At 44.1% G+C, this 72,089-nt stretch overlaps 3 protein-coding genes and 1 pseudogene across 5 annotated transcripts in view; 3 read left to right on the top strand and 1 right to left on the bottom strand.

Moving 5' to 3' along the window:
* The window catches only part of LOC125542631 (putative disease resistance protein RGA4), a 5,797-nt gene extending 3,462 nt beyond the window's left edge, over positions 1-2,335 (bottom strand). Inside the window, exons 1-4 of one of the 2 annotated variants that reach the window (XR_015618073.1) lie at positions 1,837-2,335; positions 1,624-1,740; positions 1,342-1,537; positions 1-931 (exon numbers count right to left, since the gene is read on the bottom strand). The exon at positions 1-931 is cut by the window's left edge and continues 2,188 nt beyond it. Coding sequence is in view for 1 of the 2 variants with exons in the window: in XM_087546225.1 (XP_087402351.1) it covers positions 1-882 (882 nt within the window). In the remaining variant the exon portion in view is untranslated. The remainder of the gene's footprint in view (positions 932-1,341; positions 1,538-1,623; positions 1,741-1,836) is intronic. The other variant, XM_087546225.1, reaches the window with a different exon arrangement.
* Positions 2,336-37,248: 34,913 nt separating this feature from the next.
* LOC125542630 (adenylyl-sulfate kinase 3) lies at positions 37,249-41,226 on the top strand. 2 transcript variants are annotated; one of them, XM_048705729.2, is made up of 7 exons: positions 37,249-37,567; positions 39,830-39,970; positions 40,058-40,207; positions 40,301-40,419; positions 40,510-40,594; positions 40,663-40,709; positions 40,854-41,226. In XM_048705729.2, the coding sequence occupies exons 1-7, from the start codon at positions 37,363-37,365 to the stop codon at positions 40,950-40,952; spliced, it is 846 nt and encodes a 281-aa protein (XP_048561686.1). In that variant the 5' UTR covers positions 37,249-37,362; the 3' UTR covers positions 40,953-41,226. The 2 variants fall into 2 exon arrangements, with proteins under 2 accessions (XP_048561686.1, XP_048561687.1); XM_048705730.2 differs by lacking the exon at positions 40,663-40,709.
* A 7,304-nt stretch (positions 41,227-48,530) lies between these two features.
* LOC125542629 (uncharacterized) lies at positions 48,531-60,220 on the top strand. The gene is made up of 4 exons (XM_048705728.2): positions 48,531-48,700; positions 52,230-52,370; positions 58,544-59,413; positions 59,512-60,220. Exons 1-4 carry the CDS (start codon positions 48,685-48,687, stop codon positions 60,069-60,071), a joined length of 1,587 nt encoding a protein of 528 aa, XP_048561685.2. The 5' UTR covers positions 48,531-48,684; the 3' UTR covers positions 60,072-60,220.
* A 2,384-nt stretch (positions 60,221-62,604) lies between these two features.
* LOC125546589 (uncharacterized) lies at positions 62,605-63,099 on the top strand (annotated as a pseudogene).
* The last annotated feature ends 8,990 nt before the right edge of the window (positions 63,100-72,089 follow it).

The following is a 72,089-nucleotide window of genomic DNA, read 5'->3' as shown; positions in this document are numbered from 1 at the left end:
GGTTCTTAATAAATCCGTCCAGACATTGGGATGCCACACGTCATCTAAAACCAGAAAGAAACTCTTCCCTTCAACTGTTTCTGCAAGCTTTCTCTGCAGTTCTGCTATGGTTTCGCCTTGCTCATGATACACACCAATATTTCGAAGAACCTCTTTTAGAACAGTTATTTCATTGTAGTCCCGCGAAACACAAATCCATGCCTGTAGCTTGAAGCTTCCTTTTATTTTTTGGTCATTGAATATTTTCTGAGCTAGTGTTGTCTTACCAACTCCTCCTGTTCCAACAATAGCAAGCTTATAAGACTTATTTGCCTTGTGGGCAAGTGCTAAGTCTACCAACTTCTTGCTTGAATATATGATCTCCTTACCCACAAGGTTGGGCTCAACAAGGTTGGAACTTCTTATCAATTTGGTTGTTGGACCATTTCCAGTAGGTTGTGAACTACTGCTGAATGTTAAAAATGTTGTATCTTTCGAAATGTTCTCTATCCTTTTGTTCAGACTTCTAATCCGAACAGCAATATCGTGGCGTGACCCGATGTTACAAAAGCAAGAGGAAACTGAAAGTCCTTTATAGGAAGCTGATTTGCTTGATGATAATGGATGGTCAGGCAGTAGTTTGCTTCCTTTGCATCTAGCCATGTCCAAAATTTCATCAACATCATATATAACATCTCTCAGTTGACCAAGCCAATTGTTCACTGCAAGCTCTTTTGTCCTCCTTTTCTCAGTATCATATATACAACAACGTATTAGTTCTACCCGTCTCAACACTTCTGCAAGCTCTTCTTCCACCCCTAGGATTAGTATGGCCTCATCACTAATAATATTTTGCAACTTATTGGCACATGACCCAAGCAAAGATTCTAGTATGGTTGCCATTGCTCTGAGAAACTCAGCTCGGGAGGCCCACCAAAAACATCAGGTTGACCTGTTGGGGGATGGCAAAACTAAAGGGTGAAAATGAATTCACAAGGTAAAATGCTTTCAGAACCGAGACAAGTCTTAGAAGGCGTGAAAAATATCACTATTGAGTTGCTATTTACATTTTCAATAAATTTAGCATAATGAAGCTCTGAAACGTACAACATATTCAGCACCCTGAGTAGTGCCACATATTGTGGTCTAAAATCCTGAGTTGGCATTATATATTCTCATTTTTTGTGTTCTACAAATTTACATGTGCTTTATTTTTGTAAGTTAAAATGATTTATTGGTATATGTTTTCTCAGCTGAAGGGCCATCCCATGGCAGCTTCAAAACAGTGTACATACTGAACCAGAGAAAACGTTGCTTTAAGTGTTACATCTTAATCTATTAAACAGATAGATTAGTCTTTACCTTAGAAAGCAGTCTTCCAACAGGGAAAAAACCATCGACAGTAGGAATCAATATTGATGACCTTGAAGACACGGTTTGCTTCGATCAACCCATCACTGCTTTCAAGACCTCACAAGGTTGAGCGCAGGCCAGGATAAAAATAGAGAAGAGAAGAAAATCAATCAAATCACCAAGAATAAAACCATGCTGCCATCACCTGCAGTAGATCATCTAAAAAGTAGTGAACAAAAGCAGTGCCGTGATTAGGGATCAAGGTGCAGACAATTGAGATGGAATATATACCTGAATACGGGTCAGTAACTAAACTGATAAGGCACTGATGAGCGTGCTGCAAGAGGAGAGAGGCACGGTGCGTGTTAGCACAGATCCACAAACTGTTTCCTATCTCCACCGGACCATCTGAATCTAGCTTCAGTTAGTGATCAGTGGACCAAGAGCAAAGGAACGAACACGCGTGCCGAGACAAAATTTCCTCAGAGTTGAGTAGATGCATACCGCGATCGACGGGAGAGAATAGGGCGAACAATATCTTCAAATTCTCTTCTTGAATTCCTGATGCCTTACCTGCCTACTGGATACAAGCAAGAGAGCACATAAAGCACTGGATGGATACCCAGAGAGACAACACTAGGTGGTAGAAACTAGTCCCCCTCCTCTGCTTCTCTACTATAGAAAAAATGCAGGGTAAAACAAACAGCCTATTCAACAAAGGCGGCGAGCTGCGATGGTGTGCTTAGTCTTGTGAAAGAGACTGGCGAGCTGCTTAGTATTAATTCATTGCTGTGTAGTAATTTAGTTGTAAGCATTCGTCACTGCCAACTGCCCAATGATGCATAGATTAGGCCAAGACAGTCATACTTTTTTTTTTTGATAAAGGGGATCCTATTGACTTATGCCAGTCCTAATTTGAGTATACAAATTGTTGTACCTAATGTGCCCACCTCATCATCTAGACAGATAGTGCAATCTTTCTTGCGCAGAGAAATCCTCCCGATGCATTATTAGTATTCAACAAAAAATTGTGTAGCTGAGGTTACCTGGCTGGCTGCGCCCTCTCCTGTTCCTGATCTCACCCTCATCCTGGCCCTCTGCTTCTCTCCAGCGACGGCGACGGCGTCGGCATGCGGGCAGTCGGAGCCCAGCCGCCACCCCGCCTCCTCTCCCTCCTCTCGGCCGCCACTCCGCCGAGCCGAGCCGCGACCCCGCCACGGCCACTCCTCTCGAGTCTCGAGCGCAAGCACGCCGACTCCCGGCCGCCATCCCGTCGCCTCCATCTCCCCTCGCCGGATCCCAGCGGGGCGACCTCGCCGACGTCCAGCTGTCCTTACCCCGTCGCCTTCTTGGCCCTGGGCTCCTTTTCCCTGGCCCGAGCTGCGCTGCACAGGCCAGCGTCCCGAAAAGGGTGCCTCTATAACTCGCTTCTTGTGAGCTCTAAAAATGCCGAGCGTGTTCTAAAAAAGGTTCATGCGCAAAAATAAAATCATCACGTATTTAAAAATTATTCAATAGTATGTATTTAAAAATTCTCCATTCTGTTTATAAAAAAATCATCTCATATTTTTAAAAATATTCATCAAAATTTTCAAAAATGTTCATCATGTTTTAAAAAAAAGTGTTAAAAGGGGAAATTCCAAAAACACAGGGAAGAGTGAAAAACATAAAAATAATAAATAGAAAAGATAAAAATAGTAGGAAAACGTAAACACAAAAAGAATAAAAATATGTTCACTTATGTACATTTCTAAATGTTCACGTATTTTGGGGCCAAAAAAATGTACTTTAGAAGATGTTCATCATGAAACAAAAACATTGTGCTGCACATTTTTTTAAAAACTGTTCATGTAAACATAAAATATATTCATGAACCTAAAAAATGCTCATGCCTTTCTAAGAAAATGTCTGTGTGATTTAAAAAGTGTTTGCACAATTATAGAAAATTGTTTATATTTTTTGAAAACATTTATTCATTTATTGTAGCAAGAAACCAAAAATAAGGGAAACCAGTAAAGAAGCATAAAAAGAAAAGAGAAAATAGGAAGGAAATAAAAATGTCAGCAATTAGAGAAATAAAAAATAAAATTGCAAAAAACCTCAAAGAAAAGAAAATAATATTCTCTTCGTCCCAAAATAGGTGAATGTTGTATGAAGTCCGAGGCACCTATTTTGAAGCGGAGGGGAGTATGAAAAAACATGGTCCAAAATTTTTTTGTAGCAAACAACATTTGCCTTCTGCGCTTGGTCCAAGAAAACCAACACATAAACTTTAGTTATAAAAATCAAATGAAAACACATCTTCCTTTTCGCTACTAGTTTGCATTGGGGCGCGGGCTTATATTACATACATTGGCATCACAATCAACTCAGGTCTACAATTTAAGATCGGACCAGCTAATTTTGACCGGGTCAACATTTTTTCATGCTCTCTTAATCGATTATTTTATTTAACTATGCTTCTTAATTTTGAAGCTTTCCTATTCGACTGAGGTATTTAATTTTGGATTTGATTCATATTTTGATGCGTCAATGATTTTTCAAATCAATCGGCAGCAACCGGCCTAAAAAATATATCAATCCCGTGCACCCTCTCACCACTTAGAAAAATACTCCCCAATTGTTGAGGTCTCATAGTCAATTCAGGAATCCAATTTGAAATTGGGTTACCTGATTTTGACCGGGTCAACAATATTTTTTCTCTCAAGAAGCTCTCTCAATCATTTCTTCTAATTTACCATGCTTCTTAATTTTAAATCTCTTTCATTCGATTGAGGTATTTAATTTTGGGCTTGGTTCAGGATTTAGGCTGAATCAATAGTTTTTCGAATCAATCGGCAGCAACCGACCTACAAAAATATATCAATCCCGGACACCCACTCACCAGCTAGTAAAATAAAATACCAATATATGATATTGTAGCATAAATGTAGTACATGCAGCCACCAACGCAAAAAAAATTGCACATAAGTATGAGTTAACACAAAATCACACCTTGAAAGCCCCACCAAAACACCACATTATAAATAAATAAAAACACACCCCATCATCTTCCCCACTTGTATTATATTTTTTTAAACATCGACACCGACCATACCAAATAAGTAAAATATAAAAACTAATTTCATAATGAATCTAATGACACCGATTATATTTGAAAGTGCGTTATATCGACTAGAGGGGGTGAATAGGCGATTTTTATGAAATTCTTCACTGAGGAATTTGCCGCTGAGAAAATTCCTTAGCGAAGAACTACTAGCAGCGGAATAAGCACTCAAAAGTAAACATAACAAAATACAAGCATAGTCATCATGATGAAATGAAGACAGGCACAGAGTACAGGAAGCGTAAGCACAGGATAACACAGGATGAAGACAAACAGACTGAAGAAATTGAAAAAGTCTTCAGTCAAAGTCTTCAAACACAGATATGAATAAACACACAACACAGTTGTGAGGAAATGAAAGAGTTGAGGGAATAGAACCAGTAAGCTTGGTGAAGACAATGATTTGGTAGATCAGTTCCAATTGTTGTCTCAGTTGTACGTCTGGTTGGAGCGGCTGAGTATTTAAACTCGAGGACACACAGTCCCGGACACCCAGTCCTGAGCACGCAGCTCAGGACACCAAGTCCTCACCGTATTCTCCTTGAGCTAAGGTCACACAGACCTCGCCCAATCACTCGTGGTAAGTGTTCAGGTGACTTCCGAACCTTCACAAACTTGGTCACTCGGCGATCCATAATTCCTCTTGGATGCTCTAGACCATGACGCCTAACCGTCTGGAAGAGGCACAATATTCAAAGGTAACAAGCGTCGGATCCACGCAGAATCAATCTCTTCAGTGATGCTCAATCACTTGGGGTTTGTAGGTGTTTGGGTTTTTGGGTTTGGGTTTTTCCTCACTTGATGATTTTCGCTCAAAGTCCTCGGAGGATGGGTTGCTCTCAAATGACAAGTGTCAGTTTCTCTCGGAGCAGCCAACCAGCTAGTGGTTGTAGGGGGCGGCTATTTATAGCCTAGGGAGCAGCCCGGCATGATAAGATATAAATGCCCTTCAATGATATGACCGTTAGGTGGATAGATATTTTGGGACAGCTGGCGCATAGCACAGCAACGGTCGGAATTTTGAGTAGCAAAATCCTCAGGGCTATCATGTTCCTCACTATGTAGGAAATCCGCACTGGCGAATTCCTAACTCCTCAGTCAGAACAAATTCCTCAGAGACCAGAAGAACTTCGTCTCTGTCACTGAAGAATATGACTGGACTGTATGAGATTTCCAATGGCTTCACTCGAAGGGATTGGTAGGTGTAGGATTTTGTGTTGAGCATCACATGAAAATTTTTCCTTAGTATTTCCTCGACCCCCTTTAACAGTACGATGTTTCCTATGACTTAAGAAAGAGAAAATGAAACTACAAAAACAAAAGTCTTCACGCTTCATGTTCCTCGAATGAATACCAAGTCTTCACGGTCACACCAATTTCTTCACTTTCAAAGTCTTCAGAAAGTCTTCAGAAATCCAAAGTCTTCAGTCGAAGAACTTCATTTTTAGTGGTCGACTTTCTCTGTAAATATCAAACTCCTCATAGACTTATAGACATGTGTACACTCACAAACGCATTAGTCCCTTAACCTATAAGTCTTCAATACACCAAAATCACTAAGGGGCACTAGATGCACTTACAATCTCCCCCTTTTTGGTGATTGATGACAATATATGTTAAGTTTTCAACGGGGATAAACATATGAAGTGTAAATACTGATATTGAGGAATTTGATTGCAAGATATAGAAGAACTCCCACTGAAGATGTGCATAGTGAGGAATTTGCTTTTGAAGCAAAGCACACTTGAAGAGTTGAATCATGGAGATCTCCCCCTATATCTTGTAATTCATACACGCATTTGACATATAACAGTGAAGAATTTGAAATGCATGATGAAATATGGTGACTGATGTAATTCAGCATGCGTGCATTAGCATATATGAGGAATAAGCATGCAGAAAAACATATCAAAAGTATCAGAGCACCATAGGGTTTAAGTTTACAACTCGATCCAATAAAGTCTCAGAAGAACGAGAGTTGTAACTTGAAAAAAATGCCCATATACAAAGACCCGCTTGAAGACTAACTCAAAATTCTCCCCCTTTGTCATCAAATGACCAAAATGATCGAATATGAGGACTAACGCCCCTGAAGAATATCAAGTTGATGAAGGAGCACCAGCGTTGTTGGGGTCGTTTGTCGTAGTAGGGCCTGCCGCAGTGTTGTCCAAGTCTTCATTCTCATCAGTGTCGCGCGATGAAGAATATGAGCTGGCCACCAAGGAAGGAACCTTGACCTTCTTGCATTTCTTCGGTGGAGGTGCAGACCAGTCAAAATCTTCCTTGAGACCCATTTTCTTCAGATTTTCTTCACCATACAGATGTGACAGTATTACCCAGGTGCGACCGAAGAGTTCATGGAGGTAGTAATGGTTTTTCTTCACTGCATTGTGTGTAGCAGTCATGTTGTGAAGAAATGAACCAAACTGACGCTTAACCCATTTATGATTTCGATCCATCTTCTGGTGAAGACTAAGCAGAAGCTCACGATCAGTCATCACACAAGGAGCAGTGGCTTGAGGAGTAGACTTGGGTGCATTGGCAGAGTCATGTGTGGTAGAGTCATCATTGGTGGAATAAGAGGCAGCTTTGCGAAACTGTCCATCCAATGGACGAATGCCTTCATCTATAACAGCTGGTGCCTTGCCCTTTTTATCAACTAAGGAATAGGTCTGCTTGAGGACTTCAATCGGGGGCAAGTAGCTGAGGTGATTCTGAAAATCAGCTTTGTAGTTGAGTGAAGACCTTGTCCTGAGGAATCTCATAATCCAAGGTGCATAAGGCTTCAGCTCAAACGGAGACAGTGCAACATTTGCCAGAGTCCTCATGAAGAAATCGTGATAATTGACAGGAATGCCATGAACGATGTTGAATACCAGATTCTTCATGATGCCAACAATTTTCTCATCAGATGAGTCGTGGCCTTTGATAGGACTCATTGTCCTCGTAAGAATACGATAGACAGTTCTGGGCACATAAAGTAATTCCTTCACGAGGAATTTGGTTCGTGGGGCCTGACCTGGCTTCAAAGGTTTCATCAGAACCTGCATGTAGTGATTTGTAAGCTTAGGTTCACTGTAGATGCAATGAGCTTCTTCAAGGGGAGGACTGAGTGGTAAGGCATGAAGCAATTCAGAAGCTGGTGTTGTGTAGTGAGTGTTTTCAGACATCCAGTCCAGCACCCATGAATTCACATCTTCAGAATCTCCTGTGATGTGCAGCGTTGCATAAAATTGAAGAATCAGTTCTTCATTCCAATCACACATGTCAGAGCAAAAGTTTAACAGTCCAGCGTCGTGAAGAACACTAAGGACTGGCACGAAACACGGCAGAGATTCCATATCCACGTGAGGAATGTGCTCATGGTAGAAGATTTTCTCTTTGTTGAACAGCACTGAGGAATAGAAATTGGCTTGACTAGCAGTCTAGAAACGCCTCTTCCTAATGCGAGCAGAGTTATAAGGGTTGTAGTCTTCGAAGAAGACGTGCTCGCCGAAGAAATCATTAGCCTTGAACTTTTGCTTGCGTGAGAATAGATTCTTTGGCTTGGGCAGAGGAGTGTCAGTGAGTTGCATCACGACCTCAGGAATCGCAATCTCAGGTTCTTCAGGCTGAGGAATTTCTGGTTCCTCTTCAGTGGCAGGCTACGTCTTCAGATGTTCAGCAGCAGCAGTTTCTTCAGCACTAGTGGCTGGAATTTCCTCATGTACAGATGAAGTGTGGTGAGTTTCTTCAGTGCCCATTTGAACAGTTTGTGCGGGGGGCTGAGGTATTTGCTGCAACGTGTGAACATTGGAGAGTTTGGATGCAGACTTTCCCAGAATTCATCACTCATCATGGGTGTGGAGCAGCCAACGTCCACATCTTCATCTTCCATTTCTTCAACGCCAGCCTCTTCAGTTGTGAACTAAGGCATAGGCGAGAAGATAACAGGTGTTGAAGGGATCACATCCACTTCAATTTCTTCATCAATCTGCTCTGACGAAGCAGCAGAATGATTTTCTTCATCAGATCCGCTAGGGATCTCATATTCTTCACCAAAAGGAACAAGGTCCTTTGATGGCATGGTTGAGATTGGAACAACATCAATGGGATTAGCAAATGAACTGATCAAAGGCTTCATCTTCTTCGGAGCTGAAGAATCTGAAGTAGCTGATGCTTTCCTTTTCTTCACTGCTGCACGCTCTGCAGCCTTGGTTTTCTTCACATCTGATGCAGATGGAAGGATCGGAGTTGGTGTTGGCGCAGGAGGAGCAGAGGAATCTAGTTGATTTTCTTCAGGCACAACTAATGTAGTTGCCCCGATTTCTTCAGTTTTTTCAGGCGCACCACTAGTGGATGCCCTGGCAATTTCTTCAGCGGTTGGAATGCAGTCATCAGCCCTGGAACTCACATTTTCTTCAGCAGCCTGATTTTCATCAGCGGTGCTGGCATGTTCTTCAGTCGGCTAAGCAGATGCTTCAGCCTGAGGAACTTCCTGTTGCGTTGGGGCTGCAACATTTGAGGTGAAGTTATCAGCGAGTCTCACAAAACGAACTTTGGCTCCAAGCCAATCAGCATGGTATGCGTCAAATTCATCACTGAGTTTCTTGATCTCAGATTGAGTAGTGACAAGTTATTCAGTTGTCATAGAGACAACGTTTTTCTTCAGATATCGCTCATTCTTGTACTACGCTTTCTTGATCTACCTTGCCTTCTCAAATTTCCATTTTTCTTCTTGAATGAAGTGAGTCAGCATGTGACTTTGGCCAGGAGTCAGCTTGAAGTCAGACATGGGAGTGTTGGGTGTTGGAGAACATTGCAGAAAACAAAAATTTTCCTACTCGTTTCACCAAGATCATCTAGGAGTTCATCTAGCAACGAGTCATTGGATGCATCTACATACCTTTGTAGATCGCGCACGGAAGCGTTCAAAGAACGATGATGATGTAGTCGAACACGACGTGATCCAAATCACCGATGACCAAGCGCCGAACGGACGGCACCTCCGCGTTCAACACACGTACGGGACGGGAGACGTCTCCTCCTTCTTGATCCAGCAAGGGGAGGGAGAGGTTGATGAAGATCCAGCAGCACGACGGCGTGGTGGTGGATGCAGGGCGTCACAGTAGCAGGGCTTCGCCTATACTACGAGAGAGAGACGTAACGGGGAGAGAGGGAGGCGCCAGGGGCTGGTCTATCAAGTCCCTCCTCTCCCCCACTATATATAGGAGGGCCAAGGGGGGTGGTGCGCAGCCTAGGAGATCTGATCTCCTAGGTGCGGCGGCCAGGGGGAGGATTCCCTCCCCCCCAAGGCACCTTGGAGGTGCCTTCCACCACTTGGACTCCTCCCCCATGGAAACCCTAGGCGCATGGGCCTAGTGGGGCTGGTTCCCTTGGCCCATGCAGGCCAAGGCGCACCCCCTACAGCCCATGTGCCCCCCCGGGACAGGTGGCCCTACCCGGTGGGCCCCCGGGACCCCTCCGGTGGTCCCGGTACAATACCGATAACCCCGAAACTTGTCCCGATGGCCGAAACAGCATTTCCTATATATAATTCTTTACCTCCGGACCATTCCGGAACTCCTCGTGACGTCCGGGATCTCATCCGGGACTCCGAACAACATTCGGGTTACTGCATATACTTATCTTCACAACCCTAGCGTCACCGAACCTTAAGTGTGTAGACCCTACGGGTTCGGGAGACAAGCAGACATGACCGAGACGACTCTCCGGTTAATAACCAACAGCGGGATCTGGATACCCATGTTGGCTCCCACATGCTCCACGATGATTTCATCGGATGAACCACGATGTCGAGGATTCAATCAACCCCGTATGCAATTCCCTTTGTCAATCGATATGTTACTTGCCCGAGATTCGATCGTCGGTATCCAATACCTCGTTCAATCTCGTTACCGGCAAATCACTTTACTCATACCGTAATGCATGATCCCGTGACCAGACACTTGGTCACTTTGAGCTCATTATGATGATGCATTACCGAGTGGGCCCGGTGATACCTCTCCGTCATACGGAGTGACAAATCCCAGTCTTGATCCGTGTCAACCCAACAGACACTTTCGGAGATACCCGTAGTATACCTTTATAGTCACCCAGTTACGTTGTGACGTTTGGTATACCCAAAGCACTCCTACGGTATCCGGGAGTTACACGATCTCATGGTCTAAGGAAAAGATACTTTGACATTGGAAAACTCTAGCAAACGAACTATACGATCTTGTGCTATGTTTAGGATTGGGTCTTGTCCATCACATCATTCTCCTAATGATGTGATCTCGTTATCAATAACATCCAATGTCCATAGTCAGGAAACCATGACTATCTGTTGATCAACGAGCTAGTCAACTAGAGGCTTACTAGGGACATGTTGGTGTCTGTTATTCACACATGTATTATGATTTCCGGATAACACAATTATAGCATGAATAAAGACAATTATCATGAACAAGGAAATATAATAATAATGCTTTTATTATTGCCTCTAGGGCATATTTCCAACATTGGGGTCCTTGTGCCAAACGTCAATGTATTCAAGGATCAACTTAGGATCCAAAAGTAGTGGCACATCTATTCCCTTGGCTCTAGCGGCCCTGACTTGCCTATCTCTGATGATTTCAGCAAGTTCATCATCATCAGGTTTGTCTTCTTCAGACGGCACTTGGAAGGCGACCTGCTTCTTCTGAGGACTAGGGCGAGGGCCTCGTCCAGCAGTGGCCTTTGTCTTCAGTAGAGAGGGTCTCGTTGAAGAATTTGGTGCAGCTGAGGAACTAGCTGAGACACCTGAGGCAATGGAGATGCCAGTAGTCCTTTGGCACGTGGCGAGATGCACAGGTGCAGAGGACTTTGTTGGAGCGGCCGAAGACTTTGGCGGAGGAGCTGAGGACTTTTGAGGAGCAGGAGCAGCATGAGGAATTTGCCGTGAGGGCTTTGAGGATTCTGGCCGTGAGGGCATTGCTAAGGAACTTGGCCTTGAGTGCACTGTTTGTGAAGCACTTGGCTTGCGTGCAGGCTTCTTTGACATAGCCTTCTTCGGCTTGACAACAGAGGCAGCAGCAGCAGCAGAGTCTTCATTGAATTTCCTCACTGCTTCTCTGGCTTGCTTAGCCAACTTGGCTTGGCGCTTGGCCCATTCATCAGGATAGTCCTCACCACGCTTGAGGCTGGTGGGATCAGCTATTTGGCCAGGTGCCAATGGAGGTCTTGGGCATGGAGGATTGAGTGCGAATTTCTTCATGTATTTGGGAGTGACATATCTGTACTCCCTCCACTCTCTTGCCTATCTCCTCTCTATCTTCTGAATGCGCACCTTGCACTGATTTTTGTCTTCCTTAGGAGGTGTGCAGTACCCAACATATATATCATCAGGGATCTCAAACGCTGTGTTGACCTCAGCTCTCTTTTCTCCTTTCTGTGGCTTCTTACCGTCGGCCATTTTCTTCAGTTGAGGAATTTGAACAATTGAATTCTCTGAAGAAGTATGCAACTTTTCTTCGAGGAACGCTGCAAATGAGTTAAGTTGATGAGAACCTAGTGATTCAGTAGCTGACATGAGTACCTGTGAACAGAGTATAGTTGCAAGGAATTTGGAGAGGTCATATGCGTTCTTAGAAGGTTTTGTAAAAACAACAAGTTTGAGGAATTTGACCAGATGAGTCTTGAAGAATTTCACTAAGTGTTCTTTGTCTTATGTTCTAGAGACGTGTAGATCAAAAATCCACACATTTGAGGAATCTTGAAGAAAAACATAGCTTAGAGAAACGAATCAAGAGCAGATGATATGAGAGGCGTTTTAGTGTGTGAAGATATGAAGAAAAACACCTTTGAAGATTTTGTAGATAATCATTAGAATCAACGAGGGTAGCAAAAGTAACTTTTAGTTACCCTGGATGAAGAACACGATGAACAGTGAGGTGGAGAGGTGAAATTCATCAGTGTAGATCTTCCACGCCCTAACTCGGTGGAGAAAGACGGCTACGGCGGCGTGGAGTGAGGATTTCCGCGGCCGGCGCGAGTACGGCGGCGATGAGGTCGAGGCAGTGAAGTTCTTCCTCACCGACGACGATGAAGTAGCGGCGGTGCTAGGGTTTGAGAAGCTCGAGCTGGAGAGAGGTCGAGCGGAGTAAAAGAAGTGAGGAAGGGGAAGAGGGGTATTTATAGCCACGGTGAAAAACTGTTCGCCCGAAATTGGACGAACGTGCCCCTGACCCTTCTCATTCGCATGACATGTGTCACTCACGTACTGAGAGGTGGAGATCGTGTACCATCGTGGGTAAATGGATAAGTGTATCGTGGGATGCGGAACGGTTTGAGCGGCAAAGCCAAAAATTTAGATAAGATAGGTTTTAAAATTCCGTTCGCAATTTCTTCAGCTGACAAGGACACAGTGAAGATTTTAAACGAGTTTCAAATAGAACGCACATGAAGAATTTGTGAACAGATTGGGTTGAGTTTAGCATAGAGGGGGAAGGGTCCGATCACATTCACTTAGCAGAAAAACCAACTTGAAGAATTAGCAATAAGTGAATGCTGTAGAGGACATAAACTAATATATATATATAGCCAATGAAGAAAAACGACGGAAACAGTAAAGACATTGCAAAGTTGAAGAATATGAATAACCGAGGAATTCCAACTTTTGGTGGTGGCGTGACCCACCATATAAGAATGATGATTTCAGACACCGCATACAATTATCGTAGGGTTCTGAGAATCAATTCTTCGTTAATTTCTTCACACTAAGAGTGTTATTCTTCATTGATTTGAAGAAAAACGTTTCTTCATGTATTGCACATCTAAGTCATCAATTTTGCATAAGTGTTAGGATGAGTGTCCTTTTCAAAGAACATTCGAAGATTCTAGGATATTTAGCTCACACTGCAACTTGCTAAATCTCTTCTCATCCAAGGGCTTTGTGAAGATATCGGCTAGCTGTTCTTCAGTCTTCACTGCTCAATAGAAATGTCTCCCTTCAACACATGATCACGAAGAAAATGATGACAAATCTGAATGTGCTTAGTCTTCGAGTGCTGAACTGGGTTGTGAGCAATCTTGATGGCACTCTCATTGTCACAGAAGAGAGGCACATTCTTCATGTTGACGCCGTAGTCCTTGAGAGTTTGCTTCATCCATAGCAATTGAGCACAGCAAGAACCAGCGGCAATGTACTCAGCTTCAGTAATAGATAGTGATACGCAGTTCTGTTTCTTCGAGGACCAACAGACCAAAGATCGTCTGAGGAAATGACATATACCGGATGTTGACTTGCGGTCCACACGATCACCAGCATAGTCAGAGTCAGAATATCCAATGAGATCAAAAACCGAGCCCTTGGGGTACCATAATCCAAGTGTTGGTGTGTGAGCTAGATATCGAAGAATATGCTTCACAGCCTTATGGTGCGATTCCTTCGGTGTAGCTTGAAATCGGGCACGCATGCAAACACTAAGCATTATATCTGGCCTAGATGCACATAAGTACAATAAAGAACCAATCATGGAGCGGTATACCTTATGATCGAAGTCAATACCATTTTCATCAATGCACAGATGGCCATTTGTGGGCATAGGAATTTTGACGCCTTTGCAATCTTGCATGCCGAATTTCCTCAGTACATCCTTGAGGTATTTCTCCTGAGATATGAATATGCCATTGCGTTGTTGACGAATTTGAAGACCTAAGAAGAATTTCAACTCTCCCATCATAGACATTTGATATTCTTCACTCATCATATATGAAAATTCGTCACTATAACGTTGGTCAGTACAACCAAAGATAATATCATCAACATATATTTGGCACACAAACAATTCACCATCATAAGATTTAGTGAAAAGAGTAGGGTCGAGTGAACCGGGTTTGAAGCCTTTCTTCATGAAGAATTCCTTCAAGGTATCATACCACGCCCGAGGGGCCTGCTTGAGGCCATAGAGGGCCTTGTTGAGTCTGAAGACTTTGTCAGGATTCTTTGGATCTTCAAAACCTGGGGGTTGAGCAACATATACTTCTTCCTCAAGCTTACCGTTGAGGAATGCACTTTTCACATCCATTTGATATAAAGTGATATCATGATGGTTAGCATAAGCAAGTAATATGCGAATAGCCTCAAGTCTAGCAACAGGTGCAAAAGTTTCATCGAAGTCAATTCCTTCAACCTGTGTGTAGCCTTGAGCTACGAGCCGTGCCTTATTCCTCACCACAAGGCTATTTTTATCTTGCTTGTTGCGGTAGATCCACTTTGTGCCAATGATATTGTCCTTGCGAGGATCTGGACGTTTGACCAGTTCCCAGACATTGTTGAGCTCGAACTGATGTAATTCTTCTTGCATGGCCTGAATCCACTCAGGCTCCAGAAATGCTTCATCTACCTTAGTGGGCTTTGTGATAGAGACAAAGGCATAGTGCCCACAAAAGTTAGATAAATGTGAAGCTTTTGAGCGTGTGAGAGGACCTGGTGCTTTGATGTCATTGATGATCTTTTCAACTTGCACTTCTTTTGCAATCCGAGGATTGTTGGGTTTCGTAGTAATTTCAAAAAAATTCCTACGCACACGCAAGATCATGTGATGCATAGCAACGAGATGGGAGAGTGTTGTCTACGTACCCACGCAGACCGACTGCGGAAGCGTTGACGCAACGTAGAGGAAGTAGTCGTACGTCTTCCCGATCCGACCGATCAAGCACCGAAACTACGGCACCTCCGAGTTCGAGCACACGTTCAGCTCGATGACGATCCCCGGACTCCGATCCAGCAAAGTGTCGGGGAAGAGTTCCGTCAGCACGACGGCGTGGTGACGGTCTTGATGTACTACAGCAGCAGGGCTTCGCCTAAACTCCGCTACAGTATTATCGAGGACTATTGTGGCTGGGGGCGCCGCACATGGCTGTGGATCAACTTGTGTGTTTCTGGGGTGCCCCTGCCTCTGTATATAAAGGACTGGAGGGGGGGAGGCTGGCCGGCCAAGGGTGGCGCGCCAGGAGAGTCCTACTCCCTCTGGGAGTAGGATTCCCCCCCCCCAATCCTAGTTGGAATAGGACTCCTTGAAGGGGGAAAGAGAGAGAGAGGGGGCCGGCCACCTCTCCTAGTCCTAATAGGACTAGGGGAAGGGGGGAGGCACACAGCCACCTTGGGCTGCCCCTTTCTCCTTTCCACTAAAGCCCACTAAGTCCCATATAGCTCCCGGGGGTTTCCGGTAACCTCCCGGTACTCCGGTAAAATCCCGATTTCACCCGGAACACTTCCGATGTCCAAATATAGGCTTCCAATATATCAATCTTTATGTCTCGACCATTTCGAGACTCCTCGTCATGTCCGTGATCACATCCGGGACTCCGAACAACCTTCGGTACATCAAAATGCATAAACTCATAATATAACTGTCATCGTAACCTTAAGCGTGCGGACCCTACGGGTTCGAGAACAATGTAGACATGACCAAGATATGTCTCCGGTCCATAACCAATAGCAGGACCTGGATGCCCATATTGGCTCCTACATATTCTACGAAGATCTTTATCGGTCAGACCGCATAACAACATACGTTGTTCCCTTTGTCATCGGTATGTTACTTGCCCGAGATTCGATCGTTGGTATCCAATACCTAGTTCAATCTCGTTACCGGCAAGTCTCTTTACTCGTTCTGTAATACATCATCCCGCAACTAACTCATTAGTTGCAATGCTTGCAAGGCTTATGTGATGTGCATTACCGAGAGGGCCCAGAGATACCTCTCCGACAATTCGGAGTGACAAAACCTAATCTCGAAATACGCCAACCCAACATGTACCTTTGGAGACACCTGTAGTACTCCTTTATAATCACCCAGTTACGTTGTGACGTTTGGTAGTACCCAAAGTGTTCCTCCGATAAACGGGAGTTGCATAATCTCATAGTTATAGGAACATGTATAAGTCATGAAGAAAGCAATAGCAACATACTAAACGATCGGGTGCTAAGCTAATGGAATGGGTCATGTCAATCAGATCATTCTCTTAATGATGTGATCCCGTTAATCAAATAACAACTCATTGTTCATGGTTAGGAAACATAACCATCTTTGATTAACGAGCTAGTCAAGTAGAGGCATACTAGTGACACTTTGTTTGTCTATGTATTCACACATGTATTATGTTTCCGGTTAATACAATTCTAGCATGAATAATAAACATTTATCATGATTATAAGGAAATAAATAATAACTTTATTATTGCCTCTAGGGCATATTTCCTTCAGTCTCCCACTTGCACTAGAGTCAATAATCTAGATTACACCGTAATGATTCTAACACCCATGGAGCCTTGGTGCTGATCATGTTTTGCTCGTGGTAGAGGCTTAGTCAACGGGTCTGCAATATTCAGATCCGTATGTATCTTGCAAATCTCTATGTCTCCCACCTGGACTAGATCCCGGATGGAATTGAAGCGTCTCTTGATGTGCTTGGTTCTCTTGTGAAATCTGGATTCCTTTGCCAAGGCAATTGCACCAGTATTGTCACAAAAGATTTTCATTGGACCCGATGCACTAGGTATGACACCTAGATCGGATATGAACTCCTTCATCCAGACTCCTTCGTTCGCTGCTTCCGAAGCAGCTATGTACTCCGCTTCACATGTAGATCCCGCTACGACGCTTTGTTTAGAACTGCACCAACTAACAGCTCCACCGTTTAATGTAAACACGTATCCGGTTTGCGATTTAGAATCGTCCGGATCAGTGTCAAAGCTTGCATCAACGTAACCATTTACGATGAGCTCTTTGTCACCTCCATATACGAGAAACATATCCTTAGTCCTTTTCAGGTATTTCAGGATGTTCTTGACCGCTGTCCAGTGATCCACTCCTGGATTACTTTGGTACCTCCCTGCTAGACTTATAGCAAGGCACACATCAGGTCTGGTACACAGCATTGCATACATGATAGATCCTATCGCTGATGCATAGGGAACATCTTTCATATTCTCTCTATCTTCTGCAGTGGTCGGGCATTGAGTCTTACTCAATTTCACACCTTGTAACACAGGCAAGAATCCTTTCTTTGCTTGATCCATTTTGAACTTCTTCAAAATCTTGTCAAGGTATGTGCTTTGTGAAAGTCCAATTAAGCGTTTTGATCTATCTCTATAGATCTTTATGCCTAATATGTAAGCAGCTTCACCGAGGTCTTTCATTGAAAAACTCTTATTCAAGTATCCCTTTATGCTATCCAGAAATTCTATATCATTTCCAATTAGTAATATGTCATCCACATATAATATCAGAAATGCTACAGAGCTCCCACTCACTTTCTTGTAAATACAGTCTTCTCCGAAAGTCTGTATAAAACCAAATGCTTTGATCACTCCGAGAGGCTTGCACCAGTCCATAAATGGATCGCTGGAGCTTGCACACTTTGTTAGCTCCCTTTGGATCGACAAAACCTTCTGGTTGCATCATATACAACTCTTCTTCCAGAAATCCATTCAGGAATGCAGTTTTGACATCCATTTGCCAAATTTCATAATCATAAAATGCGGCAATTGCTAACATGATTCGGACAGACTTAAGCATCGCTACGGGTGAGAAGGTCTCATCGTAGTCAACCCCTTGAACTTGTCGAAAACCTTTTGCGACAAGTCAAGCTTTGTAGACAGTAACATTACCGTCAGCGTCAGTCTTCTTCTTGAAGATCCATTTATTCTCAATTGCTTGCCGATCATCGGGCAAGTCAACCAAAGTCCATACTTTGTTCTCATACATGGATCCCATCTCAGATTTCATGGCTTCAAGCCATTTTGCGGAATCTGGGCTCACCATCGCTTCTTCATAGTTCGTAGGTTCATCATGATCTAGTAGCATGACTTCCAGAACAGGGTTACCGTACCACTCTGGCGCGGATCTCACTCTGGTTGATCTACGAGGTTCAGTAGTATCTTGATCTGAAGTTTCATGATCATTATCATTAGCTTCCTCACTAACTGGTGTAGGTGTCACTGAAATAGTTTTCTGTGATGTACTACTTTCCAATAAGGGAGCAGGTACAGTTACCTCGTCAAGTTCTACTTTCCTCCCACTCACTTCTTTCGAGAGAAACTCCTTCTCCAGAAAGTTTCCGAATTTAGCAACAAAAGTCTTGCCTTCGGATCTGTGATAGAAGGTGTATCCAATAGTTTCCTTTGGATATCCTATGAAGACACATTTCTCCGATTTGGGTTCGAGCTTATCAGGTTGAAGCTTTTTCACATAAGCATCGCAGCCCCAAACTTTCAGAAACGACAACTTTGGTTTCTTGCCAAACCATAGTTCATAAGGCGTCGTCTCAACGGATTTTGATGGTGCCCTATTTAACGTGAATGCGGCCGTCTCTAGAGCGTATCCCCAAAACGATAGTGGTAAATCAGTAAGAGACATCATAGATCGCACCATATCTAGTAAAGTACGATTACGACGTTCGGACACACCATTACGCTGTGGTGTTCCGGGTGGCGTGAGTTGCGAAACTATTCCACAATTTTTCAAATGTACACCAAACTCGTAACTCAAATATTCTCCTCCACGATCAGATCGTAGAAACTTTATTTTCTTGTTACGATGATTTTCAACTTCACTCTGAAATTCCTTGAACTTTTCAAATGTTTCAGACTTATGTTTCATTAAGTAGATATACCCATATCCGCTTAAATCATCTGTGAAGGTGAGAAAATAACGATATCCGCCACGAGCCTCAATATTCATCGGACCACATACATCTGTATGTATGATTTCCAACAAATCTGTTGCTCTCTCCATAGTACCGGAGAACGGTGTTTTGGTCATCTTGCCCATGAGGCACGGTTCGCAAGTACCAAGTGATTCATAATCAAGTGGTTCCAAAAGTCCATCAGAATGGAGTTTCTTCATGCGCTTTATACCGATATGACCTAAATGGCAGTGCCACAAATAAGTTGCACTCTCATTATCAACTCTGCATCTTTTGGCTTCAACATTATGAATATGTGTGTTACTACTATCGAGATTCAACAAGAATAGACCACTCTTCAAGGGTGCATGACCATAAAAGATATTACTCATATAAATAGAATAACCATTATTCTCTGATTTAAATGAATAACCGTCTCGCATCAAACAAGATCCAGATATAATGTTCATGCTTAACACTGGCACCAAATAACAATTATTTAGGTCTAATACTAATCCCGAAGGTAGATGTAGAGGTAGCGTGCCGACTGCGATCACATCGACTTTGGAACCGTTTCCTACGCGCATCGTCACCTCGTCCTTAACCAATCTTCGCTTGATCCGTAGTCCCTGTTTCGAGTTGCAAATATTAGCAATAGAACCAGTATCAAATACCCAGGTGCTACTGCGAGCATTAGTAAGGTACACATCAATAACATGTATATCACATATACCTTTGTTCACCTTGCCATCCTTCTTATCCGCCAAATACTTGGGGCAGTTTCGCTTCCAGTGACCAGTCTGCTTGCAATAGAAGCACTCAGTTTCAGGCTTAGGTCCAGGTTTGGGTTTCTTCTCTTGAGTAGCAACTTGCTTGCCGTTCTTTTTGAAGTTCCCCTTCTTCTTCCCTTTTCCCTTTTTCTTGAAACTAGTGGTCTTGTTGACCATCAACACTTGATGCTCCTTCTTGATTTATACCTCCGCAGCTTTTAGCATTGCAAAGAGCTCGGGAATAGTCTTGTTCATCCCTTGCATATTATAGTTCATCACGAAGCTCTTGTAGCTTGGTGGCAGTGATTGAAGAATTCTGTCAATGACGCAATCAACTGGAAGATTAACTCCCAATTGAATCAAGTGATTATTATACCCAGACATTTTGAGTATATGCTCACTGACAGAACTGTTCTCCTCCATCTTGCAGCTATAGAACTTATTGGAGACTTCATATCTCTCAATCCGGGCATTTGCTTGAAATATTAAATTCAACTCCTGGAACATCTCATATGCTCCATGACGTTCAAAACGTCGTTGAAGTCCCGATTCTAAGCCGTAAAGCATGGCACACTGAACTATCGAGTAGTCATCAGCTTTGCTCTGCCAGACGTTCATAACATCCGGCGTTGCTCCTGCAGCAGGCCTGGCACCCAGCGGTGCTTCCAGGACATAATTCTTCTGTGTAGCAATGAGGATAATCCTCAAGTTACGGACCTAGTCCGTGTAATTGCTACCATCATCTTTCAACTTTGCTTTCTCAAGGAACGCATTAAAATTCAACGAAACAACAGCACGAGCCATCTATCTACAATCAAACATAAACAAGCAAGATACTAATCAAGTACTAAGTTTCATGATAAATTTAAGTTCAGTTAATCAAATTAATTAAAGAACTCCCACTTAGATAGACATCCCTCTAATCCTCTAAGTGATTACGTGATCCAAATCAACTAAACCATAACCGATCATCACGTGAGATGGAGTAGTTTTCAATGGTGAACATCGTTATGTTGATCATATCTACTATATGATTCACGCTCGACCTTTCGGTCTCCGTGTTCCAAGGCCATATCTGTATATGCTTGGCTCGTCAAGTATAACCTGAGCATTCCGCATGTGCAACTGTTTTGCACCCGTTGTATTTGAACGTAAAACCTATCACACCCGATCATCACGTGGTGTCTCAGCACGAAGAACTTTCGCAACGGTGCATACTCAGGGAGAACACTTCTTGATAATTTAGTGAGAGATCATCTTATAATGCTACCGTCAATCAAAGCAAGATAAGATGCATAAAAGGATAAACATCACATGCAATCAATATAAGTGATATGATATGGCCATCATCATCTTGTGCTTGTGATCTCCATCTCCGAAGCACCGTCGTGATCACCATCGTCACCGGCGTGACACCTTGATCTCCATCGTAGCATCGTTGTCGTCTCGCCAAGCTTGTGCTTCCACGACTATCACTACCGCTTAGTAATAAAGTAAAGCATTACATCGCGATTTCATTGCATACAATAAAACGACAACCATAAGGCTCCTGCCAGTTGCCGATAACTCGGTTACAAAACATGATCATCTCATACAATAAAATTCAGCATCATGTCTTGACCATATCACATCACAACATGCCCTGCAAAAACAAGTTAGACGTCTTCTACTTTGTTGTTGCAAGTTTTACGTGGCTGCTACGGGCTTAAGCAAGAACCAATCTCACCTACGCATCAAAACCACAACGATAGTTTGTCAAATAGACTCCGTTTTAACCTTCGCAAGGACCGGGCATAGCCATACTTGGTTCAGCTAAAGTTGGAGAGACAGTCGCCCGCAAGCCACCTATGTGCAAAGCACGTCGGGGGAACCGGTCTCGCGTAAGCGTACGCGTAATGTTGGTCCGGGTCGTCTCGTCCAACAATGCCGCCGAACCAAAGTATGACATGCTGGTAGGCAGTATGACTTATATCGCCCACAACTCACTTGTGTTCTACTCGTGCATATAACATCAACATAAATAACCTAGGCTCGGATGCCACTGTTGGGTTTCGTAGTAATTTCAAAAAATTTCCTACGCACACGCAAGATCATGTGATGCATAGCAACGAGATGGGAGAGTGTTGTCTACGTACCCACGCAGACCGACTGCGGAAGCGTTGACGCAACGTAGAGGAAGTAGTCGTACGTCTTCCCGATTCGACCGATCAAGCACCGAAACTACGGCACCTCCGAGTTCGAGCACACGTTCAGCTCGATGACGATCCCCGGACTCCGATCCAGCAAAGTGTTGGGGAAGAGTTCCGTCAGCACGACGGCGTGGTGACGATCTTGATGTACTACAGCAGCAGGGCTTCGCCTAAACTCCGCTACAGTATTATCGAGGACTATTGTGGCTGGGGGCGCCGCACATGGCTGTGGATCAACTTGTGTGTTTCTGGGGTGCCCCTGCCTCTGTATATAAAGGACTGGAGGGGGGGAGGCTGGCCGGCCAAGGGTGGCGCGCCAGGAGAGTCCTACTCCCTCTGGGAGTAGGATTCCCCCCCCCCCCAATCCTAGTTGGAATAGGACTCCTTGAAGGGGGAAAGAGAGAGAGAGGGGGCCGGCCACCTCTCCTAGTCCTAATAGGACTAGGGGAAGGGGGGAGGCACACAGCCACCTTGGGCTGCCCCTTTCTCCTTTCCACTAAAGCCCACTAAGGCCCATATAGCTCCCGGGGGTTTCTGGTAACCTCCCGGTACTCCGGTAAAATCCCGATTTCACCCGGAACACTTCCGATGTCCAAATATAGGCTTCCAATATATCAATCTTTATGTCTCAACCATTTCGAGACTCCTCGTCATGTCCGTGATCACATCCAGGACTCCGAACAACCTTCGGTACATCAAAATGCATAAACTCATAATATAACTGTCATCGTAACCTTAAGCATGCGGACCCTACGGGTTCGAGAACAATGTAGACATGACCGAGACATGTCTCCGGTCAATAACCAATAGCGGGACCTGGATGCCCATATTGGCTCCTACATATTCTACGAAGATCTTTATCGGTCAGACCGCATAACAACATACGTTGTTCCCTTTGTCATCGGTATGTTACTTGCCCGAGATTCGATCGTCGGTATCCAATACCTAGTTCAATCTCGTTACTGGCAAGTCTCTTTACTCGTTCTGTAATACATCATCCTGCAACTAACTCATTAGTTGCAATGCTTGCAAGGCTTATGTGATGTGCATTACCGAGAGGGCCCAGAGATACCTCTCCGACAATTCGGAGTGACAAAACCTAATCTCGAAATACGCCAACCCAACATGTACCTTTGGAGACCCCTGTAGTACTCCTTTATAATCACCCAGTTACGTTGTGACGTTTGGTAGTACCCAAAGTGTTCCTCCGGTAAACGGGAGTTGCATAATCTCATAGTTATAGGAACATGTATAAGTCATGAAGAAAGCAATAGCAACATACTAAACGATCGGGTGCTAAGCTAATGGAATGGGTCATGTCAATCAGATCATTCTCTTAATGATGTGATCCCGTTAATCAAATAACAACTCATTGTTCATGGTTAGGAAACATAACCATCTTTGATTAACGAGCTAGTCAAGTAGAGGCATACTAGTGACACTTTGTTTGTCTATGTATTCACACATGTATTATGTTTCCGGTTAATACAATTCTAGCATGAATAATAAACATTTATCATGATTATAAGGAAATAAATAATAACTTTATTATTGCCTCTAGGGCATATTTCCTTCAAGGATGAGCTGGTTGTCGTTGAGGAATTTGATCAACATTCTCTTCAGCACCATTTTCTTCAGGTGCATTAGCTCGATGTTATTCATGTTCTGGAATGAATTCTTTAGCAGATTCTTCAGTAGGAATGACATCCTCGGTAGCCTTGAACTTGATAGTTTCCTCAGGTGCTGGTTCATCTATCACAGTAGGTAGGTGCTCTCTTTGCGAGCCATTAGTTTCAACAACCTTGTGAAGAATGTTGTTGAAGACTCTGTAGGTGTGCGAGTCCTTTCCGTAACCAAGCATAAAACCTTCATGTGCTTTCGGTGCAAATTTTGAGTTGTGATGAGGATCTTAATCCAACATTTAGCACCGAAGAATTTGAAATAACTTACATTGGGTTTCTTATCAGTGAGGAGTTCATAGGCGGTCTTCTTGAAGAATTTGTGAAGATATACTCTGTTGATGATGTGGCACGCAGTATCAATTGCCTCAGTCCAGAAACGATGAGGCGTTTTATATTCATCAAGCATAGTGCGAGCCATCTTAGCAAGAGTCATGTTCTTGCGCTCCACGACGCCGTTTTGCTGAGGAGTGTAAGGAGCAGATAACTCATGAGTAATACCAAGTTCATCAAGATAGTCATCGAGACCAGAATTCTTGAACTCATTGTCATTGTCACTTCTGATGTGTTTGATCTTCACACCAAAGTTGGTTGAAGCCCTCGAGGAAAATCGTTTGAAGACTTCTTGCACTTCATGTTTGTAAGTAACAAGGTGTACCCATGTGTAACGAGAGTAATCATCAACAATAACAAAGCCATATTGAGATGCTTCATTTGAAACAGCAGAATAATGATTAGGACCGAAGAGATCCATGTGAAGCAATTCAAATGGGCGAGTAGTGGTCATGATAGTCTTCGCTGGATGCTTGGCCTTTGTCACCTTCCCAGCTTCACAGGCTCCGCATAGGTGATCCTTGAGGAATTTGACATTCTCGATGCCAATGACATGCTTCTTCTTCACAAGCGTGTGCAAATTCCTCATGCCTGCATGACCAAGTCGTCGATGCCAGAGCCAGCCTTCTGAAGCTTTTGCAAGTAGACACACGGCTGGTTGTGGTCCTGTAGATAAATCAACAATATACAGGTCTCCTCTCCTAAAGCCTTCGAAGACTTTGGAATTGTCAGCTTCCATAACCACAACACAATGATACTTGCCAAAGACAACAACCATATCAAGATCACAAAGCATTGAGACAGACATAAGGTTGTATCCTAAGGACTCAACAAGCATGACTTTGTCCATGTGTCGATCCTTTGTGATCGCAACCTTACCTAGACCCAATACCTGACTTTTGCCTTTGTCGGCAAAGATGATATGCTTCAGATGCGACGGAGATAATGGAGCATCCATCAATAGATTCTTGTCACCAGTCATGTGATTTGTACATCCACTATCGAGGACCCACTCAGTGGCTTTGGGTTGATCATCCTGCAGATGAATTAGTGCAGCTTACAAACTCATATACTTCATCAGTGAAGAATATGACATCCATTCATTAGATCAATTTCATCAAGCAACAAAACAGATACAGCAGTATGAGGACGTGAGAAATGAAAGTTCATTTCTTCATGATTAGCCTGCGTTCTTTGAGGCATGCTCAGGTCTCCAGCAAATTCTTCAGACGATTATGTACGTCTGGAGACCTGACCCTGCAAAGAGATTAATTCTTTTTCTTCACCACCCACATGTGAAGGGGTGGCAAAGAGTTCGTCATTCTGCGAGCTCCATAAGAGAAAGGTGGCATAGATGTCAGTCCATTTCGTTTCACATAAGAGGGGTTAGAGTAAGCATAAGAGTAAGCAGAGAAATTCTTCGAGGACTTATGGACATAATGATTTGAAGAATAGTGCACATATCCATAATTCTTAGATCTTTCCTGCGAAACAGATGGGTTAGCACGATGATGTTCATATGAGAACTTTGATCCTTTTGAGGAATATGATCCATGTGAGGAGTTTGGTTCGTATGAGGACTTGGATCCATGTGAAGAATTTGGTCCATATGAAGAATTTGATCTGGGGTTCCTATTCTTCACAGGTGGCATCATGATGACATTCACCTGAAGATTTTCAAGGCATCTTTTGGGAACCCAAATTTTCTTCATAGGAGGACCGTTCCTGCAGTTAGTGCCAGCATATCTAGCAAATACTTCACCATTCTGATTTTTGAACAGTTTATAGTTGGAGTCAAATGACTCATCATCAGAACGAGGAGATTCACATGCAAATCCAGATAAGTTAGATGGATCAACTGGAGGTCCCTTTGCAGCAACCCATGTAGTTTTGGGGTACTGCTCAGGCTTCCAATATGTACAATCAGCATTGAGTTTCCTCTCAAAAGCAATACCCTCTTTCCTAGGGTTCCTGTTGAGGATTTGCTTTTTAAGCACATCACAAAGAGTCTGATGCCCTTTGAGGCTTTTGTACATGCCTGTCATGTACAATTCCTTCAGCCCTGCATCGTCAGTGATACTAGCAATGTCCTTATGAGGAATTAGTGATAGCAGAGGCATGTGAAGAATTTGAAACATTAGCAGCATTTGAACATTCAGGTGAAGAATTAGCAGATTCACGTTCAATGCACTTCAAGCATGGAGGAACAAATTCTTCCTGAGAAGCGCTGATTTGTTGAGCAAGTAATGAATCGCGCTCCTTCTGAAGATCTTCATAACTCACTCTTAACTTCTCAAGGTCTTGCTTTCTTTGAATAAATTCATAAGAAAGCTTCTCATGATCAGATAAGAGAGTGTTATGATGACCTTGAAGATTGTCAAACCTAGTCTGAAGTCTCTGAAGATTTTCAGTCAAGGCTTTAGTGCGATCCATTTCTTCACCCAACATATCATCACTTTTGTCTAGCATGTTTTGAACCTTTTCAAGAGCCCTTTGTTGTTTTACAGCAATCTTAGCAAGTTTAGAATAACTGGGCTTAAGGTTTTCATCAGATTCATTCTCACTTGATTCAGAGGAGGTATACTTGAGTACCTTGGCACCCTTTGCCATGAAGCAATAGGTGGGAGCGTAGTCATCATCGCCTTCATCAGCCTTGTTGGTGAGGTCATTTTCTTCAGTGTTGAAGATAGACTTGCTGACGAATGCAGTAGCGAGAGCTAGGCTCGCCACTCCGGATTCGGACTCCTCAGGTGACTCCTCTTCCTCATTTTCTTCAGATTCAGCCTTAGAGTCCATTTCCTTGCCAATGAATGCCCTAGCCTTCTTGGAGCTGCTCTTCTTGTGATATGAAGACTTCAAGGATTTTGATGATGAAGATTTTGTGGATTTCTTCGTTTTCTTTGCATCATCAGAACTATAATCCTTGTATTTCTTCTTCTTTGATTCCTTTCCCACTGTGGAAAATCTTGAATGTAATGTCCAGATTTCTTGCATTTGTGACAGAGCCTCCTCTTGTAGTCACTGGATGAGGAATCATTGCTCCTTGAGGGTCTTCCAAGGCGACCACGTCTTGAGAATTTTTGGAACTTCTTCACAAGGAGAGCTAGATCATGGCTTAGTTCTTCAGGATCACCAAGGCTACTACCAGAGTCTTCATCTTCAAACTCAGATACTGCCTTGGCCTTCAGTGCACGTGATCTGCCATAGCTCGAACCGTAGAGATCTCTTTTTTCAGCAAGTTGGAACTCATGAGTATTTAGCCTCTCGAGAATATCAGCGGGATCAAGTGACTTGTAATCAGCACGTTCTTGTATCATCAATGCCAGAGTGTCAAATGAGGAATCAATTGATCTCAGCAATTTCTTCACCACCTCATGGTCGGTGATGTCAGTGGCACCAAGTGCTTGAAGCTCATTTGAGATGTCAGTGAGGCGATCGAAGGTTTGTTGAACATTTTCATTGTCGAGTCTTTTGAAGCGGTTGAAGAGATTGCGAACATCAACTCGAGAGTCACGCTGTGTTGAGACTCCTTCATTCACTTTGGACAACCTGTCCCAGATAAGCTTTGATGTCTCCAAAGCACTCACTCTGTCATATTGTCCTTTGCTCAGATGGCCACATATGATATTCTTCGCTTGAGAGTCGAGTTGCTTGAATCTCTTCACATCAGCAGCATTCAGAGAAGGTGTGACTGAGGGAACACCATTTTCCACAACATACCATAGATCGTTGTCAATTGCCTCAAGATGCATTCGCATCTTATTCTTCCAGTAGGGGTAGTCCGTCCCATCAAAGGTAGGACACCCAGCAGAGACCTTGATCATACCTGCGGTCGACATAACTAAAACTCCAGGCGGTTAAACCAAAATCACACAGAATAAGGGAGTACCTTGCTCTGATACCAATTGAAAGTGTGTTATATCGACTAGGGGGTGAATAGGTGATTTTTATGAAATTCTTCACTAAGGAATTTGCCGGTGAGGAAATTTCTTAGCAAAGAACTACTAGCAGCGGAATAAGCACTCAAAAGTAAACATAACAGAATACAAGCATAGTCATCATGATGAAATGAAGACAGGCATAGAGTACAAGAAGCATAAGCACAGGATGAAGACAAACAGACTGAAGAAATTGAACTGAGGAAATTGAGAAAGTCTTCAGTCGAAGTCTTCAAACACAAATATGAACAAACACACAACACAGTTATGAGGAAATGAAAGAGTTGAGGGAATAGAACCAGTAAGCTTGGTGAAGACAATGATTTGGTAGACCAGTTCCAACTGCTATCTCAGTTGTACGTATGGTTGGAGTGGTTGAGTATTTAAACTCGAGGACACACAGTCCCGGACACCCAGTCCTGAGCACGCAGCTCAGGACACCAAGTCCTCACCGTATTCTCCTTGAGCTAAGGTCACACAGACCTCGCCCAATCACTCATGGTAAGTCTTCAGGTGACTTCCGAACCTTCACAAACTTGGTCACTCGGCGATCCACAATTTCTCTTGGATGCTCTAGACCATGACGCCTAACCGTCTGGAAGAAGACAGTCTTCAAAGGTAACAAGCGTCGGATCCACGCAGGATCAATCTCTTCAGTGATGCTCAATCACTTGGGGGTTGTGGGTGTTTGGGTTTGGGTTTTTCCTCACTTGATGATTTTCGCTCAAAGTCCTCGGAGGATGGATTGCTCTCAAATGACAAGTGTCAGTTTCTCTTGGAACAGCCAACCAGCTAGTGGTTGTAGGGGGCGGCTATTTATAACCTAGGGAGTAGCCCAACATGATAAGACATAAATGCCCTTCAATGATATGACCGTTAGGTGGATAGATATTTTAGGACAGCTGGCGCATAGCACAGCAACGGTCGGAATTTTGAGTAGCAAAATCCTCAGGGCTATCATGTTCCTCACTGTGTAGGAAATCCGCACTGGCGAATTCCTAACTCCTCAGTCAGAACAAATTCCTCAGAGACCAGAAGAACTTCGTCTCTGTCACTTAAGAATATGACTGGACTGTATGAGATTTCCAATGGCTTCACTCGAAGGGATTGGTAGGTGTAGGATTTTGAGTTGAGCATCACATGGAAATTTTTCCTTAGTATTTCGTCGACCCCCTTTAACAGTAAGGTGTTTCCTATGACTCAAGAAAGAGAAAATGAAACTACGAAAACAAAAGTCTTCACGCTTCATGTTCCTCGAATGAATACCAAGTCTTCACGGTCACACCAATTTCTTCACTTTCAAAGTCTTCAGAAAGTCTCCAGAAATCCAAAGTCTTCAGTCGAAGAACTTCATTTTTAGGGGTCGACTTTCTCTGTAAATATCAAACTCCTCATAGACTTATAGACCTGTGTACACTCACAAACGCATTAGTCCCTTAACGTATAAGTCTTCAATACACCAAAATCACTAAGGGGCACTAGATGCACTTACAATATTCCTACAAATTTGGTCGAACTTAAAGAGGTTTGACTTTTCAAAAAACAAATACACCTTATTTTGAAACAAAGGGAGTAGAAAAATTATGAAAATCCAACATCTCCAACAATGCAGCAAAGCACATCCAACTCTTCTAGTATGTAGCAATAGGCGAGATATGCCTTTGCAGCCCTAACATGGGCAACTCCTACTGAGAAGCTATCACGCGACACCAGAGCGAAGGAGTTGCGAAAACCATGTGACTGCCGAACAACCCCTTTCACATTATTAGGTCTGCCTCGTCTTGTCTCCACCGCACGACAAGTCTGTAACTCCAGGCTTGATGCCATTAGGGAGGCAGGGTGAGTTTGGTTCGTTTTCTCAGCTTCATGTTTGGAAAAGTATGCTGCCTAGCTTCAGCGCCTGGGCTTTTCTGATTTCATGCCTGGTCAGGCTGTCATTGACTGATGTCTACTACACAATTTTATTCTTGTAGACTCGTGTTGGGTCTCTAAGCGCAGAGTTTCGTAGGACAGTAGCGAATTTCCCTCAAGTGAATGATTTAAGATTTATCAATCGGTGGGAGGTGTGGGATAAATATGATCTCTCTCAAACAATCCTGCAACAAAATACAAGAACTTTCTTGTGTCCCCAACACACCAAATACAATGGTAATTGTATAGGTGCATTAGTTCGATGAAAATATGATGATACAAGTGTAGTATGGATAGTAGATATAGATTTATGTAATCTGAAAATATAAAAACAGAAAAGTAGAAAGTGATAAAACAGAGCACAAACGGTATTGCAATGCTTGAGAACAAGGCCTAAGGTTCATACTTTCACTAGTTCCATATCTCAACAATGCTAACATAATTGAATCATATAACAATCCCTCAATGTGCGATAAAAAATCACCCCAAAGTTTTTATCTAGTGAAGAAAATAAGATGAAATTGTTTGTAGGGTACAAAACCACCTCAAAAAGTTATCCTTTCCAATCAATCTATTAAGCTATTCCTATAAGTGTCACGAACAACCCTAGAGTTTGTACTAAAATAACACCATATGATACGCATCATCCATCTCTAATGTCACCTAGATACTCCAATGTCACGACAAGTATTCATGAGTCAATTATACGATACACATCAAACAACTTCAGATTCATAATATTCAATCCAACACAAAGAATTTCGAAGAGTGCCACAATATTTCTACTGGAGAAAGTAGGACAAAAACATGCATCAACGCCTATGCATAGATTACCCCAATGTCACCTCAGGAATCCGCGAGCTGAGTGCCACTACATACATCAAGTGAATTAATATAATACTCCATTGTCACCACGAGTATTCATATGCAAGACATACATCAAGTGTTCTCAAATCCATAAAAATATTCAATCCGATAATAGTGAAACCTCAAAGGTAAAAACTCAAATAATTGTAACAAGATAGAGAGGAAAAAACACCATATTATCCAACTATATTACCAAAGCTCGCGCTACATCAAAATCGTGCCAAATCAAGAATTCCTCCTCATCATGGTGACCGCCGGGATGATGAAGATGGCCTCCGCTGATGATTTCCCCCTCCGGCAGGGTGCTGAAACAGGGCTCCATATGGTATTTCAAAGGTACAGAGGCGTGCGGCGACGGAGTCCAACTTATACTGTTTTTTCTCATGGTTTATCTATTTATAGTATTTTTTTGGCGTCGGTCTCATGGTAAGATGGGCCATGGGGTGCCCACTATCCACTAGCCCACGACCAAGGCACCTGGCGCGCCCTGGTGGTTAGTGGCCACCTCCTTCACCTTCTGGTCCTTTCACGAAGCTTCTAGTGCTTCTTTTATTCCAAAAAAATCATTACAAATTTTCGCTGCATTTAGAGAATTTTTATTTATGCACAAAAAACAACACCACGGTAGTTTTGTTGAAAACAACGTCAGTCCGGGTTAGTTCCATTCGTATCATACCAAAACCATATAAAACTGTTGTAAATATGGTATGAACACTTCATAAATTATAGATACGTTGAAGACGTATCATTGACTAGGCTGTTTGGTTGGGGTCTGGCCTGACAACTGCAAATTTCTCAAGGGTAGTTGCAATTGCAAGTTTTTTTTACGACCTGGGCAATTGTAAGTTTCTGCAGGGTAGTCGCAATTGCATCTTTTCAAGGCCGGTCGCAACTGCAAGTTTCTCCAGGGTAGTCGCAACTGCAAGTTTTTTGAAGGGCGACCGTAGCTGCAAGTTTCTTCAAGGTAGTCGCAATTGCATGTTATTACAAATAGGCCCAAAATCCCAAACATGCTATGCGGGAATTATTACAATTTGACAATCTTATACACGAAATTTCTAATTGAGAAGTACTCCTTTCAAGGATCACCCTTCTAAAATTGCGGTAAGTGGCATGCGCAACCGGGAGTTTTTCCTGTTTTCATAGATCTGCTTATTCAAAATGTTTTATCTTTTAAACCGTGCGTTCAAATCTCAAAACATTTTCGTCGTTGGATTCCTCATGTCGAGATCTTCAAAACTAGACCCCCATGTTGATAGATTTTGACGAATTTTTATTTTCATGAAAAAACTGGACAAAAATCGAACGGAAAAACCACACCCGAAGCACGTTTTTTTCCTTTCCGAAAGCCGTTTCTGAGAGGTACAGACGCGCCTCTCCCGAAAACAAAATAATAATAAAGAAACCACATTTTTTCGTTTTCGAGAGGCACGCCCTTGCCTTTCGGGCAAGCTAAAAAAAGAGAATACATTTTTTTCTTGTTTCCGAAAGACGTAGCCGTGCTTCTCGTGGAAAAAAATCGATGCCTCTCGAGGAAACAAAACTTTGTTTCTCACAGAAGCAAAGAAACACATTTTTTTCTGTTTCCGTGAGACGCGGCCGTACTTTTCGTGGAAGCAAAAAGAAACAAGAAAATGCGTTTATTCATGCATTTTTTTCGATAAGCTAAGAAAGACCGATAAAAGATCGAAAAGCCAAAAAATCGCAGAAAAACCATCTAAAAAACCAAAAATGCGTGCGGAAAAATAAAATAAAAACAAAATACAGACGGAGCGCCCAAAGCGCGACACGTGATGACGACCGAGTGGCGTGCTCTCAGCCCACCCTTGGGGATGCTCCGAAACGAGTGCTCCTCAATTAGTTGCTCTTCCCTATGCACGCCCACTAATGCCTCTTTTGGTTCATATGATAGGATTATCATAGGAATAGGAATCTTGTAAGAAATGAGATGACATGTATCTCAAATCTTATGAGTAGCAATAGGAAACAAGATGTCATTTAGTTGACACCAAGGGAATTTTTTCATTGAGTCTATGCTCTTTTTTATTTTCCTATAAAATATGGAGCATAGGAACCAATCCTATGTAAAAATAGGAATCCATTCCTATGAACCAAAGAGCTCTAAAGAAAAAAATCCTATAAGAATCCTATCCTCTAAAATTCCTATGAAATTCCTCTAAACTAAAGAAGGCCTAAAACAGTAAACGGGCAGGGACAACAATAAACAGGCCGGAACAACTAACACATGACATGAGCTTACATCAGGTGAATGCGACCATAACATAACTCAGCTAGATGAGTTCTAGGCACCCCTATATATTATTGTCCTCATCAAAATTCTTGTCTTAAATTTTTGTCTAGATCTTCATGACCAGGTCATCCACACAGGTTTAGCCATACAAGTTACACACGCAAAACCTCAGGCCCATGGGGAACCAACTTGTGGTTGGATGGTTAGAGGGACAGTGATATTTTCAGCCCACCAGGGTTCAAGTCCTGGTGCTCGCATTTATTTCTTGGATTTATTTCAGGATTTCCGGCGATGCGCTCTCTATGGTGACTTCATAAATTTCAAGATGATATGTCGGCTCAATATCTCGGAGATGCTCATAGAGGTAGGCTGTGCGTGTGTGCGTTCATAGAAATGAATGTATGCGCATATGTATGAGCGCTTAAGTCTATATACTGATGTTCAGAAAAAAAAACCTCAGACCCTTGTTCAGAAACAAAATAATACGAAATCCATCGCTTCCATTCCAAGAATATAATCATGCCAGAACGAAAGCCACCGGCAGTTCCCAAACAAACCACCACGAGGGCCAACCGCACGCCCGGAAAAGTTGGATCGCTCGAGGCGTTCAAGGAGGAGCTCCAGTCCGAACTACGTGTCACTCGCTTTTTCCGCAAGCTGAAATAGGCTTCGATTCTCTGGATCCTTACACCGTAGCCCCTCAATCCAGCTCCACCTTCAACATGATTCCATGGTAGATGATCAATCCACCCTCACGCCCCGTCGACTTCAAGCTCCGTGTGTACATCGTCTTGAATCAATCCCGCGCCATAGTCTTGCCGAAGTCACACAGGCACTCAGGCCTGTGCCACGTGTTTCCACGCCTAGAAGTCGGTCACCATCAGCATCACGCTCCTATGTCGTCGTCGCCGATCCTACCATCATCTTCTATACCAACCGACTTGCGTCGATCCGTCAGACTGCCTAGTCCGACCCAGCCGAACTCGTTCGACTGTACGACACGCTCGAGGCTCCCAAATCGTCTTCCGCGAATTTTCATCCATCACATGATAATTCCATCTCAGTTGACATGACTTCCCACAACGTCTTCAAGCATCTCTGTTGTGCCAACAAATGTTTCACCTTTGTCTGCCATAACTCAAGGTTTTCAGTCCCGTCGAACTTCTCCATCTCAAACCTGATATCCGTTGGCGCCATGGTTCTTCGTATGGTTGACCCTGCGAAAAAATAACCAAGCTTCCCAAGTACTGGTGTACGCATACAGAACCAGATTGACCCATGTACTACTAGTCTTTGCTTCACGTGGTGGCTCGGCTCCCTTGCACAAAACTCCAATGCTAGCTTTGCTTTGCCTTGTCCTTGCCTTCCAATGAATACGTATCATCAATGGATTTTTTTCTTTCCGATTTGGACCTGGCTGCCTCTCTTTCCGAGTCGTACGGGAGGACTCGGTCCTCTTCTTTTTTGTAAAAACAAATCTCTAATACGCTGCACATACGAGCACCTTGGCAATTCCGTATGGAACAAGTCTCCCATACGAGCACTCCCAGCCCGGCCTACTACCAGATCACCATGGCCCTGACGTGGCTTCACCTCGGGTCCCTGTTTCCGCTCTCGGCCTCAGGCCACGCAGCCTGCTGCCTTTGAACCAGCGCCGCACCAGCGGCTTGGCTGACAGCTACAGCCGCACCACCGCGCGCCCAACGAGGCCGCTTCCAGGCGCCGCACTACGATATGCCTGCCGCTTGCTCGATTCAACGCCGTCGACTCTTATTCCGATTGCTTCTTCAAATCTGGTCGAGAACCACGCCGCTGCCGGCTGCATCTCAAACTTATATTTCGTCCCGATCAATAATTCTAATAATTCACAGCCTTCGAATAACCTAGCTCATGATACCATTTGTTAAAATAAATCCGAGGCATACCGTCAATTATCTGAGGACCAAGCAATCACATGAGCACGACACCGAGATTTGTTAACGAGGTTCACCGATATGGCTACATCACCGGGGCTTGACTATGGGCGCTCTTCCCGTGACGCCGTCACAATATCGCACCCTGGCGACCCGGGCGTCGACACACGCCGCCGGCTCCCCCTTGCGCGCCTGTGCTATTATGTTGGCATAGGTTACATCGTGTGTCTACCCCGTTATATATGAGAGGCCTAGGATATAAGTGTCCTATTAGGACACGACTCCACATCCTATGTAAACACAATACAACTCCTAGTTCAACTGTAACCTACCCTGTACACAATATTCGACACAACTCTAACAAATGCAAGCCACCACTAGTGGAACTCATTAAGAAATAGAAAATAAACACTCTAGCACACATGCATCTTTACTTTTTACTCAACTTTTGACACCAAAACCATACTTTTTCTCCCCAAGCACCCGTCTCTTGCAGGGGATCTCGCCTCCTGCAGAGGATCCCACTTTTCGATCCTACATGACATGCGAGGCATCATCCTGGGGATATCTATTCTACATACCCTAACAAGTTTAGGCCATTAGGAGGACTCAGAAGGCCGTTTCCACTGCCTGCCGCTGCAAGGCTGTGCCGGCGGCGTTCCTGCTACACGTCCACACCATCTACGTGCTGCCCTTCTTCGTCGGTCATATTTTAACTGCCGGAGACCCCAAGGTGCAGCCATGGGCTACAGTCAAGGTTAGTCCCTAAGTTTCTACATAAGAGATGTTCTAATCTCAAGTTTAAGATCCTATTATGTTAATCCTAAAGGATTATTTCTAACACAAGGGACCTGGGCCAACAGCTAGAAAAGTGCAACTTGGCCAAGACAAGTGTTTGTAGCACTACAGTAGTGGACCGTGAGTCGCCACTTTGTATGCCCCAATTAGGTTGCCAAAGTTGCATCAATAATAGATTGATGGGTACGTGATCCATATGCTCATGGGTTCTTGCTAGAACTGATTTAGTTAAGCTGCTTTCACAACAACTAACACGATATCATCTAATTTATTTGGTGCCCTAAGCTTTATCTAATTGTGATTGAGGTGTCCAACTACTGTGGCTCTTGAGTTGAGCAGCATCTGGCAGGCATTTGGCATGTACTACGTGGTTATGTGGTTGCTGACTGGGAGCTCACACAGCCTACAAAGTAGAGAAAAATGATGAACTCACACGCTATTACTTACCGACACATAAGCTAGCTACATACGTCGACCGGAACTCAGGTTCGTTGAATCTGGTCTATTAGTTAACTTTGGGCAGGAACACCTCCATGGGGAATAATTCTTGTCCACTTAATGGCATTTCCCTCGTATATAAGGCTTCGGGCTTCCCAAATATTGTCCTGGGAGAACTTGGGAAAGGAGTCATGGCTTTATAGCTTGTGATACTTGTCCTTCAAATGAAGGAAAATGTACACTTTTTCTTGAGAATCACCTTGTTTTTTGTAAAGTAGAAAAAAATGCACACTCAATTTATATGCACAAGCAAAACTTGCATACCAATTTCTCGATTGTAAGCTTACATATATCATAGGGCACGCAAAAAATTGCGCATGTAAAATTGAGTTAATAGATCGTGTTCGGTCATAGAATAAAATAAAAATCAAGGAATCGGCAAAAGCAATGCCTTTTCATTTAGACGAAATAGAGGGTTAATGTACATAGGTGTCATGTTTTGCAAGCAGCAGCGAAGCTTTAGCAAGAATTAAGAGAAAGCTAAATGAGTCTTAGGAAGAGCTGAGGGGGCTAATTGAGGTTAATATGTCTTGGAAGGCAAGAGCCGCCATCTCAATGCATGTAAGGCGGATCCCGTTGAAAAATTGGACGGTTAGGTTCCTTCCAAATGTTCTCGATCAGGAAGTCAGACCACAATGATGAGAGTGGGTTTCTCTCTTTTTTCTTTTGTGTAAACAAAGGATAAGTGAGCCCCACGTGTCATAAACATCTAACTTAACGGAGTCAACTTTTTATGCCATGTCAGCCTTGGCGAGTAGGCCACGACTGTCATAATCCGGGTCAGATTTAATCAAAACGATCATCAATATTTTTTAATACAAAAACCAAATTTTTGGTAGGTATATAAGAAAAAAGATAGTTATATGTGACATTTTTTTTAAATTATTTGGATTGCTTACCACATGTGTCATGTGGTAGTTATACATGACCCTAACCCGGTATGTGGTAGTTCTCTGCAATTTACTCACTGGCGCAAGAATCTGCTATATATAGACGTTTCCGTTCCAACGTCCTACAAAATTGCAAATCATCTGGCAGCCCCCCTTCTTGTCAAATTTCTGCCACAACGAAAGGCATGTGTGTATAGCACGCATCTGTCACCTAGTACCACGCGGAACGCACCATGCTAGCGAAGGCTGTTCCTCGCCCCTGCTCCGGCGCTGGCCGCCATGGCGCGCCAGCGGCGAGGCTGCGGTCTGTCGGCGTCGCCGGAGGTCCGAGGAGAGGAGGAGCCGGTGGCAGGCTCGTGGCGGCGGACGCAGGGGAGAGGATGCCGGTGGTGGCTGTGGCTGCCGGGAAGCAGCCCGTCAATGGAGCAGCCATGGCAGGTGACTTAGTAATTGATTGCGAGTCTTCTTCCTTCTCGTTGCAGTTAATACTACCATTTAAACATATTGCCATTTGTTAATACATCTTCTTTTGACAACGCCGATAGAAATCTTCTAGTATTGTGTTGTATAACCAAAATGTCACCTTTTCTATATAGTGGCTATTGCCTAGGGAAGTATATATGGTTTTGGATAGAAACTAGAAAAACAAGCGGAATTAGAAAAATGATGCGAGCCTTCTTCTCCTGTTCTTCTTCTCATAACATAAAGTAAAAATTAAAAATCATATGAACTAGTTTTTTTAAAGGAGGGTGATGCATGCATCTATTTTTATTAATTATTCATCAAGACCTTACAAAGTAATACATCAATAAGTCTAAATCCACCATCGACAACTGTCGCTACTCCTAGTCAGTTGATGAAGGGTGCAGATTGTCGGGGTTACATACCTAGACATCACATCAAAGCCCAACGTCTAAAGCCGGAGTAGCCAACCAAGCCGAATTGCCGAGTCTGATGACACACCGGTCCGCCACACCCTCAGCGGACACCGCATGCACACGCTGCAGAGGCTGTCACCACCGTCTTCCATCGATCCATCTTCAGAGCAGGTACTGATGCATCGACCTTGCCGGGCCTGTAGTTCACGCCACTACGGCGCCAGACAACGCCACCTCTCTACACGCGTCCATCATCACGCAGCCGTCGCTGAGACCCTATAACGGCACGCCGCCGAGACTCCACATCGTTGATGGGTCACAGGGAACGCCGCTCCACCGCAGAAGCCATCCATTGGTCCCTCGAGTCTATGCACATCTCCAAAAATGAACCCCCCCCCCCCCCAGAGGATGGTACCACACAAGATAACCGTCGTCATACGAATTGTTAGCATTGAAAAGTTAAAACTTCCAGTACAAGTAACTAAAATCATTTCTATTCCCAAAGTAAAATTATGCCACACATACTTCCGTTATTGTAAAACTAGTGCATGGATCACTGGCGCTGAAATTTATTTTTTCAATCTGATTTTTTATTACTTGAATCATAAATGAGTGCTTCCAAATAATTGCTTGGACGTACTAACTGGCAGCGAAGAGATAAACGTGGAAATTCGATGCTTACAACTACTCCTCTGGTTCTTTTTACTCTGCATATAAGATTTGCGTCAAAGTTCGTTAAGTGCGACCAAGTTTATATTAAAATATAGCAACATCTAATGACATTTTTCTATATGTTGGTCAAATTTCACAAATTGCATGATGCATCTAATGACATTTTTCTATAATCTTGGTCAAACTTTGTGAAATTTGACCTGCCGACAAAGCTTACATGCAGAGTAAAAAGAAACAGAAGGATTATCATTCAATCCTTTTCTGTTCAGGGAAAAGGAAAATCATTCAATCCATTTTATGAGTCCCTAGCTGACTTTTCAGATATATTTCTCACCATGTGCAACACTTGGTGCATTAACATATTTGTGGATTCCCAATCCTCAAAACCAACCCCACCAACTTGGTCTCTGATTCAATTCATTTTATTATGAGCAACAACCTCCATGTACGGACGAGAACGATTTGGGTGAATATGACAGAATAGCAGCTGAGTTTGGCTTGTCAGTAATCCTCTGTTTGACTATACATAGTGTAACAGTTTCTCGGTGGGGCTTGCAAAAAGGGAGCCAAAAAAGTTAATTTAAAGGACAGGGGTTTATTTGGAATTTTAATGCAGTTCAAAAATGCTGCTCGCTGGTATAAAACTAAGACAAATAACCCCTGTCAATTTTCGAACATGTCTCAAGTTTTTTTTAAACAGCACATGGTGCTGCGAGGAACGGTTGATGCTGACAAAACCATAGTTTGATGATAATAACATAGAGAACTTCAAGAAGAAAATGGAAAACTTGCTATACTATTAAGACAGCACATGGTTCTGTGTGGACTGGTTGGTGCTGACAAAATCATAGTTTGCTGATACTGTCTGGAACTGGGACCCTCAAATGGGATGCTCACCTCAATGACATGTCCATGCAACCAAACATTTTCAGTTTTATCATGTCTCCTGTTTTACAAGCTTTAGCACTCCTCTTCTCTTTATGGAGTCAATCATAACAGAGTGTATGGATCAGCACCTTTCTTAGATCTTCAATTATGAGAAATCACAATCCTGGAACACTATACGCCAAATGTGATTATCTTTGGCAGCATTATACAATACAGGATTTATCCTTTCAAGACCCTTACCTTACAAGCCTGAAATTACCAGGTATCGACAAGCTTGTGACCTCAACTGTTGGGAAATCGACAAACATTCTTTGGCATGACTGTCCAATAGGTCAGTTTGAGAGGCAGAAACTGCTAAATCAGAAGGGTTGTGTTGTGTGGATAACAGGGTTAAGTGGTTCAGGTATTTACGAGCTGATCAAGCCATCATAGTCATACACTAAACTGTGGAGCCTCTATTATATTTGTAAGATCTCAACATATACTTCAGGGAAAAGCACACTAGCATGCGCGCTAAGTCGCGAGCTGCACTCCAGAGGTCATCTGACCTACATTCTAGACGGTGACAATCTAAGGCATGGGTTAAACCGAGACCTCTGTTTCGAAGCAAAGGACCGTGCTGAAAATATACGCAGAGTAGGTATGTTTTGTCCGTTCAAAGATCCCAGTATTGTGGTCGTTTTTTGCCTTGCAGTTATACCATTTCTAAATGTGTTCATGTCCAACTTTTCAGGAGAAGTAGCAAAGCTGTTTGCAGATGCTGGTCTGATCTGCATTGCTAGCTTGATATCGCCCTACAGAAGTGAACGCAGCGCTTGCCGTAAATTACTGCACAATTCTACATTCATTGAGGTATGTTTTCACACACTGTAGAATTCCTTCGAACCATCTGGTCGATCTTATTATCAAGGTAACCGGCATAGAAAAGTGTATTTTCTGTAGGTGTTTTTGAATGTCCCACTTGAAGTTTGTGAAGCCAGGGATCCAAAAGGCTTGTACAAGCTTGCCCGTGCAGGAAAAATCAAAGGTAAATGAACCAACTGACCACCATCTTTATTATGTTTTAGCAAATCTTACTTTGTAAATCATCCGCAGGGTTTACTGGAATTGATGATCCTTATGAACCACCTTCTGACTGCGAGGTTAGCAAGCGCAAATATTTGAACACCCAAATATTATTAAAAGCAACATAGTTGTATTATTACCAACTGCTCTGTAAGAGGTTCCTAGTTCAATAATGATGGGTGTTCATTTCGCTGAGTGAGCCCTTGAACTGCTCCTTGCAGATAGTGATACAGTGCAAAGCTGGTGACTGCGCCACGCCTAAATCGATGGCTGATCAAGTTGTGTCATATCTCGAAGCAAATGAGTTCTTACAGGATTAGAGACGTATGCTATGGACAAGAAAACATTCTGAAATTGGATCGCCAAGGGATGTGAAATATGAGGTACTCCCTCTGTCCCATAATATAAGAGTGTTTTTTACACTATTGTAGTGTCAAAAACGTTCTTATATTATGGGACGGAGGAAGTAGTGTTTATGTCTAAAAAGAGTGATAATAGTATGGGAACATATTAACATAAAGATCGAATCTGTACATCACTATAATAAATTGAAATGTTTTGACGCAACAAAAATGACTCGTGTGGCTGTGTGCATTGATCGATGGGACGAGGATGGGTACCCACCTGCATTTTGTACAGTTCTAAACACACACAAGAAAAACTATTTCTTTCTTGAAGCCACCCTGAAAATGTACCCAACCTGATTAGCACCGTTAGATTGGCCATTAGCAATTTAATATGACTGAGGGCACTCCACCCGCATAGGAATATTCCACCCGTTGTGTCCCACTGATCCCACCAATTGCGCTAATCCCTCCATATCAAAAGTTTCCTAACCCAGCGCCCCATCGGAGGCACGCACGCCGCCCCATTGATTCATCGCTAATCGCTCCTCCGCTCCGCTTGCCCTCCACGCCCACGTAACGCATCCTTTATCGGAGTAATCGGAGGTCGCCGCTCCTCCCTGTTCTGTTCAGGAGCTCGCCGGAAGCACGCCGTTGGTTCTCGAGGTCTTTGAACAGAGGCAAAACAACACGCACCAATGGCCACTGCTCACTAGCATAACCAGCAGCACGTGGGTGCCGCTTCGTAGCCGACGACCAATAGAGGTGAGCCACACGTCCGCCTGATTGCCGGATCTACCTTTCTCGCCGCTCCCTGGGTTGGACGATGACGACGCTATCGGCTTTGCTCGGCATCGTGTCTCCTCTTGAGGACATCGTCTTGAAGATGGTTGGCGACGGCTTGTCTAGCATCTCCGTGAGAGGAGCAGAGGCACCCTCCACATGCAAGTGCGTCAGGCAAGTTATGTCGGCCAACCTCGCAGGATTGAAGCAGCATATGTTTGCTCTATCGAACACAGCGTTCCTCTTTGATGTCGTTGAGTTTTGCGGATATGCTTGTGGCAGCTTGGATTGATACACCGGTTTTTATGTGCACTTTCGCAGCGACGAAAGCGCTCGAGCGCCCGGCCTGGCGTGTTTTGGGGTGTTGGTCATTTGATGTGTTGTATGTATTATGGTGCTTTAGGCCTAGTCTTGTTAGACGCTACTTAGGTTTTCGCCCGTTTTCCCTCGATAAACCAAGCAACCCCGTTTCATTTCTTTTTTTAGCACTCGTCTTATACAATGCATTTCTCCTCTGGTGGTGTTATTTGTAATACCTTCTTCTGATCAACGAATTTGGCAGCTCTTCTGCCAACATTCAAATAAAAAGAGATTTGGTCTTGACTGCGCCGTTGGGTTTCTCTCTCGATCTCCCGTTCATGTGAATTTCTTTCTATGTTTCCCACCAGGATAGTCTGATGTGAGCGAGTTTGTTGCCTGATCCGTGTGTCAAACAAGCATCTATACTCGTGTTTCTCTTTGGGATGTGTGTAAACAACACTCTGTACTCTCGACCCCCTCCTGCCTCCATCCCAGGGCGATTGGGAGGGGGGGGGGATCAAATCCTGCCGCCGGCGTTGACCACGATGGCGGCAGCGCCTGGTACCAGTGGCGCTAGGGCAGGACGATGTGGTGGTAACCCAAGAAGCGACTGGGGCGCCTCGGGTAGGGTGCTTCGCATGACGACCAGGGCGGCTTCCTGGCCATGCAGCGGCTACAGCAGCCCCATGGCTGGCGGGATTCTCCAGTGGGTTCCTTGGCTCTACGATGGGCGGTGGCAATGGCCATGGATCTGGCATCTCGACCAGATCCGTTGTCGATCCTTCACGTGGATGGTCAGTGGCACGATGAGGGCTCCGATGAGGGGATGAAGGATCTCCGTGGGAGTACCGACGACGCCATACATCTTCATGGCGAGGCTCCGTGCAGTTCCAGCCAGCCGCGAGATCGGGACGACGCGGCTTCCATGATCGGGACAGAGACGTGCAGGATGGTGTTGTTGTCTGACGCCGTAGTAGCTCCAGGGTCGTGGTTGATGTGGAAGGCGTTGGACGTGAAAAGAGGGCATCTGTATGTGAGAAGAGGGATTGACTAGGGGGAAAATTAGATGGAGCTTGAAGGGACCGGTATAAACCTTGGCCGTCTGTGTGGTGCCAACGTGATGCTGTGTTGCCGTGCTGCTTTGGTGCTCTGGTCGATGGGCATAGGCGTTGGCATCGGATCGGCCTGAGCGGGATGGGGACACGCGGATCTGATCAAGCTGCGGCTGCCTTACAGGAGATGATTGTGCGCGCTCACGCGTTGGCTGCCTCGCGTGCAAGGCATTTGCTCGTCAGATTTGATCCATCCAATCCAGCCCTTGTTCAGATCTAGATGGCATGTTGGCGGTGATCTAGACTCGGTCGGCCGGGTGGTGGTGCGTGTAGACTGTTGCAGCGTCCTCCTGCGGCTCCATGACAGCTGTGGTCACTAAAAGATCTCCGTGAGGATTTATCTCTCCAGATCTGGTGGTTGACTCCAGTGATGAGATGCAAACTATGGGTAAAGACTTGACGTAGAGGAATGATTGTTCAGTGGCGGTGATCGCACATTGCATGTAGCTGCTGGGATAGCGGAAAGTGGTGGTGACAACACATGAAAGACTTCGATGGTGGTGCTATGTGCACCGGTCTTGAGCTCCGTGGCGAAAGCCTAGGTATGACCTATGTTGGTTCCTGGCAATGGCGATATTTTTTATGTCGTTACCTTGTTGAAGGCATTGCTTGGACATACTCAGGCTATTTCTTCAGGGTGAAAACCTTGATTCTGCCTTCATGGTTGGATCCGGCGACGTCAGCGCTTAAGTGTCGTCACCTTCCTGAAGGCGTTGTTGTTGAAGAGTCTCATTGTCCGTGTGATGTCATAAGATGGTTGGTGTGGATATGGCCATTGCTATAGTTTGCCGACTGTGAATCTGATCGCTTTGGGCCTTTTTTTTCTTTCTTTTTTTACTTTGCCTATGCATAGTTTTGGTCTTATACAACTTTGTTGTTGCCGGCGTGTTTGTGTGTGTTGGTGTTGGCTGTATGCATCCTAACTATGCAGAGGCCGGATGTGTGCTCATAGTGTTTGTATTCTCTTGATGCTCCATTTTAAGCCAATAAAATTCATCCTTTATCGAAAAAATAAGGAGGTAATAGCATCCTAAATACCCTAACTTGCATAGAATGTGACGATTTAGTCCTAAACTTGTAAATCTTGACTTCACCATATCTCAACTTGCACCTCATGTGATGATTTAGTTCCAGGCCAGTGAGAACTCGACAATTGGCAGTCAGGTGGCTGAACCGGTCAGCGCACACTTTTGCACAAAACCCCCTGCCATTTCCTTTAATCAACCCGCACTTACCTCCACCTGAATTTGCGGTGGCATTGATCAATCAAAACGGTCTTTGCCGTGGTGGGCGGAGCAAATCATTCTTGCATGCATGCGTGCATGCACGCATGCCTCGATCGATCGTGGTCGTTGAGTGGAGTTGTACGAGAGAGTACGCTGTTTCGGAATTCTCGGATGATTGATGAGTGGATTCAAAGCTGGAATCATATTACCATTTCTTTCGATAGAAAAAACAGAAACAGAAAGGAAGCCATGCACAATGCACATTGCACGGGCCTGCGTATTGGTGACCAGTACAGTACCGCTGTCCGCTGACCACTGACGGCTCGAGTGCCCGCGCCAACACAAGCTAGCTAGCTAGCTATAGCTGGAGTACTCCGGTATGATGACCGCGTAATTTCGATCGCCGATGAAATGCACGTACGTGCACGCCATGCATTGATGCTGAGTCTGGGAAGAAGACTCGAGCTAGATCTCGAGCGTACGCAACCAACTTCCGTGTAAACAACTTCATTACCGAATCGTTCGATCAAAAAATTACTCCCTCCGTTTTTATTAGCTCCACGTATTAGCTTTAACTGAAGTCAAACTTTATCAAATTTGACCAAGTTGAAAGTAACATATTTATGTGATGTGAAAATATATCTAATGATTAATCCAATGATATTTTTTTAGGTTCAATGATATATATATTTGAAGGTATATATGTTAATATATTTTTCCACAAACTTGTTGAAAGTCTATAAAGTTTGAATTTAGACAAACCTAATATGCAGAGTAAATAAAAATGGCGGGCGTAGGAAGAAAACACGGGAATATGATGCATGTCACGCAGCGTAATTTTCCTATTGCATCTTAAAAAATAAGTTGGAGTTAATAGAGAAAAAATATACTCCCCTAAAAACTTTTATAAGACATCTTAAGTCACTATTTGAAGCATAGGAATGCCGTTCCCAGTTATATAATTTTTTGCCAGATGTAGCTCATATTTCATTAGATAAATTTATGATTATTATTTTGACTCAAATGCGATGGTGGTGGTGGTGGTGGTGGTGTGTGTGTGTGTGTGGGGGGGGGGGGGGGGGGGCTCTAAACCAGAAGAGAAGAAGTAATAAACAAAACTAAGATTTTGGACCGTCATAAGTTCACTTAGGCTAGACTAGTATTTTCTATAACTACTAATCGTGTACGTGCGTGAACTGAGCCTATATCACATGGTTAGGTTCTTTGTAATGGAACTGATACATCAGTGTTCAAGTCCTAGACTTGGCACCGATAGCCGCGTTTTACTGGATTTATTTCAGGCCTTTCGGCAATGTGCGTTCAGTGGGAAGCGATGTTCCCGTCGACTACGAGAACGTCTATGACGACTTCAACAATCTCTATATATTGTATCGGCTCAGTATCTCGGAGGTACCCATGGTACCAGGGTATGTGCAGTGGCGAATCTAGAAGAAAGTAGAGGATGGACTTAAAGTTTACGCAAGCATATGTCGTTCGAACATGTGTTGGGTTGGCTGGCAAGTGGTTGGGCTGGTCATAGACTAGTAGTAAAACAAAATTTGAGTGTTCGTGAATATCTGCATTTGTACGGTGTTAAAAAACTAGGCCCGTACAAGGTACGTCAATATTAGACAATATATTAAGTGTATTGTACATTACAAGATATAAATTGCATGTAATATTGGATAGGATATAATTACTTGGTTAAATTGATGTTGATATTAGACATGATATTAATTAGTAGAGGGTGGTAAACATGTTTATAATGCTAAATGTATGTTTAATGCTAACACCGAAGCATTGTACACGTTGGATAGATGCAGTTGAATGGGTGAAATTTGTTGAATTTCTATTACTTGTTCTTTTTATATTGACATGGATATAGAAGTACCGTCCCGAGGCAGATGACGTTTTTTTGTTGTTGCTACAATCAAAATATTTGGGTGTTGGTCGGAGCTATATTTTAGCTTTTTTTAGCACCTTTGTTGCTCATGTCATTAACAAGATAAGCATCTATCCTGGTTGAGTTATGCGGTCGGCACTGTCCATTGCAGTGGTACGTGGCTCTGGCTATGTGTGCACACCCAAATCCTCACCGGCAACGTGCGTGACAAGCCTGCATCTTTCGGGCCTTTTCGCCAGATCCAAAGGAACAAGAGTCGATCATCGGAGCAGATTTTGGATGTACGTACGCCGATGCAGATTTGTCCGCTAAACATCCCGGCTAGCTTACTTGCACCACGCCACACTCTACTACGTGAACATGTACAATCGGAGTGAGAGTGGACCACAGCTGTGTGCTCATACATGCAAATTAACAACTCATCGTATGGCGAATCAACCTATGGTTGAGTTGGTTAGGTGGACAGTGGTATTCTCAACCCATCAGGGTTTAAATCCTGATGCTCGCATTATTCCTGAATTTATTTCAGGATTTTCGGCGATGCGCTTTCAGTGGGAGAAGACGTTCCCGTCGACGACGAGGTGCCTACGGTGACTTCGTAAATCTCAAGATGATATGCTGGCTCAGTCTCTCGGAGGTGCTCATAGGGGTAGGGTGTGTATATGAGTGCTTGTGTCTGTACTGATGCTAAAAAAACAACTCACCGTATGGTTATAGCTTAATTTCGACGCACCATGACCAGGCGGCTCCTTCCTACGTGGCGTGCATGGGGCCAACGCAGGACATCTGCGTGAGTGACTAGTCACACGTGTGTATAGTACACACACTCACTCTTCGAAAAAATGTGTGACGTTATTTTGCTTACGTGGACGACAGCAAACTACCCCCCGGCCTCTTCTAGAATGCTCTCACTCACTGAAAGCACCTTGGGCTTTGGCTAGCACGAAGCGAGAGGAGCAGTGAAGCGCCAACAACCACCTTCCGGTTGCCGCCATTTCTTCTACTGCAGTTTCTCGTCGCGTCGCGCCGGGTGTTTGGTGGTGGATTGTTTTCTGCAAAAGTGCGTGTTGATTAAAGGAAACGGCAGGGGTTTTATGCAAAAGTGCGTGCGCTGACATGTCCAGCCACCTGGCTGCCAATTGTCGAGTTCTCATTGGTCTGGGACTAAATCATCACATGAGGTGCAAGTTGGGGTATGATGAAGTCAAATTTTACAAGTTTGAGACTAAATCGTCACATTCTGTGCAAGTTAGGGTACCTCGGATGCTATTACCATTGGCATGGGCAGTCCGGGCTCACAACGTGAGCCTGAAAGGCTAATTGTTGGGCCCCTAACCATGGGTCCTCTGTCGTCTATCTCATTGACCGGATTTGAAAGGGGCTAGACCATGTGAGTTTTCTCTTTGTTTGCTTAGGGAATTTAAAAACAAAATTGAGCCAAACTTTTCAAAAGATTCCCCTCCAGTTGCTTCGAAGTGGGGGTTTTGAATAGACGAGAAAGAGTGAGGGATACAGGCAAGAAAAATTGAGATGGAAAAGCACACAAAAATTATTCTTATTTAAAGGCATATAAAAATAAGAAAAATGTCTATCTCCCCGAGTGTCACGGTCGGCAAACATACAGCCCTGGAGCTTTGGCCCGATGTTATGCCAAGCGCCGTCTGTTTAACGAGCCGAGCGTCCCCATAATTTGCCTCGGCGTACAGAAAACGCTCCGCATTCCGACAGCTAGCGAACACAACTAAAGCTCATGAATTGACTAGTCCGCGGTGTCTATATAACAGAATAATTTATGGTTGAGATGCACACTAGTACTACTGTAGTAGGGAAGATGCCCCGGCCAGGTCATCGCCCGTTTTATGTGGCAACGTTTGCAGGCAAATCGCAAGTTTCATTAATGCATACAGGACGAAAGACCATACGTACTTCCAGAGCTACGGACGAGACCATACGTATAGCTTTCTGGCCATCCTAGAAGAGGACGAACGGTACACCCTAGCTGCACTGTATTTCTTGTTAGTACTGCTGTCCTCTTGCGTTTGTCAGCACTTCAATAACAACGTGGGCTACGGGGAGCTGGTTTCCTCAGCTCGGCTTTAGCTTTGGCGCTCTTGTGCGTGCTCTTTGTCTCTTGTTCCGGCGTCCTCATGTGGATGCTGTTGTTTCCCATGGCGTGGTTTGCTAACTCTGACGCTCTCGCAGACTCGCACATGCGCTACCATCATCCTTTCACCTCAAGGAGAGAGAGATCTAAGTACTACTCCACTGTATATAAGAGCTAGCCTACGGCGTACCAACTACCAACCAACCTACTGCTACTATAGATCAGAAGGACGAGCATAGCTAGCTACCTAGCTTAGCTTTGGGAGCCAATTACCGATCGAATGCAAATGTCTGAAGGTAAGCAGTAAATAAAAGATCTATGTTTTTCTTCAATGGAGATAGTGCATTTCGATTATATTACATAGAGAAATGTGTAATTTATATTTGAGCACCGATAGTTTTATGATTCTATTTTTCTTAGATTTAAACACCGACATTTTTTTCCAAAAAAAAATATATTTTTAGAATTGAACACTCTATTTCCGTCTGAGGGGAAGTGACTTCTGTCCAAGTGTAGCATCATGTTGATGGATCTTACAATCTTTCTTTTCTCTTTGGTTTCCGTGAAAAAAATCCAATCGGGAAGGGGCAGATGGCTTTTGAAAGGACCAGGCAATCTTTGCTTCAGTAGACCTTTAGTCTAAGATAAGTCTACAGTACCTTCATCAACTCAATCCGATGGATGATGAATGTTATCCCTCGAGTCGACAAATAAACTTTGTTTATATGCTTTAATTGAAAAATAGAAACTTTTTATGATATATGATCTGGAATTACATGCCTCGTTTAACCTAGTGAAACTGCAAGTAAAACACTACCATGCATGAATAATATTTGCAATCGAAGTCAAACTCTCTTCTGGTTGTTCTTTTTTGCCATAAGACGTATGTATGAGTTAGGTATATGATATACACTTTCTAATTCTGTCATGTGCACCATGCATTAGCCTCACACGAAGACTAGAATAGTAGAATGCCTAATCTTTTACGTGCTCGTAAACTTGGATGAGACTAATTCTTGAAGCTTTTAAAGTTCAGACCTTTGCGCTCCCCGCGGAACTCACAAAAAAAAATTAGAACATTTTTTTTCATACCTGCAACTGCAAGAGATTATATTAGGTCAAATGGGATTCTACACCCTGTAGTTTCTTGGTTCAGTGCCAGTGACTTAATATCTAGAATATTTCCTGACTGAGAAATTGATCCATATTATATTTTGTACCATACGAGCTAGTTAGTATGTCCTACTTTTGAACGATCTTGTTGGCAAGATTAAACTCTAGTTCCTCTTTCGAACTAATGCTCTGATCCCTGAGCATGCGTATACTTTCCCTTTTTACCAGGCTGCTGTCAAACATATAACACTTCGAATACCATTTTTTCAAATAGTATTGCAAGATTTGGCCACTCTACAGAACAAGCAATCTATGTTTCAGTATACCCATATTGTAAAATAAGAGTACAACACCTTCATACAATATGTCCAATAAATGATGAACATTATTCCTCGAGTAGACCAATGAACGTTATTTATAAATACAAAATAAAAACTAGAAATTATGTATAATACATGATCATGTTAAGCTTGTGCCTCCTATCATGTAGCGAAACTGTAAGTACTAAACTAGCGTATCAAATCTACAATAGAACTCTCTTCAACTAGTTCTGACCTTTAGAATTCTGTGTGAGCCTACGCTATGCAATGCACAGTTCTTTTATGTGAATTAGACTCATCTAATGACTAACACTTATTTTTTTTTTTTGCATCCTAGTCAACTTGGTTGAGATTAATTCTTGAGGCCTCAAAGGTTCAAATGTTTGCATTCCCCATTAGACACACTAATTAAAAGAAAAAAAGAGAACTTTCTAATTTTCGTTCCCTCAAGAGATTTGGTCAAATGTTATACAATGCTCTGTTCTTTTATGTGGATTATCCTGCCTTGATGACTAACACATTTATTTTTGCGTCCTAGTCAACTTGTTGAGATTAATTCCTGAGGATTAAAAAGTTCAGACGTTTGCATTCCCCATCGAACTCAGTTTTTTTCTTTCTATTTCTAGTTTCCTTGAGAAATTTGGCAAATGTACTTCTTCAACCCGTGGTATCTTCGTTCAGTGCCAACGATTTATTATCTTGAATATTCCTGTTTGTCAGAAGTTTATCCATACCATATGTGGTATCATAGATAGTGGCATTGACAGTTACTTAAAATCTGATAGAACTGATGATGAATCTTTATGTTGTAACTATACTTTTTTAATTATTATTTGTCATGAGGTAAGACCTGCAACACAAATAAAATATATTAAGTAAGGCATTAGCATGGTACTGATAATATCCCAAGCCAACATTCAATATGTTGCAATGTATTAGTTCTAGGAAGAAAAGTATCACACAAAATTAAGAACATAGTATTTCCAAGATTTAAATGGCACACAGTTCTATTTTTCGTCGCATATTTCATCAAGAAATGTTCTTTTGATTTTTCACAGATTTCATACCCCTCACCTATTGAACAATTTAATTTAATCACAAAAATATTCACATGCATATAAGTTAAAATCGTTACATGTAATACTAATCCTCAATCTGTGCACTTGAACGGGCTAGTTAAGTCTCATAATTTCTAATAAGTTATTTTGTAAATGCATATTGGAACTTCATTTGATACCAGTAAAGTAGATACTAAATTAACTTATTACCATATGTTTAAGAAAATGCAACCAAAAATTGCATTTGGAATAATTATGATGTGAAAATGGAGAAGACAAACTTATTTTACAACATGTCTACACTCCTGATTTGCTCAAAAACAATGCAACAAGTAATGGAGCATGAAACACGGAAAATTTGTAAATTGCAATAGGTAGATATCTTTATTTGACAAACAAATATATAGATGTTATCATGTATTTATAAAAAAAGGTAACACTGGTTGGACCAATATACTTAGATCACATTATGTGTCATGTTACTTCTTATTAGTGAAACTGTAAATGGATTAACATCCTTATGATAAAGGCATGTTGCAATGCGAATCAAGAATATTAAGTATTAATTTACCAAAATAGTACAGTAAGGAATTAACCTTGTATTGATGTGTGTTCAAACCAAGGTTCAATTAGGTGGAACATTCTAATTCTACGGAGAAACGAATCATATAAAATTTGGAACCATGGTGCTTCCATGATTTAATTCACACCCTCCAATTTTTCTCTTGACATGTTCATCAAGAAAAGTTCTTTCGATGTTACAAAAGATTTTTTTAAGTAGTTATAATATGACTTGTTGCTATATTTTTCCTATCGTTACATGTTGAAACAATATTTAAAGGTATGGTGTATTTCAACACAGCAGAGAATTAGTATGTAACTTTATACCAGATACAGGAGCTATATACACCCTCTTGTTATGTTTATGTTGTATATTTTGATGAGTCACAAGTTTTCAGAGATTCATTGGACATAGATAATATCAATGGAAAAAAATGACATCATCTTGGTGTTATGTCTTGGAAATTATAGAGATAATAGGAATTCATTTTGGCCCTAGATTCGGTATAAATAAAGAAGTCAATGGAATGCAACGCATAGACGATTATGGGTAAATTTGAAAAGGATAACTCAGGCAGAAATTTATTATGTTACAAATTCTAATTTATAGAAACATAACAAACACATAGTTTTCCAACAAAAGCAGTTTCAACTTCTAGTTTTTATCTAATGTTCTGGCTACTTCAATATTCTTGAATACACATGTTACAATTGGATAGAAGCACCTTTTGTTGTCATGCTGTTAACAAATTAAGTGTGGCATCTTCCAACAGAAATTTCTTCTGCTGCCAATCCCGGCGAACAAAACGGAAATGGCAACATACGAGAGTCCTCACAATCGAGGCGCTTTCACTCCTCTCGTCGCACCACCCGTCGTGTGGGAACAGGGCCCAGGATCGACCAGACATGTCCTGGTAAATGTTTGTAGAATCTACCCTTTTGTTGCAATGAATTGATAATATAGTTACAAATTATATCTAGTACTCAACAATTACAATTTAAATTTTAGCATCTTTTCTCCTTAAAAATGGAGTTTTCATATTATTCGTTCTGTATAAAATGTAATGATGTCGTAATAATAATAATATAGATGCTGGTAAATTTATAGTATATCTAAATATATTTGGAACTATGCATATTGCTCGAATGCGAGGAGAACAAAGAAAGTGTTACATAAATCCGATGCACAGATAATATTCCGGGTGCATTTTTTGACTGTTTTCATGGTGTTGTACTTGGGGGGGGGGGGGGGGGGAGACAAACTGTTTTTGTCTGTACATTTTATTTTTGAACTATCCCAAGCCCCTAGAAACATGCTACATGTTCTACTAATTGTTTAATTGACCTACCTATACTGGAATGGGTTTTATGAGTTCTTTGAGTATGTTTAGTACATCCTCACAATAAATTATAAAAAGGAGAGCAACCAAGAGAGAATAAATGTCGTGTAAACAAGCTATGGTCTATAACTTTTATCTACTCACTTTTTTTGAATTATGATAGTTTTTAGTTTTATCCTGTGTCAAACTTTTTAAAGCTTGATTAAGTGCATAGAAAAATATACCAATGTTTACACTATCAAATACGGTATACTCTAAAGATATACATTATGGCCGACTTAATAACACTAGTTTGGCGCTAAGATTTTTAATACATATTTCCGTAAATTTTGTCAAACTATTATAAATTTGAAACAAAGGAGGTAGTAACCTTTCCCATTTGTTGTAATGACTATATGACCCATTACGTCAATTGGGAAAATAGGGAGTTATGCCAGTATTTATTTCCACAATAGAATGTGATCTAATCCTAAGATCACTACCTAAATGTAAAAAATAGGGCAAGCTAATCTGTTTGGACCTCTAAGTGCAGAACCTTCGTGTGGGGTACTATGGTTTGTGAACGAGATCACACTTGGGAGTTGTGTATTGGCTATTTCCGCCTTCCACCACCCTTATATACATATTAGTACGCCTCGCAAGATTAAGAGGGTTTCAAACGTGGTCACACTTGGAAATTTGTCTACCCATCAGTACGAGAAAGCCTGTCGGCAGGGGTGTGAAATTGGCCCTTAGTGGCGTTTATTGGACACGCCACTGTTTATGAGCCACTCATAATTGTTTGTGGTGTCATGCAACACTGCACGCCACTGGTAAGAAGTAGCTAGTGGAGTGCACCACCGCACGCCACCGTAGCAAAAGGATGGCGTGTCAAAGTGCATGCCACCCGTAACTTCTTCGCCCGTGAAACACAAATCCGTCGTCGGGGATCACCGCCAGTACGGGTAGCTTCAATAATACATCCATCTGAAATGTGTTTAAATAGCGGCAGGATTATGAATTTAACTAAGATACCAATTTTTTCGTTCATTTTAGATATCATTTACAAAGTAACCAAAATTAAACCCTAACCTAAACCCTAGTCTTAACATAATCTAAGTGGTGCATTTGCCTCCGGCCGAGAGGAACTTGGTTGCTGCTTGGTAGTGGCTGAGATGGAGGTTGCGGCGCAGCGACTACCAAAGCTGCACCAACGACGCCTCGGCGGCCAGCTGCATGCCACGTCCAGCGCTCTTGTCCCACCTGCTTCCTCCTCTTCTACCTAGCTAGGCGACAAGCGGAGACCGAGGTGGTCAGTGGAGCGATCACGGTGTCGGTGTTAAATCCAACATATCTCGAGATAGGAGTCCTAAGGTAAGCGTCTTGGAGCGATGGTAATATGGACACATGATTCACTCAGATTTGGGCTCTCTCGAGGAGATAATACCATACGTCCTGCTTTTGATTATATTGATATGGGCATCGTACAAAGTACATGTACCTACCACGAGATTGTTCTAATGAATATGAGATTCGATGATCTATCAACTAATCTAGCCTCGGCTTATATAATATACTGGAGACCTTGGATAATAGGAGTCCTAGCCGGCTACGCCAGTGGAGAGGAGTCCTTGTCTTGAGCAGCAAGTCTTGTGGGATTTTCCTCAGATATGTCATGGGCTATCCGAAGTGGCACATTGATGAACCACCATGGGGGTCCTCGGCCCGACCCACCTGGCCGGGAAATGAAGTGGTGAGTACACCCTAGTCCAAGACTCCACCAGTAGCCCCTTGAACCGGTCTTCAAGTTGGGGACGCTCCTCAGTTCTTCTGAACTGTCCTTCGTCTTCAGTCATCAGTCTTGAAAGCTGGTTCGACAAATCTTTCCATCTCCAATCTCGAGGATCGCCGAGGTGTATCCAAAGAGTTCACACGTCGGGTATCTGAGGAGTTCACACGTCAGGCATCCAAGGAGCCCCTTTTAGTTCATGGCTTTTATCAATGCCTTGTTATTTTTTACTCCACACCTCGGGTTCAAAGTGTTTCCCGAGCGGCGGTGTCTTCTTGCATCTGAGCTCCAACACCAGACCACATCCGAGGTGTCCTTTTGCAGCCGATCTCCAACGCTGGTCGGCATCCGAGGTGTCATAGATTACCTCGGTCTTGAAAAGGTTGAAGAAGTTTAGCCGAGCTTAATACCGAAATTTTCCTCTAGGGAGCCATCCACTCGCATCCGAAATTTATGCCGTACTACTTCCAAGGTGGTGCACCACCTCGGCCTTTTTGTGGTTTTTTTATCGGTGTGATTTATTCTCTACCGAGATGTATAACTAGTAGCCCTCAAGGTGTGTGCCGGCCTAAAATGCGAGATGCACCTGAAGGATACGATAAAAACTTTTGATCCCAGTATCCTCTAAGACTCAGGCCGATTTCACGAAATCTGCCTAAGGAACAAGTCTTTACTCGACATCATACTTAGATACTTAGGAAAGGAAACACAGTGCGCAATAGCTCCTAAGACCCAGGTTGGATGCGGTCGACTGAACTGAGGATCTTAATCTCCTTGAAAACTCTATTGCACTTTAAATTTCTGTATGAATACACAATGCATTAGCTCCCGAGACTTGGGTTGGGCCACATGGCAGACCGTGCGGGATGGAAAAGATTTCCCAAGATGAACCATCACGCGGGACACCTCGATCAACAGGATGTTCTGCCATATGAAAGAAAATCATAAAATAGGTTAACGGTGCCAAAAGCTCGGAAAACCAAAAAACTCATGTAAACACTTTACGTCTGAATTGAATCAAGTTTTTTGGTGCCAACCAAAATAGGGCTTAAAATTAATTTGTGCTTTCATCATGCTTTAACATGACACATCCGATCTCTAGAGTTCAAGTGGGTCAGCCCTTGGCTTCAACCTCCCTTCCCGAAGGTGGACTGCTTCCATGCCAGTTTAGCGAAGTAGACTCGAGCAGCTTTAGAGTGAAACCAGGCCATTTGTCTATTGACCATACACACGGGGCGAAAAAAGAGTGTTAGAAAAAGATTTTGCAATGACTAAGAAGAAAACATTTATTATAAAACGGCTCATATAAATTTAAGAGCCACCAGTTAATATGGGAAAAAGAAGAGTTTTTCACAAACTACGTTTTTAAGAAACAAAGTTTTAACAAACAATTTTTTGTTTACCAAAAATATAACGCAGTGTCAAATCGAACAAAAATTAAAAATTGAAAAAAGTTGATCATGAAAGCGACTTAGTTGGTGAATATGCCCGGTGTTGATGACGTGGTCCGAGTTTGCGATCGGGCGAGGTCACAACCCCAAGGCGGTCCTGAGGTGCCCGAGCCAAGAGGTCGACTTGATGATGTGACAGCACAACACTACCGATATGTCAAGCTGAAGCCCCCAGTCCAGCCAAGGTGATGAAGCAAGTCGGCAGGGTGACGCCGGAGTTCCCTAAATAGGTCGATGAAGCGATGGCGAAGCCCTCGGTCCCTCCCAGGTGACGAAGCGGGTCGGTGTGGTGATGTCGGAGCCCCCATGCAAGTCGGTGTGTCGAAGCAGGTCGGCGAGGTGGACATCGGCTCGATGAGGCGATGCCGAAGCATGCCGAAATTTGTGACGTGGTTGATGCCAGCTTGAAGAATTAACAGTGCAGCGATGACGACGCGAGCGACCTATGCACTCCTCAGGGCAATGATGTTGTCTTGGTGATGATTTAGGTTTTGCAATGCCAACCTCTATGTTTCGCTCTCCGAGGTGGTGATCGTCAGCTCGATGAAGCGCCAACGCAGTTGATGCTCGTGCTAGTCGGCATCCGTGGAGCAACGTGGTCGGACTGGTTTGACACCGACATGACAGTGAAGATAAATCGTATACCAGCGACATGACCCCATGTGCCCAAACACGCCACTATATATTCGTTGGTGAGGGGCACATGGGGCACATCGCTGGTATACGATTAGCAGCGGCACGCTGTTGGTATTACCAGTGGCGCGTTTTATGTCAAACCCCACGGATGCTTGGTCTCCTATAAGGGTATTTTCTACTAGTGACCCCTTTGACTGGGGTTGAAAGGGGGTTGACCAGTGGATTTTCTTATTCTTTGTTTATGTTGGGGTAGGTCATAGGAACATGAAAAATCAAATTTGAGAGCAAGTTCTCACAAGATTCCCTCTAGTGGCCTCGAGGTGGGGGTTTCACCATCTATCCGCTACACATTTCTGCGGGATAGTGCGGTTTGTGAATGAGCTCACAATGTGAGTTGTGCATTAGCTTTTTCCACCTTCCACCACACCCTTACATACACAAGTTAGGACCCAACACACGACTCTGAGGGGCTCCAACACCTCTTCATCCCGACAACAGCCATACCAAGCCCTGACCCATGGGCCCCATGCCGTCAACCCTTTTGACCGGCGTCAAAAAAGGGATTGAGCAATGGACTTTTCTACTTTCCGTGTTGAAACATGGAACCAAATTTGAGTCCAAGTTCTCACAAGATTCCATACGGTGGCCTTGTGGTGAGGGTTTCTCCCTTAAGTGGAGAATCTTTTGTGGTGTGGTGTGGTTAGTGAACGAGGTCACACTTGGGGGTTGTGTATTTGCTATTTAGACTTTCCACCACCCTTACATACATATGTTAGGACCCCACGTAATATTCGATGTGTTTCCGACACCTCCTCGCCCCGACAATGGACAAACACTAACCCGGGGCCAATAAGATTCCCTTCCAGTGTCGTTGAAGTGTGAGTTTAGCCCTATAAGTGATTTCATGCACAAATTTCCCATTTTATTTATTTATTTATTTGCCTTTGGTTGAATTCAACATTCGGTCAAAACTTTGAGGAGTGTGCTGAGCGAAACACACTCGGCAAAGCTTCTGATTCCGCCGTATTTTATGTGTGTTGAGTGTAACACTCAGCAAAGTTTCTGATTTGCTGAGCACTATTTGTTTGCTGACTCTTATAATCAACAAAGGGAAGTAGCCTTTGTTGTTTGCTGAGTTACGAAGATAATATGGTCGGCAAAGCGTTGGATACACAACGATGTTGAGTTTTCCCGTAGTGATTCCTCAGAGAAGAACACGGGAATAAAAAAACATGGATCTGGTCGACAAGATTTTAGGCTAAATGAATGTAATATCGAGTCGAAGTAGTGCTTAAATAAATTATTTCTTCTTAAAAAGTCCACACTGCACTTGTAAATCAGGGGTTAGATTTTAATTTGTACTAGTCACCTCCAGTTGGTAGTAAAAGTACGATCAAAAGAGCCTTATTTTCATAGGATAGGAGTAATATATGTATGATAGACATAGTCGGGTCCTATAAAAACGTACTCCCTCCGTTCCTAAAGATAAGTCTTTTTAGAGATTTCAATATGGACTACATACGGATGTATATATATACATATTTTGGAGTGTAGTTTCATTCATTTTGCTTCGTATGAACTCCATATTGAAATCTATAAAATGATTTATATTTAGGAAAGGAGGGAGAGTATTTGCCTTGTTTGTTGTACATAGCTTAACGGTGGTGAGTAGATTTATCATCCGGAACTACGTGTAGGGATGCTTTGGAGTAATTAACTCTGGCTTGTAGTAAGATAGCGTTGGGCTGTTTGTGTTTTGTAATTCAAAGGCGTCAGCAGGAGGAATTCAGTGTTGCATGTTAATTCACACACCGCTCTAATGCATGGTGCTGACAGGACCACACAATCTTGGAGTAATTAACTGTGCTGTTGCATTGCATATGTTGGTGCAGCTGGAAGTACTACTATCCATATTGCGAAGATTCGAAGAGCACTCCGCATGGTCGAAGAAGAACGATTCACACCATTCAGGGTGCGGATCGGCCCTTACCATGAAGCGTCAATGGTGCAACCCTCGGAAAACAATCCCCATGATAAAAAGGGGAAAGAAGTCATGGAAAACGAGCAGAATAAGAGCGTCTTGGTCGACAGGTTAGTGAGTGTGCTTCTTGAGCAACCTGGAGAGCTGGAGAATCTGATGGCAAGGGCGATGGAATGCTACGCAGAAAAAAAGGGGAAACAACCATGTGATAGCGAACTACGTATCACAGAGCAGGAGAAGAGCGTCTTCGTCGACAGTTTTTTGAGTTTGACTTTCGAGGATAGGAAGGAGGAAGCCCCGCAATTGACTCTCCAAGAGCACAAGGCTCAGGTAATCGAAGATCTGAAGAACCTGAAGACGATGAAATGCTACGCTGGTAATCCGAGAGCTGAAGAAACTGAAGAAGCCTTCGCGGATATGATGATGCGCGACGGGATATATGTTCTCTGTTTACTTGTGGACATGATAGAAACATCCCCTGGAGAAGGAGACGTTCGCCCGGACGAGATTGATTTGTTACGGGACGTGGTGTTCCTCATTGAGAATCAGATACCTTGGATCGTCCTCAAGGAGTTGCAAAGGCTAGCTGGCTACAGCAACGAGCCAGGCCTCCTCTGCACACGTGTCCGGAATCTGCTGGCCGAAGGGCGCTACATCACAAAGGCAACGCCGGAGTCGCCAGCAAAAGAACCTGCTCACCTGCTGCACCTGGTGCACACCTACTTCGCCCCACCCAAATCTGGTGTAGCAGCAATTGACATCGTCAAGAACAAGGGAACAGGTGGAATTTTGCATTAGCATATATAGTATATAATTAAATTAGGATGCATTTTTCAACATAATTTTTCTTGTTTTAACAACAGCTACGCGGTGGCACAGGTCCATGGAAACGGGCGACGCTGTACCGCAAGTGCGCCTACGTGGAGTTCAAGCGTCGGGAGTTCGAGGCCGGGGTGGAATCCATCCTTGACGTGAGCCTTCAGGGAGGCACTCTCCTCATCCCTTGCTTGCAGATCGACGGCAACACGTGGACCATCCTACGCAACCTGATGGCGCTGGAGGAGCAGATGTCGGAGAGGCCGGTGACGACATACTGCGTTTTCATGTCGCAGTTGGCACGCCAGGCTGAGGACGTCGAGTTCCTCGAGCATGAAGGTATCATCATTAATTTCCTGGGCAGCAACGAGGTGGTCGTAAAAGGCTTCTCCAACCTCTGTGAGGGAGTGATCACCGACAAGCCAAGCTACCTCTACGACATTTGGCACACGCTGGACAAGCGCTCCAAGAGTCCATGGAACAAATTCATGGGATCATTCATGGAGAGGAACATGCTCGACAATGTGCAGTTCGTGGCATTCATTGGCGCCGTCATTCTGCTTATTCTTCAAATAGCTCAAGTAATTATTGGGTCCCTCTCCTTAATTAATAAGCAGAAATAGTCGCACAAATTTAGTTCCACGTGTCTGCCCCAGCAGTTTCGGTGGCACGATATGTCGGTCAGTTTGGTGTCAAGTTTCAGTTATCTGAATATAAGCCATGTAGCGTGAGTCGAGTTCACGTTTTTTATTTTTATTTTGCGACTTAGTCTTGTTGAGCTAGCCTCTGTAACCGAGTAAAAATAAAATGAGCGAAAGGTGAAAACCTGTACGTTTAACACAGCGCCAAACACTGTCAATTCCTGTCTTGACTCTTGAGTGATTTTGCAGAGCAACTGGTTGATCGGGTCGAGCTTATTATGGGGTTCTAGGAATTGTGTCCAGTAATAAATTTCCTAACGGAACCATACAAGATTTTTACGGTGAAAAAAATAGACCTACTATGAACCAAAACAAAAACATACATAAAATAAATAGTTGACGGATTATGTTATGCATGTAAGCCTTGAATAATTTTTCTTATTGAAGCCAATCCTTTTCCATCACATGGAATGGACGATGGTACGATAATTGATCAGATCATGGCCTAAGAAAATCGGTCCTTGTTGACCTAAGTGGGAGGGGCAAAGAAGAAATCAACGGTACCCACTCAAGTTAGGTTCGTTTTAGTTGCAATTTTGTTTGTTAGCCAACCTATCACATGACCACTAGGCCACTTAGTTCATCTCGACTCGATCCCACATTGGCCTAAACAACTAGACCAACTCAATGATAACAAGAGATAATGAGTTTATCTAAATCGTTCTACCAAAGTGATTGAACATACCATGCTAGCTAGTAAGAAAGTGGTAGATCCATAGTCGAACTTAGCCGGCGCTCAATGCTTGCACGGCGTGGCCTGCCTCCGGTGCTCCTAATTAGTTGGCTAGTTGGTGTAGGCGTAGTGCTGGTCGTTGGAAACGTGTTGTGTTTGCTCCAGTTGTTGCCATTGTGTTGTTCTACCTAGCACCTTGTATCTTCTTTCCGCTTTGCTTTGCTTTGCATTCATTTCCTTTGTAATGTGACGCCTCTGTAATCCTGGCCGGTTGATGGCTCTGTTGATTCAAATCCGGGCTAGGTTCGCGCTCTTCTCGGACTCGGCCGGCACCTTTTATCTAAAAAAAACTTAGCCGGAAAGCCCTTACTAGCATTAAAGACAATGTCAAACAACATTCATTTCACACAATATTCCCCAAGCAAAGTTGCATGAATGCATGATGATTCACAGTAGAAAGTTCTACATGAAAGGTTGCCACTTTTATTACCCAACAAGTAAAGGAAATAAGTGAGGTTCTATAGAAAAGACTGCTGCTCTACCCTATACAAGTAAATTCTACAAACATGGCAGGCACCAGCCCCTGTTCGGCTGGTGGTTCCGGTTCCAGCCACCAACCGGGACTAGAGCGCCTCGCTCCTGGCGCAACCCCCTTAGTCCCGATTGGTGTCTAGAACCGGGACTAAAGGCCAGTCTTCAGTCCCGGTTCTAGACGTCAACCAGGATTAAAAAAAAGTGCCTATATATATATATATATAAAATGTTGTCAGTGTCTTAGAATAATCTCATACATAATCAAGATTCATGTGTGTCGATTTATAAAATGGGTGCAATTAACCTCCAAGTTCCTCGTTGCACTGTAATGAAACAAAAGCACCGAAAATTAAACCCATCAAAGATTGACACCCTGAAGAGGATCAGATTTCACCTCTTTGCAAATGGAAATAAATCTAACTGGAAATTGGTACTAACCTTCCCGCAAAAAAAGGAAATTGGTACTCCCTCTGTAACTAATATAAGAGCGTTTAGATTACTAAAATAGTGATCTAAACACTCTTATATTAGTTTATGGAGGGAGTACTAACCAAGCATTGCTCCGAACAGCATCAAACAAGAAAAATTAAACTACCGTGTATTCAGATAAATAATCAATGTTACTCATGCAATCGGCTGAAGATATAATAGCTGGAGTCTAACTACCTGAGTTTGCTTCTAAAAATTGTGTGGAAAAGAAAACAATTAAAGAAATGTAGTGTTCTCAGCAGGCAAGGAGGTGCTACCAACTACAGACTGCAACTACGAAAGGTCTAGCCTTGTCCAGCCTCCAACCATGAACGGCGAGGTAACTAGACTCAGAGCCTCAAGGCCGCGTCACAGCCGTTGCCAGGCGCCTCCAAAGAAGACCACATCTCCAGGGCTGTCCAGGCCAACGTACCTTCCACCCATAAGTGCCTAAGAGACGGCAAATGGATGGCAGGACCCAACCAGGACTAGTGAAGCCATCGTCTTGGACATGCCGGCACCGGCGTACATAGCGCCCCGGACGCCCACGCTCTATGCCGAAGCCCTCATCACAGCATCGCATTACCAGCAAGCCTCGCCGGAAGACCGAGGAGGCCACCATCTCCAGCTGCCGCATCGGGGACTCCAAGTGCGACCCAAACAACGCCTTCAAGAAAGGAATGGCGCTGAGATGCCACCGCTGCCTTGTCCAATGAACTGGACCAAGGGTTTCCCCTGGTGCTCGAGGAGAGGGTCAGTCCGGGCCATGACAGCGCCTCCATGGAGGTTACGGCACCCTCAGTTGTCGCCGTTGTCAGCGCAGGCCATCGCCGCGCAGGGATTTCGCCCCGGCCCAAGACCAGAACCCCAAATACCGTCGCAGCAGAGCAGACAGGAGACGGGGAAGCAGACCGCCGGATAGGAGCATCAGCACCGAGAGGGAAACCACGTGTCATCACCATCGATGTAGGGAAGCACCGGCCAGCGCAGAGCAGCAGTCGCCAGATGGCTGCCAAACAAGGCCAGCCACCGCAGGGGGTCGCGTCGAGCAGGGGTAGTGGCTCCGTCGCGGGGACCTGCCACCTGCACCTTGCTGCCGCCGACCATGGCCGCTACCGCGGTGACCCGCAGCCTCCGCCACCTGGATCCGCCGGGGCACAGCCAAGCAGCCGCAGCCGCACCCCCAAAGGGTCGCGCCGCGCCGCCCGCGTGCTCGCCACGCCAGGTCCAGAGGCCCGACCCTCTGGATCTGGGGCCGCCATTGTGAAACCCTAGGTCCGGAGCATCACGGCTCCGTCAGCCTCGTCGAGCCCCACGCTCGAGGGGGGAGGCAGCCTGGGAGCGAAGTCCCGCCGCCGCCGGATCCGCCAGGGCTTTGTCCGGCGGGGAGCACTGGCGGCGGCAGGGGGAGGGGGGAGGAGGAGGGGAGGGAGCGCTCGAGGCTGTGTCGCCTCCCGTGTCGCCCACGGGGAGGGCGACACGGGGAAGAGGGGGGCGGCTGATCAAAGCAACTCCCTATGAATGTCTTTCAAGAATGAACGTTTTAACTTAATATCTCTAGTTGCAGAAACATTTGAAGTAGATGAAAGAACGATATATGTGCACCGGAATTAAATTGGATTTGGCTTCTGGTCAAGCTGTCGATGCCTACATCATGCTTCCTAGCTCTGAATCTCGATTTCAGAATGGTGAGTTTCCTCTTACATTATTAAATTCGATACAGTAACAGATTCATCTCTTTGTTCTAATCCTCACTTCCATATATATATTTCAAAAGGACACTCCGGCTGACTCCATTACCATTAATAATGAAACAAAAGTAGTTCAACAAAGAATGCAGGGCACCTGAATCTATCCATCAAGATGAATGCGAGAAAACAAATTACTACTAGTCAGACCCAGGCGCCATGCATGAAGGGTAAAAAACAGTGGTTTATAATGTTTGCCTAAAAGCGAAAATACAAAGGTGAACATGGGTGCGCGCGCACCCACATGAATAGTAAATTCATAAAAAATACTAGAAAAATTTAAAAAATTCTGAAATTTTGCCGTATGAACCTTAGACGATCATCCTACTCACGTGTGAAGTTTCATGATGTATTTACACCTGTGGTATTCTTAGTGAAGAAAATACAAATGCGACTATACTATTCATTAAACAGTGTTTTTAATATAGCTTCGATTACCTTCGATTTTGTCATTTTTGCCAAGATTATCACGGATGTGATTTCTTCGTGAAACTTCATATGCGAGTATACCGGTTGACTATGTATATTAAAAAAATAAATTCAGATTTTTTTGATTTTTGCTAGCATTTTTTTGAATTGGCTATTCATAAAGGGTGCGCGCGCACCCATGTTCACCAAATCCGCGTCCGCCTAAAAGAAACTACTAGACATGAGACTTGAATCTACGGTATGTGTTTATAATGTTCGCCAAATTTTTTTACTGCCCATCAGGCATGATCAATGCATATACTTGACCAGTTGCTACTTAAAACACCAAAACTTGATATTATTTTTATTCGCGTGAAACTTAAATCACAATCTGAATATTAAACTTGTAATTTGGCTATGCCCAAAACAATTAAAGTTGGTGTGAAACAAAAACTGAATACAGAAATCTTGGCTTCAGCGTTGGGGACGTGACTTACCCATATTCAGCAAACTCAACTTTTTAATAAATCTAACTAAATTCGAGCAGACGCAATGAGATGGTAAATGGACACAGGACACATGGTTATGTGACTCGATGGAGGACGATACTGAAGAGCTCCGGTAGTTGGGGATCGTCGTGATGGGAGGAGATGTGCCCCGCATCAAGATGAAAAAAACGCGGAGCGCTACATCAACCAACATGAGCAATAAGTATTTAGTGATAAGAGATTTTTAGAAAATATTCAAGACATACCCATTTTCGTTGTACAGCCATAGGCCCAAAAATTTATGAGGCTGAAACACAGCAGATCACTACACACAACAATCAAACTACATCGTATACTTTTTCTTCTGAAGATGTGGTATTTGTCACAAATGCTTCCCTATGCCCTATATGGATTTGGAGACTGATTTTTTTCCCATGTTTCAATAAGAAAAGGAAGTAGATAATTTGAGATATACCTTACCTAGGTGTGCAAATCTGGAACAAATACGAACGCAGACTTGAAGCTCGTAGCACATCAGGGGCGGAGGTCCAGTCAAATGGATGGATTGAAGGACTGGAGGACCCCAGGCGTTGCTACAGGAGCGGAATCCCAAATGGGGGCTGCTCGCCCAGATGAGTTGCTCCCACCGCGGCCTCCTCGCGTGGCTTCCTTCAGCGGCCACGATGCCCGGGCGTGCACAACCGCCGCGGCGACTAATAGCGCGGGACATGGCGGACACGTCGTGATGCCTCCTCGCCGGCCGCTGACTGGTCCGTCGAGCCACCGTACTGCCGCCACGACCACGACACCGACAGCCCTATAGACAAGCCGCTCCCCGCGCCACCGAGGACTTGCCGTCAAGCCCATCCGCCGCTCATGGCAGCCGCATGATATTCGCCGTCGAGAGTGGAACTCGAAACCGCTCTCAATCGATTAGAATAGGACGGGATCCCCAACCTGTGATGTGAAAAGGTAAAACTACACGTTGATTCGCGGTTGAGAGCGGTTTAAGAAAAGGTAAAACTACCTCGGCGCCTATAGATTTTTACACTGGTAGAATTATTGCTTGGTTGAGTCCAACCATGTGGCTGGGTCAATCGATTAGGGTGAGTAATAAATTTATAAACCATTTTCGAGCTCTCTCAGCTAGCAAGGTGGTACTAAACTTTTGACGCGGGACAGCACAAGGCCTTTGGTCCCGGTTGGTGGCACCAACCGAGACTAAAGGGGTGCATTGGTTACGGTTCGTGGCACCAACCGGGACCAATGCTCCCCTTTAGTCCCGGTTGATGCCACCAACCGGGACCAAAGACCTCTGCTTCCCGCCCTTTGGGCTGCTGAAAAGAGACCTTTGCTCTCGGTTGGTGGCACCAACCAGGACTAAAGGGGGGGGCATTAGTCCCGGTTGGTGCCACCAACCGGGGTTGGTGCCACCAACCGGGACTAAAGACTTTGCTATATAAGATGACACTTAGGAAATTTTCACTTCTCATCTCGCAGTTGCCCCCGACGACGCCGACGACATCGACGCCGCCAGGCTGCTCCGACGCCACCCGCCGCCCCCGCCGTCGCCGTCGCCCACCATCGCCGTCGCCCACCGTCGCCGTCGCTCGCGCCTCGCCATCGCCCGCGCCCTCGTCGGACGCCGTCGCCGCTCGCCGCCCCTGCCCTGACGCGCGCCGCCCCGGCCCTGCCCCGACGCACACTGCCCCGGCCCGCCCCGTGGTCGCCGTCGCCCTGCCCCGCCCCCTTCGTCGCCGTCGCCCCCTGCCCTGAGCGCGCGCCCCCTGCCCCGTCGACGTCATCGCCATCGCCATCCTCGTCGCCGACCCCGCGCCCCTGCCCCTCCTCACCTTGGTCTAGCCGGCGCCCTCCCGGTCCTTGTTTTTTCATATATATGATGATATATATGCTTGTTTTTTTCATGTATATGTTTTTTTCTTATATATGATGATGTATATGCTTGTTATCATAATTGTTTTTGTTCATATATATGATGATATTTATATAGAATATGATGTTTTTTTGTTCATAGATGATCATATATATGATGTATGCATGGATGTGGATGAAATGAGATGAGATGAGATGTGTTTTGTGTTGGAGAAGAAAACATTTTTTTCCATGTATATATGCAAAAGTTACATTTTTAGAATTTTTTTATATATCTAGCTAGGAAAGTAAGAAGAAGAAAAAGAATGAGAGGAAAAAGAAAAATAAGAAGAGGATGAAAGGAGAAGAAGAGGAGAGGAAGAAGAGGAGAAATAAATAAAAAGAAGAAAAAAGAAGAAAAAAAGAGGAGAAGAAAAAAGGAATAGAGGAGAAGAAGAGAAAATAGATCTATTTTCTCTTCTTCTCCTCTTTTTTTCTTCTTTTTTCTTCAATCTTCTCCTCTATTAATATCTTCTTCTCCTCTTTTTATTTCTTCTTCGTCTTTTTATTTTTTATCGGATATGTCGTTGTCGATATACCCCGTGTCCCGGTAACTTCAACACGAGGGGGAGGGGTCGACCTACCCCCTCCCAGATAATATTATTTTCCCATGTATGTATGCAAAAGTTACATTTTTAGAAAAGTTTTATATATCTAGCTAGGAAAGGAAGAAGAAGAAAAAGAATGAGAGGAAAAAGGAAAATAAGAAGAGGAAGAAAGGAGAAGAAGAGGAGAGGAAGAAGAGGAGAAATAAATAAGAAGAAGAAAAAAGAAGAAAAAGAAGAGGAGAATAAAAAGGAATAGAGAAGAAGAAGAGAAAATAGAATAGACTATTCTATTTTCTCTTCTTCTCCTCTATTCCTTTCTTCTTCTCCTTTTTTTTTCTTCTTTTTTCTTCTTCAATCTTCTCCTCTATTAATATCTTCTTCTCCTCTTTTTATTTCTCCTCCGGAAAGGGAAATCCGTCGCCATCATCATCATCAACCTTCCTCCATCACCAATTTCATGATGCTCACCGCCGTACGTGAGTAATTCCATCGTAGGCTTGCTGGACGGTGATGGGTTGGATGGGATTTATCATGTAATCGAGTTAGTTTTGCTAGGGTTTGATCCCTAGTATCCACTATGTTCTGAGATTGATGTTGCTATGCCTTTGCTATGCTTAATGCTTGTCACTAGGGCCCGAGTGCCATGATTTCAGATCTGAACCTATTATGTTTTCATCAATATATGATAGTTCTTGATCCTATCTTGCAAGTCTATAGTCACCTACTATGTGTTATGATCCGGCAACCCCAAAGTGACAATAATCAGGACCAGTCCCGGTGATGACCGTAGTTTGAGGAGTTCATGTATTCACTATGTGTTAATGTTTTGGTCCGGTACTCTATTAAAAGGAGGCCTTAATATCCTTTAGTTTCCAATAGGACCCCGCTGCCACGGGAGGGTAGGACAAAAGATGTCATGCAAGTTCTTTTCCATAAGCACGTATGACTATATTCGGAATACATGCCTACATTACATTGATGAACTGGAGCTAGTTCTGTGTCACCCTAGGTTATGACTGTTACATGATCGATCGCATCCGGCATAATTCTCTATCACCGATCCAATGCCTACGAGCTTTCTCTATATTGTTCTTCGCTTATTTACTTTTCCGTTGCTACTGTTACTATCACTACAGAACGCAAAAATATTACTTTTGCTACCGTTACCACTACTATCATATTACTTTGCTACTAAACACTTTGCTGCAGATATTAAGTTTCCAGGTGTGGTTGAATTGACAACTCAGCTGCTAATACTTGAGAATATTCTTTGGCTCCCCTTGTGTCAAATCAATAAATTTGGGTTGAATACTCTACCCTCGAAAACTGTTGCGATCCCCTATACTTGTGGGTTATCAAGAACATTTTCTGGCGCCGTTGTCGGGGAGCATAGCTCTATTTTTTGAGGAACTTATGATTTATATCTGCTTATCATTATGAAGAACTTGAAAGATCAAATAACCAAGATTTTTCCCTCAACTATGAGGGGAGGTAAGGAACTGCCATCTAGCTCTGCACTTGATTCACCTTTTGTTTTGAGTAACCTTGCGACACCTAAACCTGCTTCTGCTATTAATTCTGATATGTCGCATGTTATTGATGATGCCACTTCTTCTATGCATGATACTTTTTTTTCGAAAAGGGGGGTGATGAAGCTATGTACCTAGGGTAGGGTCATGGACCTGTCCAGCATACCCTCCCTGAGGACATCTTTACAAAGAATCAGAAGCAGTCGAAGAGAAAATATCATCCACTCGACCATGAAGATATGCTCACTCGACTTCCTTGAAGACACTCGACCACCTTGAAGACACTCGACCACCAGAAGACGAGAAGCCCTCCACTCTGCAACGGTCACGACTTAAACCATAGCATTATGGGCATTTATAACACTTTATTGTAGACGTTACGAGTAACGGCCCACCTTTATGAACATTGAACCCTGTGTAACGAAGGGGAGCTGGGGTCCTGGCGCACTCTATATAAGCCACCCCCTCCTCTGGGATAGGGGTTCGCACTTTTGTAAACACACACACACACACGTATAATCCAGTCGACCGCCTCAGGGCACCGAGACGTAGGGCTGTTACTTCCTCCGAGAAGGGCCTGAACTCGTAAAACTCGTGTGTACAACTACTCCATAGCTAGGATCTTCCCTCCTCATACCTACCCCCATTCTACTGTCAGTCTTAGATCCACGACAGTTGGCGCCCACCGTGGGGCAGGTGTCTTAGCGACTTATTGGAGAAGTTGCAATTTTTCCGATCCCCATCATCATGGTTCCAGGTGGAGGTTTGGCTGGGGGCCGTGAGATCCGTCTCGGCGCGCTCGTGTTTGTCGCCGACGACTCCGCTTGGCTTCAGGAGGCACCACTCGACGTCGATGCGCTCCCCGCCTGCGGGGTGACGCACTTTCACGTGTGCGTCCGCGGCGTCCTCCTGTGGCAACCGTCGACCCAGTACCAGTCGACTCCTACGGCTTTCCCCCTCCCTGCGACACGCCGGAACAAGCGCACCGGCCGTTCGAGGGTTCAACGGTGGGTGAAGCATGCAGTGGCCTGCTAGTCGGCCACCCCTCAAGTCGCAGCGCTCGAGCCCGACGAGTCTCTCTACGGCCTGTTCGATCTGTCGACTGGCTCCGTAGAGACTGCATCCGAGTGCGGCAGCAATGACTCGGCAGCGGAAGTCCTGATGGTCAATGGACCACGCGGTCCTCCTGGCTTCGATCGTGAAGACGGAGGTGACGGGAACGGCGATCCGTCGCGCGTTCACGAGGAGTACCGCCCCGAGCCTCTCTCCTCGCAGCAGAGAGAAGAACTTCATCGCCGAAACATGGATGCCCTACATACTCCTATAGTTGGAGAAACGCCCGAGGCCCAGGCCTTGGAACAGGCTCGCTTGGCCAATCTGGCTGAGCGCACTCGGCTGGAGAACCTACAGCGCGCACTCGACGATCGCGCTCGTCAACGTGCTCCTGAGTCCAGCCGATGCCAACTTTTTCCACCTCCGGCTCAGGTATACCGAACACCGATCCAAAACCTAGCAGCTGCGGCCCGGATAGCAGAGTCGATTCAACCTTCCCAGTCAGAAGCTGGCCGAGGTCTGGCGCAGATCAGGGCCTTGCTCCGGGCAGCAGGAGAGCAGAATACGGTCGTGTCTCAGTCGCCGGATAGGATCCATAGTAGATCTGTGGTCGCAGATACGGTCCAGTCGGCCCATAACCCGAGATCGCCCCCGAGGCGTGAGGGACGTGGAGAGTGGCGTGATCAGTACAGAAACCAGGAGCAGTATGATCGTCGAGCCGATCGCGATGGTCGCCGTCGAGTGCCCACGCCTCCTCCAAGGAGTGGGTCGTACGTGTCGTGGCCACATGAAGACAGGCGTCCTAACAACGTCGGAAGAGGTATTCCAGTCGACCCCAGCGAGCCAGGCTTTGATGCGAGATCTATTCTCGTACAAGGCTTGGTCGACAGAAACAGAGCTCACCGAGATGGCCATGACAGAGGCCCGCAAACCAGCAACAGGGTGCATGTCTCTGGCCCAGAGTGCTTCAGTAGAGCTATCAGAGCTGCAGTGATTCCCCCCAACTTCAGGTTGGCGACTGGAGTCAGTAAGTTCACCGGAGAGTCCAAGCCTGACACCTGGCTCAAAGACTACCGAGTGGCTGTCCAGATTGGTGGCGGCAATGATGAGGTGGCCATGAAACACCTTCCTCTGATGTTGGAGGGCTCGGCTAGGGCATGGCTGAATCAGTTGGCGCCTAGCAGCATCTATACTTGGGAAGATCTCGCCCGAGTGTTTGTCAGAACGTTTGAGGGTACTTGCAAGCGGCCAATAGGTTTGACAAAATTACAGTGTTGCGTCCAGAAACCGAATGAAACTTTGAGAGATTATATCCAGAGGTGGATCACCCTGCACCACACGGTGGAAGATGTGTCTGATCATCAGGCAATTTATGCTTTCAAGGAAGGCGTCAGGTACCGAGAGTTGAATCTGAAATTTGGTCGGACAGGAAACATGACTTTGACTCGGATGATGGAAATCGCCACCAAGTATGCCAATGGTGAAGAGGAGGAGCGACTGCGGAGCGGCAAGCACAAAGCAGGTAAAAGATCAAGATGGAAATGATGTGTTGGATCTGCCGTGCTATATCCACACCAAAAAAGACGAAGAAGGTAATTTCATTTACCCGAAGCATACCACTCAACAGTGTCGACTCCTGATCCAGCAGTTCCGAGAGAAACAACCCAAGGAAAAGGAGAAGGAGGCAGACAAGGCTGAGAGTGAAGGGGAAGATGATGATGGTTATCCTCACGTGAATTCCACTCTGATGATTTTTTCTGATGTTGAAAACAAGAGTCGATTGAAAGTCATCAACAGATAAGTGAACATGGTCGCTCCGGTGACACCCAATTACTTGAAATGGTCGCAGACTACCATTACGTTCAACCAGTCTGATCACCCAACGCACATCACCACCTGAGGGAGTCCTGGATCAGGGGGTGTTCGGGTAGCCGGACTATACCTTCAGCCGGACTCCTGGACTATGAAGATACAAGATTGAAGACTTCGTCCCGTGTCCGGATGAGACTTTCCTTGGCGTGGAAGGCAAGCTTGGCGATGCGGATATTCAAGATCTCCTACCATTGTAACCGACTTTATGTAACCCTAACCCTATCCGGTGTCTATATAAACCAGAGGGTTGTAGTCCGTAGGCAATCAACTCCATATACAACAATCATACCATAGGCTAGCTTCTAGGGTTTAGCCTCCTTGATCTCGTGGTAGATCTACTCTTGTACTAACCATATCATCAATATTAATCAAGCAGGAGTAGGGTATTACCTCCATCGAGAGGGCCCGAACCTGGGTAAAAAACATCGTGTCCCTTGTCTCCTGTTACCATCCGGCCTTGACGCACAATTCGGGACCCCCTACCCGAGATCCGCCGGTTTTGACACCGACACCACCCCTGGGAGGCAAGCGCTGGTGGTCGACCCAGTGGTCGAAGGCACTCAACTGACAAAGGTCCCGATGGACGGTGGCAGTGGCCTGAACATTCTGTACGCAGAAACGTTGAAAGGAATGGGCATTTCGATGTCCAAACTCAGTGAAAGCCACATGAGTTTCCATGGGGTCATC

The sequence above is a fragment of the Triticum urartu genome, chromosome 3A (assembly GCF_056163025.1).
Source record: "Triticum urartu cultivar PI428250 chromosome 3A, HENAU_Tu73, whole genome shotgun sequence".
In the NCBI taxonomy this organism is placed as follows: Eukaryota; Viridiplantae; Streptophyta; class Magnoliopsida; order Poales; family Poaceae; genus Triticum; species Triticum urartu.
The sequence above is the reverse complement of the archived record's forward strand: the minus strand, read 5'-3'. Positions and strand labels throughout refer to the sequence as shown.

Bases quoted from the DNA above. Each gene is read 5' to 3' on its own strand.
- LOC125542630 (XM_048705729.2), top strand. From the start codon at position 37,363: ATGCTAGCGAAGGCTGTTCCTCGCCCCTGCTCCGGCGCTGGCCGCCAT. The intron at 40,208-40,300 runs GTATGTTTTGTC...CCAACTTTTCAG, and splicing joins TGAAAATATACGCAGAGTAG to GAGAAGTAGCAAAGCTGTTT. The intron at 40,595-40,662 runs GTAAATGAACCA...AATCATCCGCAG, and splicing joins CCGTGCAGGAAAAATCAAAG to GGTTTACTGGAATTGATGAT.
- LOC125542629 (XM_048705728.2), top strand. The intron at 52,371-58,543 runs GTAAATGTTTGT...ATGTTGGTGCAG, and splicing joins GATCGACCAGACATGTCCTG to CTGGAAGTACTACTATCCAT. The intron at 59,414-59,511 runs GTGGAATTTTGC...GCGGTGGCACAG, and splicing joins CGTCAAGAACAAGGGAACAG to GTCCATGGAAACGGGCGACG.